Source organism: Protopterus annectens, chromosome 14.part0 (assembly GCF_019279795.1).
Source record: "Protopterus annectens isolate FY-2018-M chromosome 14.part0, PAN1.0, whole genome shotgun sequence".
In the NCBI taxonomy this organism is placed as follows: Eukaryota; Metazoa; Chordata; order Ceratodontiformes; family Protopteridae; genus Protopterus; species Protopterus annectens.
The window spans coordinates 194111751-194183839 of record NC_056748.1 but is presented as its reverse complement, the minus strand read 5'-3'; positions in this window follow the sequence as shown (position 1 = coordinate 194183839).

Genomic DNA, 72089 nt, shown 5'->3' with positions numbered 1-72089 from the left:
GAGAAGTAGATACCAAACAGGAGAGGACCCAGGACTGAATCCTGTGGGACTCCACTCGTGACAGATCAGCAGTCTGATTTGAAGTCAGCTATTTTCACACTGTGGGTACTATCTGTGAGCCAGTTTGCAACCCACCTAGTGATATAGGGGTTGATGCCTAGCTTAGTGAGTTTTTCTATGATTCCTGAGTGGGGAATTGTACCAAAGGCCTCGGCCAGACCAAGGTAGGCTGTATGAACCACCTTGCCTTCATCCACAGCTCTGGTGACTGACTCAAAGAAGTTGACCAGGTTGAGCAGGCATGATCTACCCTTCACAAAACCAAACTCTGTGGGATCCAGAGTTTGGAGATTCCCTAGGTCCTTGTTTATTAGGTCCATGATGATGTGTTACATAGCTTTGCATATCAGACTCATCAGGCTAATGGGGCAATACTTCCCAGGGTCTCTAGTCACTCCTCCTTTGTGGAGAGGGATGACTGTAACAGTGCACCATTTAGTAGTGACAAAGCCTGAGGTGAAGCTGTGATTTAACAGGGCACACAGGTGTGGTGCCAGTTCACTCTGTAGTTCATGTAGAACACAGCCAGGGATATTGTCAGGTCCCACAGAATCTGTATTCATGGCCTTGGACAGGGCTATTTTAACCTGTGCAGCTGTAATACTGGGTGCCTGGCAATCTGCTGGTATTGTGATTGTTCCTTTGTTGGGGGAAGTGAGGAGTAAAGTTGGCAATGAATCTGTCGGCCAGTATATTGGCAATACCTGTTGGCTCGGTATAGGAGGTACCATTCTGCAGTAGCTCAGAGCAAATCTAGGTATTGCAATGGAGATTCTTTACATAACTATAGAAGGCCTTGTGATTGTCTTTACTATTTGCTGCAATTCTGTTTTCATAGCTAGCTTAAGAGGATTTGATGAGGGATCTCAACTTTTTGTTGAGGCTGATAAGGGAGTATTTCCACTCTTGGGACTTCATCTTATTCCCCATCAGTTTCCTCCTTCTGTTGTAGAGTTTGTTTATGACAGGGGACCACCAGATTGTCTTCCTTTTTTTGGAGGAGAGTGTCTTAGTCTTATTGTGTATGGTGAGATCCATGCATTTGTGTAGGTGTTCATACAGTGCATTAATGTATGATTCGGCATTCATAGGATCATAGGAAGCTACTAGGCTATTGGCCCTGAGGCCCTTATAAGCCTAGCCAAGAGTTTACCCCATGCATAGACAAATCAGCACCTGATGCCCCTGTCCAGCAGGGACACGGGTGGAATCCCAGGGATGTATTTTCTATTTCCCATCCAGTTATTCAGATTGCACTTAAAAAGGGGTAAAGAGGTACTCTGCTTGACATGGAGAGGGAGTTTATTCTATAGATGGGGGAGTCTCTTGGACACAAATCTGTCCTGCCAGCAAGCCCTACTTATGTCACAGACCAGGTTGAGGCCGCATGTGTGGGTTACTCAAGTGGAGCATCACTTGTGGATATGCAGCAATCCCATCAAGGTGGGGTCCGAGATCGCCTTGTATGCCAAACAGAGGTCACCTCTGAGGAGTCTGTATGAAACCGAGTAGAGGCATAGGGCTTTTAGCCTATCTGTGTTTGGTAGATTTTTGAGGCCCTGGATTCTCTTAGTGAGGAACATCTGTGGTCTATCCAGCTGCTGCTTGTGCTTTGCGAGGTGCATGCTGAATGGGACATTATACTCAGTAATGAGCCTTATAATGGAAGAATACAGGAATGTCATGATCTCCTTGTCTCTGAATGAGATACCCTTACTTATGAGGTGAGCCATGTAGAAAGCTTTCCATACAGTGGAAGCAACATGGTGGTCAAAAGTCAGGCTGCTATCAATCTGGGTGCCCAAATCCCTCACAACTGACTGCATGCTTAGAACATTGTTATTAATGTGATAATTTGTGGGGACATGTCTCTCCCCAAAGTGGATGATGATGCATTTTTTTGTATTCAGCTTGTGGCCGTGTTTCTGGCACCAGTCATTTGTTTGGGTGAGACCCTTTTGGAGGATGCCAACGTCACTAGGGGAATTGAAGACAGTTCCCAACTTGCAGTCATCTGCAAACTTGGTCAGTCATAGCCCACTGGTTTTGGCCTGTACCTCAGAAAAGTAAATCCCAAATAATAGAGGCCCCATGACCGAACCCTGGGGTACGCCACTTGATATGGGTCTACAGCTTGAGGTGGCTTCCCCTATTTTGACTAGGTGGTTCTATCAATGAGCCAGTTGGCTACCCATCTAGTAACATATGGATTAATGCCTAGTTGAGAAAGTTTATCCATTATGCCAGAGTGGGGAATAGTGTCTAAGGCTTTGGCCAGGTCAAGGTAGGCAGTGTGCGCTGTCTTCCCCTCATCCATGGCTTTGGTGACTGTCTCAAAAAAGTCAACCAAATTTAACAGACATGACCTCCCCTTGACAAAGCCAAACTGTGTGGGATCTAGTGTTTGGAAGTTGCCAATGTCCTTGTTTATGAGGTCCATGATAATGCATTCCATGGCCTTGCAGATTAGGCTAGTTAGGCTTATGGGTCTATAATTTCCCAGATCAGTGGACACTCCACCTTTGCGCAAAGGGATGACAATGGCTGTCCTCCACTTAGCTGGGACAAAACCAGTACTCAGGCTTTGGTAGAATAGGGTGCCTAATGGTGCTGCACATTCCTGTAGGATGCAGCCTGGGATGTTATCAGGTCCCATGGAGGCTGTATTTTTTGCCTTTGGGGAAGGGGTAAGTACTGGGAATGTCCTAATTTACTGATGGGGGCGACAGAGGGGTAAATTTTCACTGAATCTGTCAGCCAGCAAGTTTGCTGTATTTATGGAATTTGTATATGTGGTGTCCTTGAACATCAGTTCTGAACAGATCTGGGTGCTACATTTGAGACTACGGACATATGTGAAGAAGGTTATAATTCTTTCTAGTAGATGTGGCCAATTTGTACTTGAAGTTTGCTTTGGAGGATTTCACTAGTGCTTTTATTTGCTTGTTTAGGCTAAGGAGAGATTGCTTCCATTTGGGCACCTGCTTCTTCTTGGTCCTGGTCAGCAATTTTCTTCGTCTGTTATAGAGTTTAGTTACTGCAGATGTCCATCAGACAGGTTTACTCTTCCTTGCGGAGGATGATTTAGTTCTGTCAGGTATTCCTGATTCCATGCATCTATATAAATGTTTGTATAGTAATTTGCTATAGTTTTGGATACTGGTGCCAGTTTCTAGAGAGGGTGAGGGGGCTATGAAGCTGTTTATACCATCCCTCAGGAGGCTGTAATCAGCTTTGGAGAAGTTTTTTTGATTACCCTTAGCTAGAGGTGGGGGTGGGGGAGATGGTGACATCAAACTTGACCGCTTTATGGTTGGTTCTTACAAGGGAGGATGATACTGCAGGGATGCTGCATTGGCTATTCATGTTGGTTAATACCAAATCCAAGATATTATCACCTCTTGTGGGGCTATCAAATAGCTGTTCCAAAGCATTTGCATTTACAAAATTGAAGAATCTCTGGGTATTTGTCTTCTGGAAAGAGTAGTTCTTCCAGTCTATGTTTGGGTAGTTAAAGTCACCCAGGATCAGGGTAAAGGGTTGAATCTTGATAGATTCAAAGAGGTCTAGATAGGCAGTTTGGGCATCTTGGGTCAGATTTGGGGGGCCAGTAGCTAGCTATTATTTGTATAGGGGTCGTGTCAATATTTGCCTGCACCTGGAGTGTCTCCTGTGTGTCATACTGTCGACCAGCCTGGAGGTGTATATGTCTTTAATATGTATTGAAACTCCACCTACTTTGGCTTTAATACTCACAGTTTGGGGTCTGAATGTATGACAGGATGAGTAACCAGGTAAGGCTGGGGTGCTCTCCACAGCTTTGAACCAGGTTTCTGTGACCACACAGATGTCAGTATTTTCCAGGGTTAGGAATGCTTGCAATGACTGCTGTTTTGTGTTTAGACTCCTAGTGTTTAGCAGCATGACCTTTAGTTTGTGTTTTGTTGAAATGTTTATGTTGGTAGTTTTAACCTCATCACTTTTCCTAAAATGGGCACTATAGGGGAGGCAAGAGCCTTTGCCAGAATCCTGAAGCCCAGGTGAGACAGATGCAGGCCATCTCTGGCAAAGCATCATGGTCTGTTGATCATATATTCCCAGGCTGTCAGGTACTGGATCCCACTGGAATGACACCAGAAACTAATCCATTTGTTAAAGTCAATAATTTTTTGTTTGTATTCAGGCATCATTCTGAATAATGGTAGAATGCTGCTTAAGGCTAGGGACATACCTGCCTGGGACACATATTCAGCAAGTTCAATCATGTCTTTCTTCATATAGTCCAGGGAGGTACAGCTCAAGTTATTCACACCAACATGGAGTATGACAGAGTCATAACAGTACCTGTTATTGAGAGACTTTAGTGCATGTGTGAAATGGTGGATTCTGGCCCCTGACAGACAACTAACCATGACTTTCTCGTTATCCAGCCTGGTGAGAGGCACATCTGTGTGTCTCACTATGGCATCACCTATGACTAATGTGATGGGTTTATGGTTAAGCCTTAGTAGTTGTAAGACAGAGGTGTGTGAACTATGAGTGGTATGTGGTGTGGAGGGCTGTGGAGATCATGTGTATTTGCCTTGGAGATCTGCTTTGTTTGGGTATGTTTTTGTTGAGGACCTCCACATATGTGGGTATGTATTGTGTAGGTGTGGGTGGTGTTTGAGGTGTAGTGATTATGTTGACAGCCTTCTCAGTGCCAGATATGCTGGCTTGTGTGGGAGAGAGCTTGGACTCTAGGTTCCTAATGTAATTGCTTCTCTCACAAATTGTGTTCCCAGGTGATAGCAGTAGGTGGTTATCTGTGTACATAAGGCAGTTGCTACACTGTCTCAGGATGCCCATATCAACCAGACTTGCAGGAGAAACTGTAGGAAATTGTCCATACAAATATTTCAGAATCTGAGAGAAAAGGCCAGGGAGAGCTAAGGGGTTAGCCTAAAGCCCAAGTGCTTAAACCAAAACTAAGTGGCTTAGAATAACACTTAAAATTTAAACAGGCTATAAACAAGCAATAACAAATGCAACAGAAAGGATGCAACTAAACACTTTAGAGAACAAGTCACAGCAAGTAGCAGAAAAAGCAAGATGAAGTAATGGAGCAGGGGAAGGAAAAACAAATACGGAAAAAGAAGCTGAATAAAGTTTTTTTTTGTTTGTTTTTTTTTTGTTTTTTTAGTAAAGTGGAAAGGGAGAGAGGAGGAACAGAAGAAAATTCAAGGTTAAGGAACTAAGGGGTTGGACCTTCCCAAATGATCTCTGTATTGGGCAGAATGAGCTATGAGAAGGAACTGGGAGTGTCCCTTATGGAATTTACACTAGGGGCGGGCAACAGCAAAACCAACAACTACAAGAGCACAACTGCAATGGGGTAGGTGGGTAGGAGTAAAACAAAATTCAACCACAGATCAGCAATTATATAAGTGGAGACACAGAAAGGTAAATAATAAAGTCAGACAAATAAATAAATAAAACCAGTGCAGTAAACGAGTGCATAACTGTTAAATAAATAAAAAAACATTGCAGTACTGATAAGCAAAATAAACACAACCAGTGCAGTGCTGATAAGAAACACTGCAATTAAAGTGCAAAAAAATATACTTATGTAGCTCTGTAATTCAGATCGTTTAAGAAGTATTCTCCATCAGGCACAAATGGAGCTCAGCAAGATAAGCAGTGATTCAACTCAAATGTAATATTTTTATACCAACAGATAAAAGACCCTTCCAAAGTCACACCCTGAGAGAAAGAGAGAACACAGAAGCTGTTTGACCAGATTTAGCTCTCTGGACTGAGTACACCACAAACTCCCAGTAGAGGCGGGCAACAGCAAAATCCACAATCTATACAAAAATTCAACCACAGATCAGCAATTATATAAATGAAGATAAAGAAAAGTAAATAATTCAGTCAAAGAAATAAACAAAAACAGTGCAGTAAACTAGTGCAGAACTGTTACACAAATAAATAAAAAACAATGTGGTACTAATAAAATAAATACAACAGTGCAGTAAACTAGTGTAGAACTGTTACACAAATAAATAAAAAAGCAATGCAGTGCTGATAACCACAATAAATACAACCAGTGCAGTGCTGATAAGAAAAACTGAACAATTAAAGTGGGAAAAACATACTTATGTAGCTCTGTAATTCAGATTAAGAAGTATTCTCATGCAACTATTCTCCATTTGCATGGGTGCCATGAAGTTAGCCACCTATGTTTTTAGTAGCCCAGAGTTAGCTTTGGAGAAGATTTTCATGGTGGTTACCTTTGCAGGGGGGTGGGTGGGATGTGGATTTGTAAGGTGATTAGTTTGTGGTTGGATCTAACCAGGGAGGAGTTGTCAATTGGTGTAGAGCAATGGTCATCCATGTTAGTAATGACCAGGTCAAGGATTTTGCTACATCTAGTGGGGGTACGAACAAGCTGGTCCAGACCATTGGAATTAATGAATTCCAGGAAATGTTGGGCAATTGTATTGGTACATGAGTAGTTTTCCCAGTTAATGGAGGGGTAGTTGAAGTCGCCTAGTATGAGAGTGTTAGGTTGGACCCTAATATTTTCCAGGGTGCTTAGGAACATGGAGTATGAGTCTTGGGACATGGTTGGGGATCTGTAGCAGGCGATGACCTGAATTGTTGTTTTATCCAATGTTAGCTGCACCTGAAGTATCTTTGATGCATTATGTTGGGCTACCAGTCTGGAGGTCTGCACATCCTTTATGAATATGAAAACACCACCGCCTTTGGAACTTCGGTCCAAATTCTGGGGCCGAAAGGTGTGGAATGAGTTATAGCCTGGTAGTACAGGGGTGCTTTCTGCTGCCTTGAACCAGGTCACTATTACAGGACAAATGTTGATGTTCTCCAATTATGGAGTGCTTTGAGTGAGTTCATTTTTAGATTTAGACGTCTAGCATTGAGCAGCATGACCCTCAGATTGCATTTGTTTGTAGCTGTTATGGTGGTAATTTGGTCTTTGGAGCACCACCTAAAAAAGGCACTGTAGGGGTAGCAAGACCCTTGGCCAGTATTCGGAAGCCCGGGGTGTCAGATGCAGGCCATCTCTGGCAAAGCATCAAGGTCTTTCAATCATGTCATCCCAGGCAGACAGATACTGGATCCCCTTAGAATGACACCCGAAACTTAGCCAATTGTTGAAATCAATCATTTTCTGCTTGTACTGTGCTATCATTCTGGGTGATGGTAGGAGGCTGCTCAGGACTAGGGTCATACCCGCCTGGGGTACATAATCCCAGAACTCCTCCATGTTTTTTTTTCATGAGGCCAGGGAGGTACTTCCCAGGTCATTCGCACTCACATGTACAATAACAGAGTCATATCTTTACCTGTTGTTGAGGGACTGGAGTGCGTGTATTATGTGACGGATCCTGGCACCTGACCCTAGGGAGCAGTAATTCTTTTAAATTAGTCAGGCATCTCATGAAGCTTAGTTTAGATATTCCCCAGGATTTAATAAACTCCATGTAGGCATTGTGTAGAGCCTACATGGAATGTATCCATGTACATGGCTGTGCTTCCCCCTCAGCAGTGTACTATGCATATTAATGATGGCACACTGTCAGGGGAAAGCATAGCAACAGATTTATTGAATTGGTGTAAGAAGAAGTGCAGAGGCTACCCTTGGTTGTGGATGGCCTATACTACTCTCCACTGCTGTTGAAATGTTGTGAATTGGGTCAAATCTTTAATATTTTATTTTATTTTTATTTTTTATTTTAATTTTTTTTTTTCTGTTTTTTGTATGTTTGCATGGTATGGCACAGAGCACAGCAATGCCAAGCTATGCTGACATACAGACAGCTGACACCTGTCAGACATCTAAAAATAGAAACCTGATGTCATTAATTATCATAATTATGTTTTTTTTTTAATTGCTGTTTGCACGGCACAGTGCGGAGTACCACAGAGCCAGCTAGTGCTCATACATACATAGCCAACAGTTGCTAGACATCTAAAAATACAAACCAGATGTAATTAATTATTTATGTCTGGGTCTATTTAAACATGTTTGTACAGCACGTCATGGTGCCTAGCAATGCTAACAGGTAGCCCAGTAGTATATGCAAAGGTATGCTAGCTTTCATAATATCCAAGTAGCTAAATGAGTAGAGATACAGCCTAATGTTTAGTAAGTCCTGGGTTCACGTCCATAGCAGTGATAGAAATGTCTATAATTTAATTTATTACAAATGTATAATTTTAAAGACAAATTTGTGAAATATGGCACTGCTGCATTGGGTTGAAAACTGCTTAGGTTATCAGTTAGTGCAGCAGGTTAGTGATGAGGTTTACTGTGGCAAGGGTGCAGGGTTTGAATCCTTTGGGGTTGGGAGGGTGGCCTAATGGTTAAGGTGTTTGCCTTACAAACACAAGGTGCAAGGTTTGAGTCTCACAAGGGATAATTGGCTAAGCTTAAAATGGCTCGCAAGGGCAGTTAGCTTAGTACTAATCTATGAACCTATGAACCTAAACATGCTAAGGGCTACTTTTGTTTGCACTGTGCAAAGCTGAGCTAAAGCATCAATTGTGTGTGTTTTCACACTACTTAGCTACGCTGAGCTGGTTTGCATGAAGCAGGAGTGTTCTACTATCACTACAGTCTAGTATAGCACTATAATAGTTTTGTAATGCTACTAAGTGAAGAGGTGCTTTTTTGAATGGTGCTCAGTGACATGTAAGGGCGGGAAAACAGCCTATATTAGGGGGAATTGGTGAGAATTCTGCAACAGTCTTTGTAGTCTGATCAACTGGTGATATGGCAACTGGTGCTGATGAAGGTGCACATTCTTTTCAGGCACAGAAATAGGGTGTTCAAGAGTCCAGGGGTTTTGCTGTACTCCTGGTAAAAAAAATCATGAACCCAGGCTGCTGCAGGGCAGCTTCCAGGGCTCAGAGTGTAAGGGACAGGCCTGGGACTGATTGGCCCAGGAGCTCAGCAGTATTACTGGTATCCCCCCAGACAGGTGAGCAGTGTTGTCACCATTATGATGACCTGAAAAGGAGAAAGAGGGGAACGTTGGACACCTGGGTCCAAGAAGCCAGAGCTATGAATGCACCACAAATATGTAAGTATGTTTTCTTCTGTTTTACCAATATGTAAGCTGAATGTATGTAAAACTGGTATACATAATGTATGCTTCTCTCCCAACAGCTGCAGCTAAGAGGTTTCGCAATGTTGAGTCACATGTCAGGTGCCTGGTCAGGTTGTACCGTGAGTGTGGTATGCACAGATTTATTATGCTAACTGTAGTGCAATAAGTAAGAAAGAGTAAAGCATTCATTGCAATAAAGTATAAACCATAAAAACTGCAGTGCAATAAATGGGTATAATAAAGGTATATGGGTGAGGTAGACCACTCTCTGGGCAGACATTGTGTGGACTTCATGGACATTTATCAGCAATACTAATAAAGTGTTAAGCAGCATTGTTGATTCCTACAGAAATCAGTTGTAAAAACATGCAGTGTGGCCATATTCCATGCAGGAGTGTTCTACTGTCACTACATTCTAATATAGCACTGTAATAGTTTTGTAATGCAAAACAAATTAATTTACATAATGTTGTCTTTTCCTCCCACTCCAGGAACAAAAGCTATATGGGTGAGGCAGCCCATGTTATGAACAAATATGATTGTGGTTACATTTCACAGACACTTATCAGCAATACCAATAAAGTGCAGCATAGTTAATTCCCAAAGTAATTTGTTCCAATAAATGCAGTACAGCTGTTTGCCATGCATATGTGTTCTACCATCAATGCAGTCAACTACAGCACTGTAATAGTTGTAGAATGCAAAACAAATGCAGTTGCATAATGCTCTCTTTTCCCTCCCACTCCAGGAACAAATGGTATATGGCTGAGGTAGCCCATGTTATGAGCATATATGATTGTGCTAAAATTTCACAGACAGTTATTAAGAACCAATAAAGTTACATTTTTTACAGATACCCTCTGCAGTCACAACTATTTGGTTCTATTTCCATGCCTGCCAGCTAACACAAACATGTCTCTTAAGTGTCACAATTTCATGAAATATAATTAAAACTGCCTAATCCATCTATCAGGATTACAAAAAAATGATTACCTGGAATGCATTGTATTACCAAATCTGCTTACAGAACATCTTGATAGTTATAGAAATCTACATTATATGAAAGTGTTCTGTGTAGTTGTGTATCTCCATTTGTTATTGCTTGTCCCATACTGACCCATGCTAACAGCTTGAGAGGTATGTACGTGCTACATAATCTATAGGAAAATTGTAGTCACTCTGCTCAGAACTGACACTACACACCTGTAGAGTATTTATTATCAGTGTTTTCAGGGATATAGTCTGTATTCACATTAATAGACTGTTTATCTCTCTCTAGCCACCCTTTACCTTCATTTATCATTGTTATTGATTACTATGATTTAATATTAACATATGTTGTTAAACTAACTACATTTTTGCAAAATGTGATGTGATATTGTTATGTGCTATTATGATTCACTATAACATACTTTGTTAAACTAACTATTTTATAGCCATTATGGTTTACTTCTTACTGGCATGCTGTTTCCATATTGTTATGTTATTTACTGTTGTGTTACACATACTATACATTAATATGTAATTAAATGATGTTCCATTCTGTTAATATTAACAATGGCTTAGTTATTACTAACCTTAACTTACTGCTATACCTCATTCACTACAGCTTGTCAGTTTAGGGGCTGATCTGCCTACCTTATCTCAACTGGCCGTGGCACCAGGTCCCAGCACATCTGGTATGCAGACCGGTTGTGGCCTCTCTGCTGCCCCTGCACTACCTGTGGTGTCTGGTGGTACCACCACATGGAATGGGGGCCAACCCCCTTCTAGGAACGGTGCTGGAGGGGGTGTTGTCACCCAGGATGAGCTGCCTGTCTTGGTGCACAGGATAGTCTACCATGGGTTTTACTGCTGCCTGTGTTGGATTGAGGGCATGCTGGCCAACCTGGTGGGGCAGCCTCACCCTGGTGCCCAGCCTCCAGCATTGCCACCCTTGGGACATTGAAGGATCAGTGTCTAGAGTCCCATGGGTGGGGATGTGAGTCATGCTGCTGCCATCTGGAGGCACATGGGACTTGAATTCCACAACACCCTCCCTATCCACCCCGCCTCATGTGTCACACACCATCCCTGTCTGCTGTCTTGTCTGTCTGCAAAAGCATCCTCACCTACCCAACTTATCTTCCCCACATGTACCTATGTCCCTTCCCAAACATTCCATTTTCACCTTAAAGAAAATGGGCACCTGTCCCAAAAAAAATATTGTTCCATACATAGCTCTTCATTTCAAACATGTGTCCACTAGACACACAGAATTTGGTCCAATTGGCTTGGCAACAGCACTATATTGTCCTCACCCTTCTCTCTGTGGTTGAGAGTTCAAAGTCATGTACAAATTCTGTCAAAGTGCACAGCTGTTGTTGTACAAGAAATGGATAGCTATGTTTTTTCCTACACCCTTCCTGCACATCCCTACCTGCCTTTCACTATGTTTTCCCCCTGCTTGCACCCCATTTCAACATTTTCCTGTCTTCCCATTTTTTCTTTATTTTTTTTAGTGCAATGCTACATGGTACACCATGTCACACAGCTTCACTAAGCTCAGCTAAATAGAACTATATTGACTATATGTGTTTTTGAAATTGTAATACACACTTACAAACTAAACACCTGTCCCACATTTCAAACCCAAGACCATCACACCTGCAGACTACTGCATTAACCTGCCATGCCACACATCTCTTAATTAAAGCAGGTGGTTTAAACAAAACATAGTAATTGCCAGTTACAGTCATTAAGCATGTTTCAGTGGAGCTGTGTGCCATACCACACCATGCAAACTTGATTAATAAGTAATAAAATTAAAAAGATTAAAAATGGGAGTGTACCTTGGACCCTGGTGCAATACACACCACTAGAAAGCTAAAGACATAATAATGTATGTAAGTGAGGCCTGTGATAGCAGGTAAATGTGCCCTTCAGCAGCAACATGTAGAAAGATACCTGCTAAGGCATTAATGGCAAAATACATGTTCAACTGGGACCCTGGTGAACACATTCATCCATATAAAGCCATGCACATAGTAATGGATGCAGAAAATGTATGTCACAGCCTGTATGTGTGCACATATATGTTGCAAATGCACCTGATGCAGCAGTGACTCAGTAGCTCAGTCTGTTAACTGCCTCAAAAGCAGTACATTTTGCCACACATAGTCCTGGGTTCAAATCCAGTGGTATGTAGAAGTGAATGTACAGCATTGTGAAGGCAATAATTAATGACTTGAGTCATGCACTCTTTATCCAGACAATGCATTTCAAATGACATTTTTGCTTTTCACTGATGGAGGTCACAGGCCTGCAGTTAGGAATACACTTTACATATCCCTATACCAAAGCTATATATACATAAAGTGTCACATCATGCATTAATATGCATTCACACAGAATGTCAACACAGGTACTGCAAATGAGGGCCACTAATATCAGAGTGAATCACACAGTCCTTCCAAAGTCACTGTGCAGATTATCACAGTTGTACAGCTAACATACACATTGGAAGTCTCTGCTTGCAACAAGGCCTGCCCTCACACATGCTGTAAATTATTACCAGACTGTAACACATGGCCTAACAGTTGCCCAAATTGTGGACATATGCTTATAATTATGCATCATCTTACCCAAGGACACAACAAACATATTGCCCAGTACTCTGTTAGTGATACCATTGTCTTTCATACTTACCTTAAACACATGCCTTGTTTGGAGTGGAAAAGGTAGCCTTACTCTGGCTCTGCCTGTACAACAAGGCTGACAAAGCTCCCACAGTTACACCTACAGGTTGTTGTCCTCCAAAGTGTTCACACTCTCTGCCTACATCTATTACCTCCAGCTGCAGCCTGTAGCACACACATCTCTATGGTAGGGTTTCTGCTACAGACCTACAGTCTGTATCAATGTAGTCTCCTTACCACAATAATGTCCAGCACAACATAGCAGAAAGGGGCCCTAATCTACATGAAGGCCTTTTATATTGTACAGTGGTTGCATGTCACTGGCTGATGATAGTACAAGTCAGCTGTGTTAGCTGCAATTAGCATTTCAGATCCGCAGACTGGTTTACAGGCAATCACCTGGTGATGAGAAGCATGTTTAAAAGGCAAGCACCTGGCTATGGGGAACCTGTCTGTATGAGAATTTCCTCACACATCGCATGCCTTTGTGAAAACTTTACTATCACCACATAGCAACAGAGGAGTACTGCCATAACTGTCAACCTCTTAGAGAAAGAAATCTGGACAAAGCCATAAATAAAAGTGGGATAAATGCCCAAAAATAGGGACAATTTTTAAATATTGCTCTTACAAACTTAGAAAGCTGAGAGACTAACAGGTTTTGCGATAGCATGAATTTTCTGAAGAATAAGAAGTTGTTGTATCTTTCGGCTTTTCCCGGTTAGGGGTCGCCACAGCGGAACTCTGGTCCGCTAATGATTGGCAGTAGATTTTTACGTACCTAGTTGCCAGCCCTAACGTACAACCTTCAACGAAGGTATGCCCATTCACGCATGTCTCCACACAGAAGATGCTTTTGCTGAGAATCGAACAGGACAACGTCTTACTGTGAGGCGACAACACTACTGCAGCATCACCACTGCAGTGAATAAGAAGTATGAAACGCAAATGTCTGTCATTACTTTCTAACTTAAATCTTTAATTATTTGCCACTAATTTGCCAGACAACCAACATTTTTTGCATAATGGACCAAAAATATGAGGCCAAAATCTGGACATTCTGCAAAAATCTGTATAGTTGAGAGGTATGAGTACTACACTCCATCAGGTATGTAACTGATTTTGTGTACAACAGCATGTAGAGGGGTGAATAGATGTATGAGGAATAGGAATTAGAACATTAATCCTGTCATAAACCTGTGATAATGACATGTCATTGATCTCCTGCTTACATCTACACAGAATGTACAATACATCATGGGTGCATTGTCTGTTGTCATTATGGCACACTGTTCTCGTTGGACTGTGCCTTTATAGTGGCTGTAATTGCACACCGCTAATTGTGTGGCACTGTTCCTATGATGTATTATCGGGGGTTGTCCATAGGGAACACACCACAGTAGACTCAAGTGTTGGGTGTACGATCATATAGAAGTATCTGTCATGACACACATGGTAATATCTGACTATTGCTACTATCTCAGTTGTATCCACACAGTTAGTGTGTTTGCACACTGTGGAGTATGACATGTATGAGCAAGCAATACATACTGCCAGGCATTTTGTCCTTGCTGTATCTCTACATAGTGTACTTCCACGTATGTGTTCCTGTAATGTGTTCCTCTTTTGTTGTCTTTCAAGAATCATGTATCCTAGACACCATTCACCCTTCCCTGATGTGGAAAGTAAAATTATACTGGAAGGACTAAGGCAACATCCTCACATCCTACTGTCCAGGGGGAGGCAAAACAGGGAACAGCAGGCTGCACTGGGGGCAGACCTTGTCCATGATGAGGGCAGGACATTTGAGCAGGTTCAACACCTTGCAATGGACATAATCAATGCTGCATGATGAAGGGCAGCAGAAGCAGCCAGAGATCATGCCATCAATGATTGAGGGCCTGCAGGGGGACAACCACTTTTGGCCAGTAAGGAATTCCTGGTGAATCTAGGCACACATGACATCTCCCAGGCATCCATCACATCATACACCGTGGAGATGGGTGCCACAGTTTCCACAACAGAGGAGCATGCAGGTAGGCTTACTGTGATCAGCACTGTAATACTGTAACAGTCAGTGTGTCAGGATGTACATACGTTTACGTGGGTGTCATGTCTTTGTTCTTTGGGAGGGGTTTACCTCAGATGTACTCTCATACTCAGAATGTGACCAATAGAACAAGTAACACAGTAGCTATTGTAAATTTGAGATATATGGATGTATTACCTTGTTGTGCTGCAACATGCGTTAGTACTGACATTACCTCACCCTCAACTTTGCAAATGTCCATCAGGTATTGGCCAAGGCTATGGGTCCTGCTCCTAGTAAGCATGACACTTTTTTGTTAAGGAACATTTATATTCTATTAAAGTTAAGGGTCAGAATAATGCCCTATTTAAAAATAATTTTGTGTGTAAACAGGGTAGAATATTTTCATTTACCATTCTGGAACAGGTACATAATGATCTTACAGGGGGTAATCACAGGAGTGTACTTGAACAAATACAAACACTTTGGCAGTGACAATTAAGAAAATATAAGCCTCCTGGTTTAAATGACACATTGACTCTAAAATGCCTTTAAAAAAAGGTTGAAAAGACATGAAATTAGGCAGTGAAAGGTGTAATTCAATATATTTGTTAAGATAGGTGTACTGGGTTTTTATGTGTTGTTTTAGCAAGTATAGTGTCATATTACTTAATTAAATGTAAATTTTACTAGTCATGTTGTACTTGATTTACTTGAAGTGATTGTTATAAAGGTCTTGAGTTGAATGTGTATTTTGTTGTGAGGAAGTCTATTTTGGACGAAAGCAGAGATGAAAACACTTTGACCACTAATCCAGTTAAGGGTCTTTGTTATTATGAGTATTAGTGGATTTTTTTGTACACAGTAGTGTAGGTATTCATATAATGCTTTTTTCTTTCTTATCACAGGTAACCGGGAGGGGTGGTCTCTGTCCCCTACACACCTGAAGTCAGTGTCTCTTCAGATTCTGATGATGTTGGCGACCACAATGAGGCACAGGTAGAGGTGTTGGGGGCTGAATCTCTCCCAGAGGTAGACATCCCTCTTCTGCCTCCATTGTCACTGCACACAGTCAGTATGTCCACACATGCCCAGTTCCCTGAGGCCACAGATATTGGATAGTCAGAGGGTGGGGACATTGAACAGAAAAGTGTGGCAACTATGGTTCCAGTGAGTGTGAGACTGGCCATAGCCAGAGAGCTGGTGAGGTCCCACACAGGCAGATTGACAGGGGTTCTTGTAAGAGGCCTGCTGTCCATCCACCACCTGTTGCAGGTGTCACATCATGGGTCACTCAGCTCATGTTTTGGACCATCAAGGAGGCACACACACACATTTGGAACAGAACACCAGACATATGCCTAGAGTTATGGATTTAGCACAGTGAGGAACAAACAAGGACCACAACAAACTAATAAAACTAAAATCACAAAATATCCAACAGTTGAGGCAGGACACAATTGCAGTTAACCTGTTTATTGACAGAATAAAGCGCTTTTTCGTTGTCGTAAATATGGCAACTTCATCAGATTCATACAAGTGAATTAATTACAGGTTTAAATAGATGGAACTATCATCACATGACCACCATCAGCTGACATATTGTATGTATCAAAAAGACACTAAAAACCAATGTCTTTAGTCACTTCATTATATAACATTCAAGAATCTTAAAAATAACATAAAATCTTTTAACCAGCTAAACCCTCCGATGTAACAATAAGTGCAGTAAATGAAAATAAAAATAGTCCAGTGTGTGTATACACGCAACGACTCATTTGTACATCGAACATGAAACAAAAAATAAAACGTATCACCACTAGATACACTATATTCATATCAGCTAATAACTGCTGGTATACAGAAAAATAAGCTCAAAATGAGTTAAAATACATTAGCAATATCAATTTGTTCACTCTCCTCAAGTTCATGTGTTAATATAGTAAATATAATACTGTAAGATTGTTGTGTCAGTGTGGGTAAAAAAAATTTAATTACTCTTCTATGAGAATTGACCCTGTACTTATTGATTTGTTAGCAAAGGGCAACACCTTTGTTCCCAGTAGACCTTCAAATTTAGTGCAACTTGTTTTTGATCTGAAGCTGTTTGTGAGAAAGTTTAGCTGGTTAAAAGATTTTATGTTATTTTTAAGATTCTTGAATGTTATATAACGAAGTGACTAAAGACATTGTTTTTTAGTGTCTTTTTGATACGTACAATATGTCAGCTGATGGTGGTCATGTGATGTGAGTTCCATCTATTTAAACTTGTAATTAATTCACTTGTATGAATCTGATGAAGTTGCCGTATTTACGACAATGAAAAGCGCTTTATTCTGTCAATAAACAGGTTAACTGCAATCGTGTCCTGCCTCAACTGTTGGATATTTTGTGATTTTAGTTTTATTAGTTTGTTGTGGTCCTTGTTTGTTCCTTATGGTGTCTGGATTATCCAACAGTCCGGCGAGCCTGAACCTGTTCGCTTCACAACAATTACAGTCTGAATCGTTGAACCTTACTTCTCATTTAAATGCAATGAACCAGCGCATGGACTTACTCTCCTCTCGTTTAGATAAAGTGGATTCTTCTTTATCACAACAACGTCCTGGCCAGAACGGACACGTGTATGGCACCAACGATGCGCAAATGAATGTGAGCCCTACAACACGAGTGGGGCAATGTACATCTGGACCTTGTTTATCCACTTCTTCTGTTGTTACTAATTCCCACAACATGGTTGGCACTCAAGAAACTGTCGGAGACCAAATTCCAGCAGTTCAAAGAACACCATAAATCTTTTGTACATCGGCACCCAGATGAATTTAGAACTGGGTGCAATCAGAGAACAGGGCTTATTGGTGCTCCAGCCTTCAATAACTGGATTATAAATACTTCCAACTTGGCGTTTGGGAATGGCCCCATTCAGGAGCGACTGGCTAGTTCTTCTTCAAACCAACAGGTCATAAGATTCATTAAATCGAATCCTTGTTGATCGAATAAAGTTATTAATTCTAGATGGAAAGGTGAATCCGCTATGAGCCCAGTGGGGTTTTAATGAAATCGTAGCCCCTTCGGCACTATATGTTGATCTAAACATCTGTTAAAGTATGTAACTTCAAGCTGAAGTTTCTTTAATTTTAACAGTTTGGCATCAAACAGTTTCAATTTGTCACAAAGTGATTCATTTTAGCTAAGTGTTTGAGCATGCCCAGTGTGACTGTCTGTACTTCTAAAGTGACTTCAGACCACACCTCCCTGTACTCCAGTTCATGATTTTGTGTGTTACAGACTATACCTCTCAACTATCCAGAGTTTTGACTCATAGTTTTGGTTTGTTCCTCATAACATTTGTGGTTTTCTGGCAAATCACTTGGATGAACTTAGGACTGACATCTCTAAATAGTGACATACATTTGAGTTTCTGACTACAAATCCTTCAGAAAAATGTCTGTTGAAGCAAACCCTGTTATTTTAGCAGCCGTAAAAGTTTATGAGAGCAGTATTTAAGATATGCCCCTATTTGTGGGCCTTTGACCACCCCCCCCCATTTTGTTGGGCTTTGAACAGATTGCTTGCACTAAGAGGTTGAGAGGTATGTTACAGACATTGACATCTGTCCCTGTTTCTGTAGTATTGCACGTCACTCAATATGTCAACGGCATTCTCCAGCTGTCTGCGGTACTTAATATGTGACTGAGGTTCATAATGTTACACCATACACAGACTGACTGTATGTGAAAACACCAACATAATAATACCTCACATACAACAGATGCGCCTACTTCCAGATTAGAAGCATCATTACCATCACCCATGCTAACTTCTCTAGTCCGCTGAGCAACACAGGTTGCCAGACAGAATGGAGTCATTCATCACACAATCAACAGCATAAATATGTACGTTGTTATTCTTGCGTTACATGTGACATACAATGTGTGATCAAGTTCTATGTTACAGCCTTGAGATTGCCTGGCCTGCTGATGCACCATTGCTTATATGGGAACACTGCTGTGTTGGGGTAAGGGAACAACAGCACATGATCTGCTGGAATAGACAATAGTCCAAATTTCATGTGACCCCACTGTTCAACATCTCCCTTGACTGATGTAGTGAATATTCACACCATGAGCCCTAGTCATTATTAGGGAACACATACTACTGGACTGCATATCTGTAGTACCATGTGGATGTTACTTGTGTCCACATAGCCCACTATATTTCCTTGCATAAATGCAGCAGATTCATACATATGATACCATATTATAGTAATCCTTACAAGTAGTGTGTAGGTTACAGACATACTTTGCTAATGCAGCAGTTGACAGGACTGTAGTTCAGAGCTGACTCTGTGTGATGCAAGCAATACACAGCCAATACATGGATAGATACAGGTTGTGTGGGTTGTCTGGCATCAACAATTTTACTATATGTATGTGAGTACGAGTAATGTATCAGTCCCTAGGGCCCTAGGTTGTCAGTGAATGTGCTATGCATTGTCTCTCAGCCAAAGTCTGGGCATACTGGCCATGCTTACGTCTGTCTACAGGGACATCATCAAGGGGGGTTCCTCCTCCGAGTCCTTCTGTGACCGTGGCTGTGGTGATGTAGGCACTGGTGGGGGCTGTGTATACCATCCCTTTGCTTATCCTGCTGCAGCTGTTTCCACAGGATAATATTGTGTAGCATGGCACATACTGTGAACATATGTGCACATCTGGCTGGAGAGTATTGTAGTGCTCCACCAGATATATCAAGGCACTGGAACTGTGACTTCAGCAGCCCAAATACACACTCTATGATGTTCCTAGTTTGTGTGTGTGCCTCATTATGGCGTTCTTCTGTGGGTGTGTGTGCATTTCTGATGGGTGTCATCATCCACAGTTGCAGTCCGTAGCCAGCATCCCCCAGTAAATGGCTGTGTGGGATGTCCCTCCCTAGCAAATATCTGGTACAGCTGTGATGTGTGCCAGATATGGGAGTTGTGATAACTGCCAGGGCTGACAGCACACACATTCATGATAATGCTCTGGGCATTGCACATGACTTGGCAGTTGATGGAGTGGTACCCATTGCAGTTGACATAGATTCAACCCTTCTCACTGGGTGGTGACTTGATGTGCACATGAGTGCAATCTATAGCACCCAGTACCTCAGGGTAGTGTGCTACATGGTAGAAGTGTTGCATATTGCTGGACCTCACCTCAGGAGTGAGGGAAAATAAATGTGCCCACTGGCATGTGGTAGGATGGCATCCAGGAACTGGTGGAGTACCCTGGAAGCAGATGCCTGTGAGACCCCCATTATTTATCCAGATGGTCTTTGGAAAGTACCTGTAGCTAGTACTCTAAGGGCTGCACATACCTTTGTTTCCACTGGGATTCGTTCCCCTCTGTTGGCTCTGGGTCTGCGTTGAGAATAGCAGAGCTCAGTGAGTTCTTGTAGTATGTCACTGTCCACCCTGTAGTTGTCTACAATCCCCAGCTCATGTAGCTCCTGGTAGGTTACCCTGGGCCTGAACACTCTTCTCCATCTCTGTCTAGGCCTACTGTCAGCAGCAGCAGCAGCACTGATTTCAGCATGTAGCACATACAGATGTAGTAGACCTGCAGCAGCCCCTAGCATTCTTTCAGTTAAAATTCCCAGGTCTATACTCCAATGGTGCAGAATATGGGGGGACGTTCAGATTGTAGGGTGTACGCATACTTTATAGTGCTCTATAGTGCTCTGCTCTAGGTGCTGACTGTGTGATTGGCTATCTATGATGCATTCCACCTGCCTAGTATATCATTAACATCATTTAATGGCCCTAGTTTAAGTTAAACAGAGGTCAAAACTAATTAATATGTCATTGGCTTTTAGATACAATCAACACTGTAGCGCTACGCAAACATGCAGCCTGTAGGTAAACAAAGCTCAGCAGTCAGTGTACACACCCTCCTAGACTTCCACACTCAGCATGGTGGTATACCATGCAAACATCCTGAAACACGCTGCCCATAGCTAAACAAAGTATAGAAGTGAGTGCACACAACACCCGCAAGGATACACTAAGCACGGTGGTGGACAGCATAAGCAGTCACAGCTATGCTGAAATAAGCTTAGACGTCATTGGACACATCCTCCCCTGATATCAGCTACCTCTTCTGTAAACACCTACATGGTTCTCTGCCTACACAAAGGGGATATGCGGACACAATTACTCCTTTGTGCTATTCAGTAACTCCACCTCATTTGCATATGGATCTCTGCTCACAGCCTGGAAACTACATGCTTCAAAGCCCTACAACATTAGCAACAGCACCAATGCACCATTGCAGATACTCCACGCAGGGTCCTGCTACACATTTCTGTTACATAATATTAATTTTATTTTTTCCATTTTTTTTTGTTTTTTTATAAAGCATATTTGCGCACTGCAGTATATCACGCAAACATGCTCAGATAATTAAAAATATATTTAATTTAACCTGTTTCCTTTAAGTTTTCAGACACACAGAGGATAGTTTCACTCATATCTGTATGTGGTATGCCATTTCTGTCCATCTATCTACATTTTTACAGACCCCTTTTGCCTGTCTATATTCTTGTACATGGAATATTTCTGTGTAAACTATGGACACTGACATGGGGTCTGCAAAGCTGCCTATCTGCTTGCTGGATCACTCTACCTGCCTCATTTGCATGGGATTCACCTTCTTAAGAGGTGATTTGCACACCATGGAGGTTTCTGTGTTGGCGTGCTAGTGCATGCCGCTCAGCAGCACTTACTAAATCTAAAAATGTTCATAGTCATGTTAGCAACATGCCGCAATACCTACACAGGAAAAAAATGTGTAGGCTTTATTAAATTCTCCTTATTGCTTTTCTTTATTTGTCTGAGTCTGGCGATCAATGTTCTTGTCAATATTTACTGTGATCTGAAATCTATGGTTTACTATAATATATATTCAATGTTTTCATGTTCTTTTATTATTTATTACTAAATATATTTAAAACTGTTATTGTGGCTAGTCCCTGTAGAAAATAGCTAACATTTGGAATTACATATATTAATTTGGTAACACTGTGTGGGCTACTACAGAAGGCTTAGCTGTCTTGGTCAACTACTATCATTTATTAGTTATATTACTATTGCACACTATAATTGTACATCCTTTGTTAAGGGCCTTAGAGTAGCTGATTGTGGAGTGTCTGTTGGTGGAGACAACTACCTTATACTATGGGCAGAAAGGGGCACAGCAGGTAAATCTGCACCATATTTTCCCAGTGTGTGTGCGTGTGTGTGTGTGTGTGTGTGTGTGTGTGTGTGTGTGTGTGTGTGTGTGTGTGTGTGTGTGTGTGTGTGTGTGTGTGTGTGTGTGTGTGTGTGTATGTGTGTGTGTGTGTGTGTGTGTGTGTGTGTGTGTGTGTGTGTGTGTGTGTGTGTGTGTGTGTGTGTGTGTGTGTAAAAATCAAATCTCACAGTGTGTATGTCAGCTACTTGGGGCAGGGTCACAAAGCACTAGGTTTACAGAGAGGGTGCTGGAAGACATGGCTTGGACACTCGGCTGAGAACCTAACTCTACAGCTGCACTAGCGTGAAGTCTTATTGGGGACCTGGAGGGAGACAGACACAGAGACATCCAGTCTCCGGGCTGAGTGTGATCCCTGTGTGCTCTTAAGGGAAATTGTACTTAATGCAGAGAGGTCTGCATCTGGAAATACTAAGGGTATCCATTTGTATTCTAAGTGCACTTCCCTCTCTAGTGTTAGTGGTGAGGATTCAGGCTCCTTTATTACAGGCCCAGCATGGGGACATCACATATTGGTGGCCATCACATATTTGTAGCAGTGGTGTGCATCACAAGGACAACTTTAACAACACTTATATTCTTTTGATAATATCCCTGTTTAATCAGCCAAATAACACATCGAAACAAAGATGCAAAGAAATGCCCATGACATTGCATTTCAGTTAGTTAAGCTGACAGAAGGGGAATATGCTTAGAAAATAAAGACAAAAATAGCTGGCAGTGTTTGCAACCTTACATTAATATGGTGTGGGCTATTATTAACCTAAATATGTTGCCAATATCACATCCATGTAGACATATTCAAGCAAATGAGAAAGGAACATTTTCTGATCTTTCTACTGCTGGTCATGTAATCTGATGGTCTTCTAAGTTAGATCTGCATGGTATGTACATTTTCTTATTACTACTCTAAACCTGTGTTGCTGGCAAAGAGGGATAAGAAACACAACTGAGTGTGCATTATTATTGTACTGAATTTAAGGTTCAAATCCAGATAGTGTACTGTTTGAGAGAGTTAAAGCAGATTTTCTGAGCATATGATCAGGCTGTAACACTCATTGAGTAAGGAAACCTCACAGTCTTACATTTTCATTATTAATCCCTGATGTTTGCTCCTATTGACATTTTTTTTCTTTTATCAGGTTCATCATTTGCACATTTTTTGGCAAAGGACAGTTTGGACTGGCAGTGCTTCATGGTAGTGAATGAAAGTCCACTACCCAAGGTACAGGCTGAGACATTTAGTTTGGAATGCCACCATTAATGCATTTTTAGAGTGACAGAGGTGTGCTTTGCTGCAGCACTCTGTACAACAGTAAGTGAAGGAATTCTAGATTTCACCCAAGCATCTCTGTAGTACATGGAGTAAATGCAGTGAGTTGAAAGAAACATGATAGCTGATGCAGGGTTTGAATGCAGATAGTTTTAGTTTTAATTAGATACACAAAATTTATAGAAAATAAATATGTTGTCCATAAAATTCATATGCTAAAGTATGTGTAGAATGTTCCCTACCTTACCTGTAGTTCATGTGAGTTGGGGTGGCAAAGGTGTTGCTGTTGTCTAGTCACCTGTTGCCCTCATTAATAATAGTATAGGTTCATGGGTTCATAGGTGTATACTAGGCTAATGACCACTATAAGCCTTATAAGCCTAACCGTGCTACCCAAATGTAACCTACAAATTTGATTTATATAGGTGGTGATTTACTGACTACTTCTGTCCATCAGAAATATAGCAGCCAGGCCGGGGTGAATTTCCAATTACCAATCCATTGCTCCAAGTTGCAGTTAAAAAGGGAATGGAAGGAACTCTGCTTCACATAGATTGGGAGCCTGTTCCAAAGAATGGGAATTCTCTGAGAAACATATCATTCTCTCCAACATGTCCTATTTATGTCACAAGCAAAATTTAGGTCTTTTAATAAGGTAGTCCTGATGCTGTTTGTTTTGCAGATGTGCAAACAGTTCATCAAAGCAGTGTCCAGGGATACCTTGCATGCTAGGTAAAGTTCACCTCTAAGAAGTCTGTATGATACCGAGTAGAGACAGGGCTTTGAGGAGACCAACACAGGGCATTGTGGTTTCTCCCTGTATTCTTTTTATAAGGAAACTTTGTAAACATTGCAGTTGCTGCATGTGTCTGGTCAGGTACATACTGATGGGAAAATTATACTCTGTGATGGGACTGATGAGGGCTGAGTATAGTGGTATAATGACCTCTCTAAACCTAGATGCCATGCCCTTGTTTATAAGTTGAACAGCTTAGAATGATTTTCTTAATACCTTGGACACATACTGGTCAAAGGCAAGGTTACTATCTACCTTAGTTCCCAGACCAATGACTAGTGTATCAACTTTTAAGGGTGTTTTATTGATGGTGTAGTTACCCAGGGTGGTAGACTTCCCAAAAAATACTATAGTGTATTTCTTGGTTTTGAGTTTTAAACCATTGCTTTGGCACCAAGTGTTTGCCTGTATTAGACCTTTCTGTAGGGTCTTTTCATTTAGGGGTATTCCGTGACGGGTCCTAGTTTGCAATCATATGTGAACTTGGTCAGCCAAAGGCCCTTGACATTGGCTTTGACATCCAAGAAGTAGATGCCAAAGAGGAGTGGGCACAGCACAGAGCCCTGGGGGAATCCACTGGTGACCAGCCTCTTTGTTGAGGTAGTCTCACTGAGTCTAACCACTTGGGTCCTATCAGTGAGCCACCTAGCTATACAGTGTGTTATAAAGGGGTTTATACCTAGGTCCTTAAGTTAGTTGACAATGCCCGGGTGGGGTACTGTATCAAATGCTTTGGCATTTGGTAGGTTGGCAACATGCACCATATTCCCTTCATCCATTGTCTTAGTGACCTTTTCAAAGTCCCCAAATTCAGTAAGCATGACTGTCTTTTGACAAAGCCAAACTGGGATGGATCCAGTGTCTGGAGGTCTCCTATGTCCTTGATAATTCTTTCCATGGCTTTGCAAGAAAAGGCTAGTTAGAATAATGAGTCTGTAGTTTCCAGGATCTGTAGAAGGTCCTTTCTTATGAAGGGGGATGATCATAGGATTCCCTATTATATGATCGAAGATGCATTCTTTTGAATGCATCTTGATCGAACTTGAAAGCATGAAATGGCAAAATAACGAAAGGCATATAAGCGAATTCTTTCCCTGGGAAAGAAATTGCTTGGCCGCCTTCATTATTTTGCAGTTTTTGTCACTGTAGTGCAATCTATAGAGGGGTAATTAAAGTCTCCCATGAGTTGGGTGTTAAGTTGGATGGTAAGTGTCTCCAGTAGGTGCAAGAATGTATTGTGAGCTTTTGGGACATGGAGGGTGGTCTACAGCTGGCTAGGATATGGTATGTTATATACGTGATATATGATATATATATACATATATATATATATATATATATATATATATATGTATATATATATATATATATATATATATATATATATATATATATATATATATAATATGGTATGGTAGGATATGGTATGGTAAGGATATTTTGTCTATGTTGATCTGCACATGGAGGAACTCCAGCGCATCTTGCTTTTTGACCACCCTAGAGGTATCTCGTTATTGCTGTATATTGAGATGCCTGCTCCTTTAGCTCTTTTCTGTGCAGCGACTAGTCTAAAGGTGTGGAAGGCACTGAAACCTTGCACTGCCAAGGTATTCCTTGCTGCTTTAAACCATGTCTTGGTAACTGCACTGAAATCTATATTCTTTTATTTATTTATTTATTTATTATTTATTTGATTTCATTTTACTTTTGTTTACTGGGACAGAGACCTGGGGAGAAAAACTCCAGAGAAAATTACAAAATGTATCTTCTAGTAATTTATAAATTAAAATATCTATATTCTTGAGTGTGAGGAGGGCATGGAGGGACTGTGTTTTTTTTTTTTTGTTTAGGCTCTTGGAATTGAGCAGTAACACCTTGAGGTTCATTTGAGTTGATTGTTCTATGCTGGTATGTTTTTTAATTTGGCATTGCCTAAAAAAAGGCACTATGGGGATGGATAAAGATTTTAGCCAGTACTCTAAAGCTTAGAGGGAATAGGTGCAGACCATCCTTGGCAAAGCAACATGGTCTGTTAACTATGCCCTCCCAAGTTGACAAATATTGGATCCCCTTAGAAGGATGCCAGAAAGGTAGCCGGTTGTTGCATTCGATCAGTTTTTGTTGATATTGTGGCATCATCCTTGATGATGGTAATATGCTGCTCAATGCTTCGCTCATACCAGCCTAAGACACACATAGTTTGAAAGCTCCATAATGTCTGTTCATATAGTCCGGGAGGGTGCACCTCAGGTCATGTACACCTGCACGGACTATGATGTATTCATACCGGTACCCGTGGTGTAATAACTTGAATGCATGCATGATTTACCAGTTCCTGGGTCAAGATAAGCAACTAACTGTTCTCTTCTCCTTATTCACCCTGGTTAGAGGGGCATCAGGATATCTAACAATGGGGTCCCCTATGACGAGAGTCCTGGGAGGGGCATCAGGATATCTAACAATGGAGTCCCCTATGATGAGAGTCCTGGGAGGGGCATCCGGATATCTAACAATGGAGTCCCCTATGACGAGAGTCCTGGGAAATGAGGCATCAGGATATCTAACAATGGAGTCCCCAATGACGAGAGTCCTGGGAAATGTGTTTGCTTGCCTGAGGTGCTTAGTGCTTGGGTTTCCACTGAGAATGAAAGGATGTGTGCTGTTAGGTGTCATTTTATTCTGAGTGCCTTTGGGCTTGCTGAGCCAATGGGTAGTCTAGATGATTTTTGTTGTTTAGGAAGATTGCTTTTACGTGCCTCAGCATATGTTTGTCTGTGTATGGTTTGTGCACTGTGTGATGTGGGTGTTGTGCGTATGCTTTCAACAAATGGATGTGTAGTTGTATGTGAGAATTTTGCTTCCATTGTCATTGTGTCTGCTTATTTAAGGATTGAGTGGTTGTCGGTAAACATGAGACAATTGCTACATTGTCTCAAAGATGCCCATATCAACAAGCAGACTACAGAAAAGTTTGGAAATTGCATATCCATACTATCCAGTCCTTTGATTTGCGAGCTGCAATAGGGTGGAGTACTGGGGTTAGAAGGCTATTAAGGTGCTTTATTGGAGAATACTATGCTAAACAGTACTACAGTCTACTAACTTTAATGTTTACACCATACTGAATTCAACTAAATCTGTAGATATTACCAACTGACTCCCAAGTAGTTGCTCTAAGCTTGTTGGCGCACAAGATATTTGTGCTATATTGCTGCTTTACAGGGTTCAGTTTTATGAAACGTTCTTTCTATGTGTTTGCTATATATATATCTATATACACACACACACACACACACACACACACACACACACACATATATATATATATATAGATATATATATATATATATATACACACACACACACACACACACACATATATATATATATATATATATATACACCTACACACACACACACACAAACACACACACACACCCACACACACACACACACACACACACACACACACACATATATATATATATATATATATATATATATATATATATATATATACACATATATCTATATTTATGTCCCGTGGTGGTGATGCTGTGGTAGCGTTGTCACCTCACAGTAAGACGCTGTCTGGTTCAATTCTCAGCTAGAGCGTCTTCTGCGTGGAGACATGCGTGAATGGGCGTACCTTCGTTGAAGGTTGTGCATCAGGGCTAGTAATTCGGCACGTAAAAATCATCTACCAATCATTAGCGGACCGGAGTTCCGCTGTGGCGACCCCTAACCAGGAAAAGCCGAAAGACACAACAACACATATATCTATATTTGCCTTTGTCATTTGTGTGCTGCTTGGGAGAGTACTAACATGACTCACAGTTGAAGGGGAAAGGGAAACATTGTATTTCTGTAGTATTCATTAGTGCAAGCACTCCTGGCACCACTGTACGGTAGTTGTAATGAGTGATTGATAATCATCCTCATCATCGTCATCATCATCTATCCCCTTTTCCCATTTTCTACATGGGGTTGAAGTGTCATATCAGCTGTTCCCATCTCTCTTTGTCTCTATTCAATTTCACTCTCCTGCCTTCTTCGACACTCATGCCTGACTTTTGCAGGTCTTCTCTCATACAATCCATCCACCTCTTTGCTGGATTTTCTTGTTTCCTTTTGCCTTCTTGTTATTCCCAAATCTTCTTCACCATATTGTCCTCTGCTTTTCTACACATGTACCCAAACCACCGTGATCTGTTATTTTTTTTACCTTTTCTGCAATTGGAACTACTTTAGTTTCTGCTCTTATGTCCTCATTTCTTCAGCTGTCCCATAATGTGCACCCTACCACCCATCACAAGCACTTCATCTTCATCACCTCTAGTTCCTCAACTGATCACCTTTTACTACCCAGGTGTCCATACCATGCAGTAGTACTGGTCACACCACTGTTTTGTACACTTTATTTTTCAGCTTCTTTGACATTCTGATGTCATATAATACACCTGACTCTCTGTATTTGGCTTGGCTGTATCCCCCCTGATTCTGGCTTTGACCTTCTCATTCAGACTTCCTTTCTCTTCAACCACCGCTCCCAGATACCTGAAGCTGTTAACTTGTTCAACTATTTTTCCTTCTATCTCAATTCTCTGCTTCTTTTAAACTCCACCATTTGTTGCCATTACAACTGTCTTATCTGTTCTCAGTTTCTTACATGTGCCTTCAGTTTTGCATTCAATTACCCTATCCTTTTCTGAAGTTCCTCCTCAGTGTCTGTCTGTAATGCCACATTATCTGCATACAGCATCTTTGTTGATCTGTCCCCTCTGACCTGTTTGCTATTCCAGTCCAGTCACCAGTATGAACAGCAGTGGGCTCAGAGCTGAACCTTGGTACACATCCACTCCCAGTGGGAAACCCTCTGTGAGACCAAACACTGTTCGTAAATGAGTTATTGTGTTGTTGTACATAGCTTGCACTAATTCTATCAGTGTTTCTGGGACTTCAATCCACTGCAGGACTGGCTAAATCAGCTTTTTTTTTTACCTTGTCATTTGCTTTCTCCAAGTCTAGGAATGCACAACTGGATCAACTCTAGCTTTTTTTAGCTATGTCTCACTGCAGACATTAGGTCAGTTGTGCATCCTGATCTGAATCCAAACTGCTCATTTTCCATCTTACTTTCTACTAGTCTGTGTATTCATTTATCAGTCACCCACTCCAGAACTTTCATGCAATGTGGCAGGAGTTTGATACCCCTGTACTGCCCACAGTTGTGAATGTCCTCTTTGTTCTTGAACGCTGGCACTATTATACTTACTCCCCTGTCATCTGGGATACACCTTTCTCTCCATACTGCTAGGACTACCCTCAGGAGCCATTTCTGCCCAACTCACTCAGCATCTTTATCATATATGTTGTGACCTCATCTGAGCCTGCTGCTTTCCCTGGCTTCATTTCCTTGGCTAATGACCATGGATATAGGAATGGTCACAACTGTTGCACATGAGTATAGTCAATTTATTGCCAGCAGTCTGACATGCTGATATGACATTCATTACTAGAGATCCTTTCTTAATTAGCACATTCATTTCACTTGTTTCTGACAATATCTCCTGTGGAAGATGCCGACAATACACAACACTGTGGGATACATTGCATTATAGTGTGGTGCTTGCATCTGTTCTTCTCTGTCTACATGATAACTGTGTCAGGCAGGAATGCCTTAGGCAAGGGTATTACGTATGTCACACATTGTTCCCACATTTGTAGCACCACACACCTATGTATAGGATGCATAATTAGCAAGTAGATTAAACACTACAATTGAAGGTTTTGAGAAAGAGGTAAACATTATGGTCAATGATTTTATGCTGAGAGGATATGGATTCAAATTAATAGAAAATGGTATTTCATCTATAAAACCTGAAAGAGGAAATATTGGTTAACCTTATTTACATTGACATGATTTAGAGATTAAGAATTTTGGGAATTAAAAGGATTCCGAGACAGCGCTATAGTGCAGAAAGGGAATATTTCCTTTTACTGCACTGTAGTGCGATCTTGGAGTTAGTATATTTAAAGAGCGGGGGTGGGGGGTGCAGGGGGGCTTGCCTCCCTGCTTGCAACAGTTAGTTTACCGTTGCATCTCTTTTTTTTTCCATGTCCGCTATTGTCGTGTTCGAAGTTTCAAAACTTCGATCACGTAATAGGAACCCGTCCCTTAGATATGTCACTATGTTTAATAGATGTACACCACAAATAAAAGCTATTATACAGAAGAATTGGGATATTCTTAAATATGACGACAAGATCAACAAAATTAGTGACCATCCACAGTTTACATATAAGAGAGAGAGAAGAACTTGAATCAATATTTATATTATAAAGACCTACACTTAGATGAGAGAAAGAAAAAGAAGCTAAATCCGAAAGCTACTGTACCCTGTTGTAATTGTACTTACTGTAAGTACACAAATCTTTCCAATGAATTTATACATCCCCTTACATCTAAGAAGTTTATATCTCATAGCTTTGCTACATGTAATACACAGACTGTAGTTTATTTAGCCAACTGCATTTCATGCGACTCATTTTATGTGGGAAAAACTAATCACAAGCTTAAAGATGGAATTGCCTCCCATATGTCTGATATACTTAGAAACATTGAAACTAATGCTTTAGCTAAACATATAATGAATAATGAAAATCATCACAGAGTATTAGAACTTATAGTACTAGGTAGGAAAGGTGGTGACTTGATTATTAAGACTGAAATGGAAAAATATAGATGGATTGATTATTTTAGGGTGATTATCCCCCTGGATTAAACAGTATGAATAGCATTAAGTCTCTACTTAAAGAAAAACATGCTTAAGTGTGTTAATTATGTTTTATATTATTTTATTTTCTTTATACAATATATATTGATGTTTAATATAATTGATTTCAGTATTATTATTTTAGGATCTATGTAATTGTTTCTATGTCATGTGGTTGCATATTATGTTAAAATTGGATGGCTTTTAGTATATAAATGAGAATCAGCTTAGCTGTTTTAATTAACACTGAGGAAAAGTCGGATTGACCTGAAAGCTTTGTTGTAAGAAAGAACAATACATTTGGTCTTAGCTTTATTTTTTTCATGTGATTTGCTTGCTTACTTTCAAGTCTGTTTGGTTGTCTGGCAGTCTACTTGGTTTCTAAAACACTGAGATCTCTCAAACTGATTTAAGTGCTGGGATAGATACATGCCAAATGTGACATTATATTCAGTGATTGGCCTAATTAATACAATGCACAGTGGAATGATCACTTTCCTAGATTCTGATGCTTTACTCTTGCTACTAAACTGTGCTATAACAAAGGGCTTCATAACAATAGTTGACAGTTGGTGGTTAAACAACAGCTCATTGTCTACATATGTTCCTAAGTCTCTTATTACTGGGTCAATTTTCAGGGGAGTGTTATTTATGTAAGGGTTGCAGAGGACATCTTGCTTGCTGAAGGATACTGTTATGCACCTTTTGGCATTTAGTTTTAGGCCATGGTTTTGACACTAGCTATATGTTTGTGACCTACCTTCCTGAAAGATCATGGGGTCTTCTGGAGAATTTATGATGGTGCTGAATTTATAGCCATCAGTAAATGTTGTCAGTCATAAATCCTTCACATTTGTCTTGATATCTCAGAAGTAAATGGCAAAAAGGAGTGGCCCAAGGACAAGCCATGGGCTACTCTGCTAGTGACAGATCTCTTGGTAGAGGTAGACCTACCCACCCTCATTTTTGGGGTTCTATTTTTGAGCTGGTTTGATACCTATCAAGTTACATACCAATGTACACTTAGCAGGATGAGTTTATTAAATATGCCTGAATGGGGGATGGTAGGATGGACATGGAGGAGGTCTAGGTCCTTATCCTTCTTAATGTGTCTGAAGGTATCATTTTGTTTTATGGATACAGAGACTCCACTGCCTTTAGTAGCTTCATCTACTGCAGTGGGTCTGAACATGTGGTAGGCATTGAAACCTTGCACTTATGGGGTGTTTTCAATATTCTTGAACCAGGTCTCTGTGATTATGCAATTAATAACAAGGTTGGGAAATAATGTTCCTTTGCTCCTTCTCATAGCCAGAGCAAAACAGATGGACCAATCTCATGCTGATTCCTGAGAAGCAGTTTTCAGGCTCGACAGTGATTAGTAATCTAGTCACGGATATTATGGATTTTAAAAGCAAGATGGGAAAAGGGAGTAAATGCCTAGAATCCTGTACTGTGCACTGAGTCAGTGGGATGGTAAGGAACAGAGGCTGTCTCGAGCTTTAACAGTCAAAGGGAAGGGCCTTCCCAGTTTGATCTGTCAGTGCCCAGTAAAATGAGCAGAGGAGTTGAGACTGGAAGGAGGATCCGTGAAGAGGCAGGCAGCTCAAAAACCACAAAACTGATTCAGATGTTAAGATAAGTGTAGAAGGATAAAAGTACTTTTTACACATTACTACAGAACTAGATTTAGGAAACCATCCAAGAGACAGCTTACTCATAGCAAAGCTACAGAAAGTGGGTAACGCAGAATTCAGACTGGGCCTCAGTGTTGACTGTCAAGAACAGTGGAAGAAGGCAAACAGCTTTTAAAAGCTGTTAACTATGATGAGCTCTCACCTATCATAGTTATTTGTTATTGTGTGTTCTTGACATGGATGCTAAGACTCACCTTGAGAATGAATTTTTTGGCATCCGTGTATTGATCACATAATAAATTGGTTACAATCAGAGACATGATCATAATCACCTATATCTGTACCAACACAGGGGTTGAGACTGTTGCAGTCCATCGTTCCAGTATACGTTGATTTTTCTTTTTACAGTTCTATACCTTAGCAATGATTCCAGAGGGGTTTCCTGTTGAAATTGTAAGGAGAAGAACTGTCATCACCTGTAACTGCAAATTTAGGATTGCAAAATCATATAAAAACTTTGACTCCATACTCCATCTTCTACATAACTTACCTACAAGGTCAGTGTACCTTGAAGAAATGAGAAACAATTGTTTATCAATACCTGTTTTCACTGTTACTGCCCTTTACTGTCATTTGGAATTACTTTTTGTAGAGTTTTTTTTGCCTGAGCTTTTCGGCTTTGCTATCTAGTAATGCTTAGACAATAAAGATAGTACAGTATAAGCTATTTTTCTGTCAAGTATATATTTAGCAACTGCTCTAATGTTATCTAATGTTCAAGATGCAATTATTTATTGACAGACAAGGATAACCTTCAAGTGATTTTTTTTGGTGGATATCACCATTTCAAAACTCAGTGAGCAAATGCTATTTATTTATGTAAATGCATTAAGCAGGGTAATGCAGTTATATCAAAGGAATGATTTCAGGCATTTCACAGGAGCAGTTGCCCAAAGTGAGCAGAAAGAGTATGATATAAGTATCTATTAGTGAAAAGGACACTAGTCGATGTTACATATGCTAGACAACATTAACAGAATATAACCATGCTAAATTACACAGAACTGTAACAGTTGCACAAAATAATTTGCAAACCAGAGTAAAACTAAAGAAATGAGTCAAATGTTACAGCATCTTATGAATATGGGTATAAGAAATATGGCAAGGGTGAAAGATGAAAGATACGGGCCTAGTTAGGCAATGAGTACATCTTAAGCAGTGCTTTTGGAATCTAAGAGAAGTCTTGAGAGTGCTGGAATGGATTCCCATAATTTTGGTCTCAGGGCAGAAAAAGCCATGGTCGTGGCAGTGTAATTTGTTTTGGGGTAGTCATAGAGTTGGGGCTCCTCTGGAGTGGGATGCAGAGTTGCTTGCTGATTATTTTAAAATATATCTGTCCTTGAAGAAATGAGAAAACACCAGAAATAAGAATTTAAAAATTAATGAATCTAGGAGAAGCTTGTCATAGTGATGATCACACATTAACACTTTCAGTGTTTAATCATCCTGCAAAAATAACTTCTTCTTCTTTCAGCTTTTCCTGGTTAGGGGTCGCCACAGTGGATCACCTGTCTGCTCATGATTGGCAGTGGAGTTTTACAATGTCGAGTTGCCAGCCCCGCACCCAACCTTCCACAGAAGGCACACACATGCACACACTCACACCTAGTGCCAATTTAAAGTGTCCAATCCACCTGCAGCATGTCTTTGGGATGTGGGAGGAAACCGGAGCACCTGCAGGAAACCCACGCGACCACAGGGAGAACATGCAGACTCCGCACAGAAGGCACCCCAGCCGAGGATTGAACAGGAGAACCTCTTGCTGTGAGGCGGCAACACTAACTGCTGCACCACCGTGGCCACCCCATCCTGCAAAAATAACACCAAATGTTATTTTTGTACATATGTAACAAACATATTGTAGTAGAATAAGGAATACCATAGGTATAGTGTCTACTAAAAATATTTAAGGATTTGATTTCCATAGCCTTCCCTTGTATATTGCATGACTGCCAACAAATGATTAAACAACCAATTAAAGCAGCTTTCCTTGTTTAATATGGAAAGAAATTCATAATAGATGGAATGGGCATGCTTGTCTGAAACAAAAAAAAAAATGATTTTTCTATAATGAAAGTAGAAAAGAATAAACCTTTTGGGTGGAGTCAAATGATATGTGAAATACTAACAGTGCTGCTTGTACATAAATAGGCATTATCAGTGTTTGTTTTGCAATCAGTACACCATAACTCTAATTTCTTTAATGTATGTATACATCTGAGAAATGATAGTTAATCCTCAGTAGCATAACACAAATTTATGCTGAATAGATTTACAAACAGATGGCGAAAATACTGCAGATGTCTAATAAGCTTACTACAGTACCAAGCAAGTGCCCTGATTTATTGCAATTTAGGTTTAAATGCTATTTATCAGATACAGTTCTTATGAAAGGAAAATCTCATTTCTAGTTAATGACGCTTTCATGGGATAAATGTAATGTGAAAGGGATTGTTTATTAATTGCTTTGCTAGAATCGTCATTTACGACTTTATAAAAGTTTAATAACAATATCAGTCACTGAAAATTACTCGGAGAACTGTTTCTATTTATCAGATGCCTGTCTTAAAAATATTAAGTGTCATGACAGCGGGAATGAGATGTTGCTTGAACAATTTAAATATGAACATTTATGCTTCCATCAGCATAATTTAGTGATGAATTTTAATTAAGTTATCCATTACCCACATTTATAAGGAGTGAGAAATTCTGCATTTGCTGTTTAATCTGTGGAAATTAAATTACCGTCCTCTTTATGCCGAAGAAACATTTTCAAGGATCTGTCTAATTAACAAAAAAAAAAAAAAAAAAAAAGAGAGAGAGAGAAAAGAAAGGCAGCATGCTTTCCACTAAAACTTACAAACTCACTTATGGATGATAAATGAATGGAATAAGAATTTCTTTGCATGTAATGAAGTATTAACAATACTTCAGTGACCTGCATCTCTAAATATACACAGTATGAAATCTATTTTATCATTCTTATTTTATCGTTCTAATATAAACAAAGTTTCTGATGTTCTGATAAGCTGTCTTCACAAACACAAGCCACTGTATTTACTTGTGTTGTTAACATTAATTAGACCATTCTTGTAACAGAAACCAGAACCATGTTGCTATATTATTCCCTTAATAAGCAGCAGAAACCACTTGGCAGTGAAAATTGAAAACAATTTCTGAATGAAGTGGATGGGGCTGATGGAATAATCTACTATGAAGTCATCCAACAGTGCTACTGTTTATCAGAAATAATATAAAGCCTAATATCAAACAATAAAGGTGAATATATACATCTCAGAGGAGAACTACCTTTTAGTACATTGGCATATAACATTATTTGTAATATAACTTCCACAAGAGTATGAGTCAACCTCATCTGTTTACATATGTTTGATTCATTCAACTATTAGCCTAGAATTTACGTATGCACTGCATTAACTGTGCTGTTCTAAAATACATGAAAAACAAACCTGTTTGCAAATCTTTTGTTTTTGTTTCACTCCCATAAGGCAATGTACTTCACAACTAGATGACTCAGTTAAAATACTTCTTTAAATGAAATTACACATCTCACAATCAGCTACAGTAAAAAATAATGGATGAGCACGTACAAGGGAGACAAAGGGATTTGATTTGCAGTTCTCTCATCAGTACATGTTATGCTAGTTCATAGCCTCACAGGACCCAAAGAATCAATGACATAACCTCAGAAATCAGAATAGCCAGAAAAGGATATCTGAGCTGAAAATGGTCCTGATTATTGCAGGTGTCACTAATCACATTGTCTTTGTCCTCACCACACCATTTAGATGATAAAATTAAATTGCACTAGTCTTATTCATTCTGGGAATCCCATACTGGACTTTTTCACTCCACCACAGAAGTGGCTTTGACCTCTGAAACCACTGCCCAATTTCTTATGAAGTGGTTGCTGGCAGTTCACCTTCCTATATTTTATTCATATTTAAACCACCTCAAAGAACAGCTATACTGGAAAAAGTTTAATAACTTTTTTATGAATATCAGGGATGCTCATGAGCATATGCTAATGGTGGAAGCATTACAATTCTGTCCTGGTGTCTATATTAGGTCATCAAAAAAGAAGTTATGTACTCACTATAAAGATCCATCTGAGTAGTTGTACTTCATTTGTCTTCAACCTGTGGGATACGGATCCATATCAGATCCGAGCCGGCAAATATTACTAGCATCAGCTCCGAGCTCCAGACTCATCCTCTTACCCATAATACACCTCCACTGCATTCCATCCCCAGATCAAGTTTGCTGAACTTATACTTAGAACCTGACCTGATAACATACTTGTGACCTATACTGCAGCCCATAGGCTGAACATGTGCCAAGGACCGGGGGAAGGAGGGAGGGATGGTTGAAGACAAATGAAGTACAACTACTCAGGTGGAACGTTATGGTGAGTACATAACTTCTTTATCTGGTCATTTACTTCATTTGATCTTCAACCTGTGGGACAGAGTCCCTAGCTACTAAACTCCTGGTAGGCCCTCATGGAAGGATATTCCGGAGCACCGCGGAGCCAAAGGATGCTCTCCTTCTAGAAGTCAAATCCAATTTATAATGAGAAATAAATGTATGAGATGAAGACCATGTAGCTGCAGAGCAAATGTCATCCAAAGACACCTTAGACCTGAAAGCTGCAGACGTAGCTATGGACCTAGTAGAATGAGCTTTAACCTGACCTGGAGGAGACATGCTTTTGTCCTTATAGACCTGCAGGATGCATGAAGAAATCCATCTAGCTATGGTGACCTTGGAAATAGGTTTACCCAAAAAGGGTCTATAGAACGAAACAAACAATTGATCAGATTTACAAATTTTTTTTGTCCTGTGTAAATACAATCGTAACTGTCTATGAACATCCAATATGTATAGCTTGTATTCCATCCTGTTGGTAAATTGGGAAAGAACACAGGCAAATTTATAGTCTGATTGATATTGACTGGTAACACCACCTTAGGAAGAAAAGATGGGTTGGTTCAAAGGGAAACTCTATCTTTATAAAAAATCATGTACGGAAATTTGATGGATAAAGCCTGTAATTCTGAAACCCTTCTAGCAGAGGTAATAGCCACCAGAAGAGCTGTTTTCCATGATACAAATTTTAGATCTGCAGTTGTGGCAGGCTCAAAAGGTGGGGCGACCAGAGCTTGGAGAACCATAGTAAGGTCCCACAGGGGGACAGGATCTTTGACTGGGGGGGGGGGTGTAGCAAAAAAGTGCCTTTAATAAAGGCTTTAAACAGTCTAGAAGATGCCAAGGATGCAGAATTCTCACCCACATGAAAATGAGTAATGGCAGCCAACTGAACTTTGACAGTAGAACTAGCTTCATGCTGGAAAATATCAGCTAGGAAATCAAGAATAGCAGAAATATGAGCCGTGAAAGAATATAAACTTCTCTGAGAGGCCCAGAAAGAAAAACGTTTCCACTTGGTGCGATAAACCTTTCTGGTTGAAAACTTATGAGCAGCTACCAAAATAGACTTAAATGAGGAAGAACGTCTGGGAGTCCTATCAATCACGGGAACTGGAGTAGCCATGCTGTGAGATTTGGGCTGTCCAGACTTGGATGAGGCACCTCCAATGGATGTGAAATCAGATCCTGAATGGGATCTAGGATCCAAGGTGGAGCCAGAAGGTGAGACCAAAGGAAGGGAAACCATACCTGGTGAGGCCAGAATGGGACAATGAGGATTACCTTGCTCCCCAGTTGACAAGCTTTCTGCAGAAACCTCAGGATGAGAGGAACTGGTGAGTAAGCATACAGAAGACCGGGAGGCCAAGCATGAACTAGAGCATCTCTAAGGACTCACCAGGCAGGGGGTTCAGATCGATACACCTGCTGCACTTCATGTTGGAAGGAGATGCGAAAAGATCGCAGCAAGGTTGATCCCACTCGCTGAAGACCTGTTCCACTACTGACAGATTCAGAGACCACTCGTTAGGCATCAGAATGGTCTGACTTAGCCTGCCCGCTAGAATGTTGGACCATCCCAGAATGTGCATTGCAATGAGAAATTGACCGGTGGAGACCGCCCATTCCCACACTCTCATGGCCTCGCAACAAAGGAGCTAAGATCTGGTCCCTCCCGGTTTGTTGATATACCAGACTACTGACATGTTGTCTGATTGAATGGCAATTGTCTACAGAGGAAGAATGGCATGAACGGCCTGCAACGCTAGAAGGACTGCCCTCATCACTAGGACATTGATATGCAAGCAGGTCTCTATGGGGCACCACGAGCCTTGAACTGTCCTACCCGAACAATGCCCCCCAGCCAAGTTGGGAGGCATCCATAGTCACTGTGGTTTGGTCCGGGGCTGGAACAAAGGGTTGTCCCTCCAAAATGTCAGGAGAGCTCATCCACCATATGAGGGATGACCGACATCACTTGACTTAGGTGGATAGGATAAGTTAGTGGTAATTCCAACAGGGACCACTGAACCGCTAGAGTCCACTGAAGAATCCGCATGTGTAGCTGAGCACACGGAAGAAGAGTTATGGTCACCGCCATCAAGCCCATGGCCCTCAACACTGATTCCACTGTCAGGAGGTGAGAAAGGTAAATCAGGGAGACATGCATCCTGAGGTTTTGAAATCTCTCCAAGGTCAGGAACACTTTGCACTGGAGTGTGTCTATCCTGGCACCAATATAGTATATTACCTGTACAGGCTCTAGTAGAGATTTGGATGTGTTGATTGTGATACCCAAACTCAGGGCAAGTTTCAGAAAGTAATCCCTGGTTTAGGAGAGTATATGCCTGGTGGGAGCAGTGAGGAGCCAATCATCCAGGTACGGATAGACCTGAATCCCCTGAAGCTTCAGGTGAGCCGCTACAACTGCCATCACCTTAGTAAACATCTTGAGGGCTGTGGTGAGACCAAAGGGTAGGGCTCGAAATTGTTAATGATTGGACCCTAGCCAGAAGTGGAGGAATCTCCCGGAGTTTCTGTGCATTTTTATGTGATAGTAAGCATCCTGGAGATCTAACAAGCACATCCAGTTGCTCTCTTGCAGGTACAGCATGATGGACTCTAGTGTGATCATCTGTAACTTCTCTTTGGCAACTGACAGTTTCAGGGTAGAGAGGTCCAAAATGGACCTTAAGTCCCCTATTTCCTTTGGCACCAAAAAGAACCTGGAGTAGAAGCCCAATCCAGACTGATCTGGTGGGACGGTTTTGATGGCTCATTTTCCTAGCAGCTTGAAAATTTCCTGTGCTGCTGCCTCCCTTTGTGTGGGTGGAATATCCAGGAGGTGTTTGGGAGATATGGGGGAACCCATGAAGGGGATAGAGTATCCTCTGGATATGATTTGAAGCAACCAGCGGTCCATTGTTATGGACTCCCATGACACTGGGTGCAAGGGCAATCGTCCCCGACTGCCTCCAGAGTAGAGCAGCTGGGCAACCTCTCAGGGTTGCTGCCCGATATGTCCAAGAATGGTTCTCAAGACCCAAAGTTTCACAGATCCCCTCGGCCTCTGGGCCGGTATCCATTCTGTCCCCCTCTGTCTCTAGGGGAAGAAGAGCCCTGAGTGTCCCAGGAATACTGAGACTTCTGGAACCACATATTCTTTTGCCCTCTCTGGTTCCAGGAAAAGGACCTTTGAGGGTTAGAGAAGCAGATCCCGATGGCAGACAGTGTCTTCCCGTCCTTCTCACTCTGGATTATGTCTCCTTGATGGTCTTACCGAAAAGAGTCGAGCCATCATAAAGGGCATTGGCAAAGGATTCCTTAAAGGGTTCGGATAATTGGCACAACCTGAGCCAGGTGTTACACCTCATGGACATGCCAGACTCAGCTGCCCTAGCTGCTCCTTCCATAGCATGGGAGAGGAGTCACATAGATGTATTTGATACTGCTTTCAGAGTTGACATTTCCTCGGAGAATGAAGCCTTGTCCTCCTGCAACATGGACTTGGGTGGAGACTCCTCCAGCTCCTTCACTAGGTTGCGTTGGAGTCTCATGACATGGGCCAAGTAATTCAGCGCCCTGATCGAAAAGGTAGCTGAAGCATACACCCGCTTCCCTAGGTGGTCCATCATCCGTGACTCTTGGTCAGGAGGGTGGACTGGGGAACTTTCTTCCATGATGTCCACTGTGGAGCCTTTGTTCCACGAAAGCCTATCAATGGGGGGACTTAAAACCTTATTAGGCCACTTGGGGATCAGCTCCACGGTATCTGGTTCCTTCCCCACCAGCGAGGTGATCAAATCCACTAAAGGATCCATGGGAGGGGACACCCAGAAAGTACACAGGACCATGTCGAAAGCCTCTCAAAACACAGACTCATCATAGGAGGGCCTAGAGGCAGACCAATCTCCCCGCTGGTGCAGGATCTCCATGATGTCTCCAAAGGAGACATCATTGGGAGGTGATCTTTGGCAGCCCTCCCCATCATTTAAATCTGTTTCCTCAGTTAGGGATTCGGGGGGAGTCCAACTGCCTCCTCTTGCTCGTATGCTTGTGAGGCATATCTCCAGTGGGGCTCTCAGGGGAGCGCTCACAAGGCATCTGTTCCTCTGGGGGAACCGTCTGGGGATCTTCGTGCATGGGCTGTCCCTCTGGTAAGACAATGGGGAGCGCAGACCAGAGCCGAGGGGGTCTGGGTGGAGTCCGAGGGAGAAGTCAGGGGTCTCAATCTGATGGAGAGGACCCTTTCTACCATATTGAATGCTGAAGGAGAGCGAACCTCCAGGTCTGACACAAGAATCGGTGCTGAACCCAAAGTGGATGGACCTCCAAGGGAGGGAACCTGGCCCAACAACATTGAAGCCGATGGAAAAGATTCCACTCCCCTGGATCCAACACCCAGACTCTGGCTCTAAAAGTGGCTCAGATCCGAGATGATACAGGCAGCTGACGGCATCGAGGAAACAAGGACCATTGGTGCCAACCCCCTGACCAAGGCCAATCTCGGACCCGAGAACTCTGAAGCCAAAGGTCAGATCGAGGAAGGAGAAATGGGTTGAAAGAAAGGAAGTGAGCTCCCCCTCCAGACGGGGGGGGGGGGCTGGCAAGACCCCCTTCTGGATCTGTGTATGGATAAAGTGCTTCATCATCTTATCCAGATCCATGTCCGATTAGAAGCGGGTCGACCGTGAAGAGGCCATGGACTCTGACCTGACGGGTTGGGAAACCTAGGCCTGGGTGACTGGACGTTCCTTCCTCCAGCTCCAGGGAGAACCTCAGAGACCGGAGCCGAGGAGAGTCATGGATCCATGCAGACTTGCTCTGGGAAGCGAGGTCCTGGGACCTCATCCTCTTTTCCTTCGTCTTCAACTCTCTCTCCTGCTCTCTACCTCTTCTCTGCTCTGCTACCACAGGCTTAGATGCAGGAGTTTGAGTCCCAGCTTGGGAGAGAGGAGGTGCCAGAGGAAGAGAAGCGGGAGAGGCAGTCACAGCAGCTGCTGTGACTGAAGCCGAAGATGAGTAAGGAGGATCAGTAGCAGGCAGAAGACCTTTGAGGTCCAACTTGGCCTTTCTATCCTTTAACGCTCAAGGATTGAACCCCGCAGAAATGGAGCAATCCACACTAAGGTGGGCCACACCTAAGCACAACACACACAGAATGTGGCCATCCGCTGGGTAGAGCTTATGGCCACACTCTGTAGAGCGCTTAAAGATAAGCTTTTCAGCCATTCTACAAGAAAAAGAAAAAAAGCCTTAAAAAAAAGTCAGGCAAAAAACTTTCTTTCTTTATTCTACAGACACACACCCACTCACCACACTAGAGAGAGACAACACTAAAGGCGGGGAGGGGCACCACAGACAAACTACTCTAACTAACTATCTAAACAAACCTACACTCGACGCCAAAGCGATGAGAGGGGAGAAAGGGTACCTACACTAACCTAAATCGGCTACAAGAAATGGAATTTTTCAAACTTACTGTAAGAATTCACCCACTGCTAGCTGGAACTCTGAAGACACAATGTATTACAAATCGTGGCAAATGAGATCTGGGGATGGAAGTCAGTGGAGGTGTATTATGGATAAGGGGAGGAGTCTGGAGTTGATGCTAGTAATATTTGCTTACTCGGATCTGATGCAGATCTGTATCCCACAGGCTGAAGATCAAATGAAGTAAACTACTTCAGATTATGTATTCGTCGCATGCATATTCATCGACAGCTAAACAGTGAAATTCATTACAGCAAACCATGAAAGCTTTCACAGGATTAAAAACAACTCAGCACAACTTTGCCCTTTTCCCCACCATAGTGCCATTTCAGAGTTGGTATATAAAGTTAGGGGTGGTATGGGGGATGCAGCCTCCCACATCTGATGGTGTGGGGAGCCAAAGCCCCCCACTTAGGTGGGCTTGATTTAATGCGATGTGTGTTCTGGAGTGCTAGGGGGCAAGTGGTTCCTAACCCTGGGAAAAATTCCATGTTTCGTTGTAATGAATTTAGCTGTTCAGCCTTTGTTGAATATGTATTCGATGAAGACATATTTCAATGAATTAGTATAGACCCTGTTCTGTCAAACTGTAATAGTATTTCATTTACGCAAAGAGAAGCACCAAAATAAAATATTAATTAAACACATATTAATCAGTCAGAATACTTTACTGTCTTTCCTACTAGTCCAAGTGCTATTTTTATCTAAATGTTCTTTTCTTTTTTTCTTTTCTTTTCTTTACATTTCTTTTTTTTTTTTCTTCACAACAATGGAATCCCTTTATGCACTCCCAAAGAGGTCCATTGCATGGCAAAGTAGAGGCACTTCCCAATAATGTGATAATGGACATACGAAGTACAAAAGAAACATTGAAAGTTTTAACCAAAACACTTCATACTTTAGCAATTGCTATTGTCCACATTAAATGTGTCACAGCCTGCCATGAAGCCCAGTTTAACTACATACAGTCTTCTTTTATTGGGGGGGGGGGGGTACCCCCTTTGAACTACAACAGCATGTTTTTGATTTGAATTCCAGCACCATTTTCCTTAAGTTCTCATACAAGTTTTCTGACACATCCATTGAGTTTCTGGATATTAAATTGAACATGAGTGAAGGCAACATCATTCACACTGAATTGTACAGGAAAGATTGTTATAGACCAACATATGTACATCGTATGAGCATGCACCCCTGACACGTTTTTAAAAATACACTGAAAGGCCAAGGGCTACGAATAGGTCGCCTACATGATAGGAATGAAGACTTTGAAAGAGCCCCTCAAAAAATGAAAACTGATTTTACTTCTAGGGGTTATAATGTGAGAGAGATTGAGAATGTCCATGAAAGTGTCAGGCACTGTAGAAATACAAGTGGGAAACCCTATTTTTCATCTTAAGAAAGCAATGATGCCATATTGGTAAAGAGGGGAAGGAGCAACACTGAAAATGCCATATTTTTTAGCTTAACTTATTCCAGTGATGACAAGAAAATCAAGGATATAATCCACAAACATTGGTCAATACTATGTACTGACCAACAGATACAGAGATTTGTGGGTGATAGACCATCTTTTATGTACAAAAATAAGAAATCATTAAAACAGAGACTCTGTTACCTCAAAACAACCAGCCAAATATGTAAAGTGAGAAAGGAATATGGAATGAGAAGATGTAACAGGTGCTCTTTTTGTAATTATGTTGACGTATTTGGTTCGTTTACACATCCCAGTAGTGGTAAGAGGTTCTTTCACCTACCCAAAGCTGACTGTAAATCAAAGAACTTAGTATACCTGGCATTATGCAATGGGTGCTGCTCATTTTATGTAGACAAGACAAGAAACATATGATAAATATTGTTCCACCCAAACGTACTTTTAGGTTTCAAGTTTTAGAGATAATAAATGCAAGTATTAATAAGGGGGATATTATAAATAGGACTTATCAGGAATAACTTAAATGGATTTTTACACTAAGAGCACACTGTGCCCCAGGGTTGAATGACAGTGTATCAATACAACCTACTCATAGAACTAGGCCCCTTAGAAAGAGATGAAATGTCTCTACTTTTATTTCTATTTTTACTATTAATTATATTTACCGGCATTAGGTAACAACATGATTGCATGCACTCTAGTTTATTACTGTATTTATGTAATTTCTATGCATGATACTTTATATGTAGATATCAATTGTTTTATCTTGTTTTTTATTTTTGACATTTCTCCTTTAAAGTTGTATCATGCTGTTGCCATGGCATTTAATTTACTTGGATGTACTTTAGATTGATTGGTTGTTGTCTATTTTTAACTTGTGTATCTTGAGTTGTATGTTAGATTTGATGAAGCTTACTGCGAAAACGCTTATCTACTGTTCAGCTTGTCATTAAAATTTGGTTTGTTTTTATCTATCTGCTGTGGACTACTTGGAATTCGTATTTGTTGGAATATATACTTTGTTGCTGCATTCCAGGTGGTTTATCTTTTCCAGGCAACATGCTTTGCTGTTTTGCTGGTGTATACATACAGTTTTTATTAACTGTCCAATAACATGAAATCACATAGAATAAAGAATACATTCAGCAGCTTGAGGTAAGCTTTTCACAAATGTAGTCTTCTGTTTTGCATAGGGACAACAAAATAGATGACCTCAAAAGCAGGGCCAGAGGAAACAATGGCCAAGAGCTTAGATTACCCAAAAATGTCTTCTTCATCTTCTTTCGGCTTTTTCCTGGTTAGGGGTCGCCACAGCAGATCACCTGTCCACTCATGATTGGCAGTGGAGTTTTATGGTGTCGAGTTGCCAGCCCGGCACACAACCTTCCACAGAAGGCACACTCATGCATGCACTCACACCTAGGGCCAATTTAGAGTGTCCAATCCACCTACAGCATGTCTTTGGGATGTGGGAGGAAACCCGAGCACCGGGAGGAAACCCACGCGACCACAGGGAGGACATGCAGACTCCACCCAGAAGGCACCCCAGCCGAGGATCGAACCGGAGAATCTCTTGCTGTGAGGCGGCAATGCTAAGCCCCCCTAGATTACACAAAAATGTAGGCAGCAGTAATGTCAGACACTTCATAGCAATAGAAATGCAAAAACTTTTAGGTGGCATGACTGCACTTATTACAGAATGGTACATAGAGGTGCACCAACTTTCAGAAATAATAAATACCTCAGTAAATTTATATTCAAATGTCTAAACTCTCTATATAGAAAGAATATGTTATAAACAAAGAAAGATCCTTAGGACCTGATATAAAAATTGCAGAAGCATCTGCATGGCTAGTCCCTGATTATAGTACTGCAGCATTCCTTAAACCAAAGCCCTGGCTCCATATTTAATCTATTTAGAGAGAAGGGCTACTAAGTTTATTTTTGATTTCTGGGTATATTTATCATCACTAATGTAGAGTAAACTAACAGCTTTTCTTCAGTTGAAGAAGTATACAATTATTTTGCATCCCTACCTGATTTAAAAAAAGACAGAGAAAGAGAAAGAGAGAAAGAGAAAAAGGCCACTACCCTCTCATCTGCCAACGGTCATAGCAACCAGGGTGAAAATATCAGGAGATCGACAAGGCATTCAAGTGCAACAGAGCCAAGGGTTTCACTCAAGGTTGCTATTAGTGTTTCAGATAGATTTCACTTTTTTGCCACTTCACAAAATGGTGCAGACAATGACTCTTGTAGAGATGGACATTTTCAGGACTGAGATCAAAATATATGAAGTGGAAAAAGCTGAACTTTCCTAAGATGATTTGGCTACTAAAGATCCTTCTGTTGTACAAGGAGCTGATAGCATAACTCTCATCCCTAAGGAGTGAAAAGCAAAAATGCTTAAACTACTTCTTGTTGGTTTCATTTAGAACTTGCACAAACAATTCCCTAAAGAGGATGGATAGCCAATTGGGATTATTAATTCTCCTTCCTTATCCTTTTTTTTTCATTAACAAGTTGCAGTCGATTAATATTTTGCATGCTTTATACTAGTGAATCTGCATGGCATGCGGCATGCTATTCATGGCTATTTGTTTAAACTGCACGCACTACCCTTCACGTAACAAAAAATAAAACTGGTGGGCAATACTGCATTGCATAGATTTTGAAGTCTTCTAGAATAAATGATTCAGCCTGCACTGACATTATTTGCCTCACTTAGAACACCTTTTTTAATACCTAGTAAGTCATTTTATAACTTTGTAACAGATTAGTTTCCCAAGTCTGCATGAATTCATCCAGTGTGAATCAAACCTTTGTTCCACGGATTTAATACGTTTGCAGTTACCCCTTCCCAGTCCCCTCTCATCCTGTTTCTTTCAGTGCTTGATTACCAAGGGAATGCAAAATTAAGTAATTTATTTTCTTGTTAAATATATGCTTATATTACAGATCATAATATACTCTATGACTTCATACATACTTTTGTTAATTTGTTCTTTCATGAAACAAGCAGTCCAAGTTTGGCAGGATGGGGGCCATCTCAGTGCATTTCTTTCTTTACTTGATTTCTGTCTAGCAGCTCTGTCATTTTCCTGTCAGTTTGCTCAGATATGTCTTTATCTAACCATTACTGTGTCTTAGCTCACTAACACACACTCTCACTTAATAATTTGACCACTGGTGAGTTGGTTACAAATCAACCTGTATTATATTTCTCATGTAATATTAGGGTATATCAACACCACTCAAGAGGAAGTATTTTGAAGTACATCAACAGCCATAATGCAACACTGGTATGTGTTTGCGAAATTAAAATTAAGATAAAGGATAAGGAACAGATTTCAAAACTATGAAATGTCAGGAAACGGCAAGCCAAGGCAGTTCTTCACAAAAGGGTAAAATAACTGTAATGCTACACCAGGGTGGTCCAACATTTCTGAAACTCATAAAAAAACAGTGAAGAGGGGAATCTTGACAATCAAGACCTGCTCTTATAAACTAGTTTTTTGGAAATATTTATGGTCCCAATATCAATGACATCACACCCTTAACACACATTTTTAAGGCTATTTTTTACTTAAAGGCAAGGTGAATCATATCATAATTCCAAGTGACTTTAATACTGTACTTAAACTGGCTCTTGATAAACTGTAAGTAGGACAGCCAAGGCAACTTAAAACCTCCTGTCTTTTAAAGAACATTATTAAGGAACTAAATTTCATAGATGGATGGTGGGGGGGGGGGGGGGGTTCACTCCATGGAACAAGACTGTACATTCACAACCCCATAAAAAGACTTGGCTGGAACAATTGGCTTTTGGCTGCTATCATTTTATCATTTTATCTTATTAATGATAGACTCAACAATGAGATTATACCTACAATCAAGTCAGGCCATGCCATAGTCAAGAGAATGCTACGTTTTTTCCCTTTGCATTCCACAGCACCACTTTGGAGGTCAGACTCCTGTATACTTAAAGTTATCTACTACAGTCAAAAAGTTAAGTTAATGATAATCCAATTTTTGTCAAAATGGCAAAATGATTGATGTCATGAAACAGGCCCAGTGGGGTTAGTTTAAAATTGCTGTGGCATGCTTTGCACTCATTCTTATTAAAGAAAGAAAATTAGCAAGACAATGCAAACTTGATAGAGCCAAAATCAAAATAAGTCAGCTGGAAACAGATTATAAAGAAGGCGTATGCAAAGACTCACTCCAAGATATTAGAACAAATACTGAAAGAAGACTTTTAAGAAATCCTTAGTATCAAAGAACACAAGACATTTTTGAAAAAAAATAACATATTCTCCTGGTGCCTAAGGATTAACTTTACAAAAAGTCACTGCCAAAAGATTGAACGAAAGAAATATTGAAAATAGTGAAATGTATACTACAACTTTGTTGGTCAGAAACAATTCAGTAACCACTAATCCAGTTGAAATTAATAACATACTAACCCAAAAATATATTAAACCCTCCAATTTAGCAGTCACACTAAACCTGAATTTAATTTCAGATCTCTTATCACTAACAATGAAGCAACTGTCACACAAAGACTTTGAGAATGTAAACAAGCCAATATGACATTTTCACAGTCATTAAAAATGTATCCCCAGGAAAAGCACAGGACTAGACAGCATCACCTCAGACTCCCATAAAGAGTATAAGAGTATATGAGTACGACCTGTCAAAGACATTTTTGATGCGTATCAGTCACTTAAAATTTTCCCTCAAGAATCCTTAGCAGCAAAAAGTTTTACAGCCAGATTCAATAAAGCCTACATGGTAACACACCATTTTAGATTCAGTAAGCAGCTCTACATGGTGTGTAAAGCCCCGCGCAGCTGCGCAAACAAGGTAAACACTGTGGCATGCAAATTACAGCTTAAGCAGTTGAACCGTATGCTAATGGACCAATCCAAGATGGAGGAACTATTCAACAAGCAATAAAGCAACCATAGAGACTCAGTGCTGATTTTCCTTGCAACTTACAAAACCTATTAGAATACAGCCATGGAAAGGGACTATACCGTAACAATGTTAGGGACTGCTGTTGCTTTAATTAATTTGTATGTGTAAAAGGTTGAAGTCTATGATGCTGCTGCTAATAGACTAAGGCCAAGAAGAAGAAGAGTTTTCAGACACTGGGTAACTTATCACAACCTATATAATGTGAAAATTGTAGAGTGCTACAGGGTGCATAGAGACACACTACAGAAACTCTGCAAACTCTTACTTCCGCAACTTAGAGCCAGGAAGAACCAGGGGGGACCTATCCCAGTGTAGATAAGGGCATGTGTAGCACTTACAATCATAGGTACAGGCACCTTTCAGAGACCAACAGGGGACATGCTGGGGGTGTCACAGGTATTAGCATCCAGGATCCTCCATCAGTTTTTGAATGCTATACTGCAACATGTCGGTGACCATATATATTTTCCCTGTACTCTGGAGGATAGGGCCAGAAATAAGCAGGAGTTCTACCCTGCAGCACACTACCCTGAAGTACTGGGTGTCATAGACTGCACACATATAAAAATTAAGGCACCACCCAGGGAACAGGATGGGTCTACATTAATAGAAAGGGCTTTTACTCTATTAACTGCCAAGTCATGTGTAATATCAAGGGAATTACCTTGAACATGTGTGCTGGCAGCCCTGGTAGTTACCACGACCCACATATTTGGCACACCTCCCAACGGTATCAGATATTCTCTATGGGGCATATCCCACAGAGTCATTTACTGGGGGATGCAGGCTATCCACTGGAACCATGGCTGATGACACCCATCAGAAATGCCACACACCCACTGAAAAAAGCCATAATGAGGCACATGCTCAAATGATAAATATTATAGAACATCTGTTTAGGCTGCTGAAATCACTGTTCTGGTGCATGGATACATCCAGGAGAGCCCTGCAGTACAATCTATGAACATGTTCTTAAATGCTCATAGCTTACCATTGTACTTACTCAGGCCACCAAGAGGCATTGTTCAACCACTGCCTATCTTTTAATACAATCCAAAAGTACTGTAACTGTTCTGTTAATTTACCACTGCCCTGTTTTAGCCCTATTAATACTTACTATATTCTACTAAACTGCTACTGCCCTGTTTTCAGCTCCTAGCCCTTGTCAGCCCTCTGCATCCTTCTAATTTCACACATACAGTGTCTTATGCCAGTGCCTCCTTACCTCTGAGCTAGTTCTCAGCTTCACTTATAACTCTTTCTCTTTGCTGGCTTTCTTCCTTCTCCTTGGCTCTACCCACTCTGTTCGCCCTGCGGGCTCACTCTGCTCCCCTACCCTGCCCCCAATTTCCACCTGCCCCCACTACTCCTACTTTTATTTCAACCACTTCCCACCCACTCAAGACAACCATCCAGTCAAAGCCTTCCCCTCTTTACTCCTCCTCCTTTCACCCACAGTCAACCATCCAATCAAAGCCTTCCCCTCTTTACACCTCCTCCTTTCACCCACAGTAATTAAATGCATCACTAATTAAATACATCACTCTTTCACTACCCCCTCTCACCCCACAGCTCTTCTCTCCAACTACAAATCCTCCCATATTAAACTACCATTTTCTAACCATGCTTTCCTTACTGTTCCTAATACTCTGAACCCCCATCGCCCTCCTACTACTCCTAACAACTTTATACCATGCCAGATTCTATACCTCTAATCAGCTTCCACACTCTACTCCTTACCATAATCCTACACAAAACAATCTCCTCCCTCATGCAAATAATCATTTATTTTCCATCTCATCCTCTCTGTTTCAGCTCAACCCTCTGCACCTTTTTAATCCTAAAATTATTCCCACTACTGCTAAGACACTTAATCTTAAACAAATACTAGACCAACCAGAATACCATAAATCCAAACCAAAACACACTAAAATAACTTCCTTCAATAATCTCATCTTAGCTGGAGACATTTACCCCAACCCCGGACCTAACCCACCCACAAATAACAATTACCCTCCCCCTTCCTCTAAACTTTCATCCCCCTACAATAGTCTTAAATTTTTCACACTCAATGCCCAGAGTCTCAACAACAAAGCATATCAGTTTCAAGCATGGCTAAGTCATAACCAACCTGACATTGTAGCCATCTTTGAAACTTGGCTCAAACCCCACATCTCTGACTCTGAAATCCTACCCTCTGAATTTCACACTCTCAGATGTGACCACCCAAAGAAAAATGGCGGAGGTGTTGCATTAATCTATTCCAATCTACTTACCTTAATTCCCTTACCAAACCCCATTCCTAAATTCACCAATGCAGAACTAACAGTCGGTCTATTAAAAATGAATAATCAGAAAACCCTCTGTATCATCACCGTTTAAATCCCACCCGGAAATAACGTCTCAACTCTTAAAGACATACTTCAATGGGCCTCAGCTGAAATTAATCTTGAAACTTAAATACTAGGTGATATAAACATCGACTGGAATAAAATCAACAGTCCCATACCCTCCCTGTCTATTAACCTCTTTAACTTTACTCAAGTAACCCACGCCATCACCAGACCCAATAAAACAAATCCCCCAGGATCCACTCTTGACTGGATCTTAGTCACCCATCCAAATAAAATTACTAACTCTGGCACCATCCCTGACTCTATTAGTGACCACCTCCCAGCTTTCATTTACTGTGCAACTACCTCCAATCCACACCAACATCAATATATTCAGACCCACAACCTGAGTAAATTTGACCCCAAAACCTTCTCTAACTATCTCAAACAAATGAATTGGAACATTCTAAACACCCTTCCACTCGATAAAGACATATACCACTTTAATTCTACTTTCCTAGATGCTCTAAATTCCCCAGATCCACCAAGGAAAAAATAATAAAAACTATAACTGCTCTTTGGCTCTCCAGCTCCACCAAGGAAAAAAAGAATAAAAACTATAACTGCCCCTTGGCACCCCGGCTCCACCAAGGAAAAAAGAATAAAAACTATAACTGCCCTGTGGCTAACCAAGGAAATAAAGCAAATTATGCATCAAAGAGACAAATCCTGGAAGCTTTACCAAAAGAATAAACTTCCCGAAACCCTTCTCCAATATACACAGCTCATTAACTTTGCAAAAAAACAAATCTTCAAAGACAAAAAATACTACTACATTAAGCTCCAGTCCAACCATCCACAAAACCCTAGGCTTTTTTGGAACTCCATAAATGCACTACACAAAGCAGGCTCCAAAAATAATCCCTGTCCAGACCCAAGTAAATCTGACCTTGAATTAGCCTCACTATTCAACTCTTTCTTTATAGAGTCCATATCTGACCTGAAAACTTTTCCCAACAATGACCCATATCTTCTACATTCCACCTCATCTAATTCCCCAAATAATAATTTCCCCCTATGTTTGAGCTTAAACCTGTCTCCACTAACTACATAAAAAGACTTCTATCCAAACTTAAACCCTGTTGTGATGCACCTGACAACATCCCCTCTTCCTTTCTCGAGTCTGCTGCCAATGGTATAGGTCTCCCAATTAGTATCCTAATTAATAGATCCATAAAGGAATCCTATGTCCCTAAACTCTGGTGTTCCACCTTTATTCTTCTTCTCCACAAAGGAGGCAAAAACACTAACATTTCAAACTTCTGCCTTATAGCTCTTCTCTCTCCAATCTCCAAAATCCTAGAAAAATGCATCCACCTCCAACTTATCCCTTTTCTGACTAAAAAACAACTTCTTACCCCTACTCAACATGGCTTCCAACTAGGACATAGCACCATAACACCTCTACTGTCAATCAAGCCTGAAATTCTGGGAACTTAGTATCCACAGTGCTCCTAGATCTCTCTAAAGCATTCAAAATTGTTTCCCATAAGCACCTTCTAAGTCACCTCTTAAACCTAAATCTCTCCCAAAACACACTTTCCTGGTTCTCAAGCTGTCAAATAGATCTCAGGCTGTGAAATGGAAAAAGGCACCTCACCTTTCTTCCCCACCCCTACCGGAGTACCGCAGGGGTCCATCCTCGGACCAGTGCTGTTTAATATCTTATCAATAACTGTCACTCTGCTTTTCCTAATGCCAAAGTCATCCAATATGCAGATGACTCTGTACTTGTCTGCTCTGCCTCTAACCTCCCTGAACTCCTATCTAAAACTCATACTGCCTTCTCAACTACTGAGATCTGGATGCGCCAAAATCACCTTTCTCTCAATGATAACAAATCTAAAATACTACTATTCACACCCTCAAAATCCTTCTCTTTTCATAAAAATTCCTTCCAAGTCCTTAGCCAAAGCAACTCTCTGATCAAAGTTGTTCCTTTTGCCAAACTACTCAGTGTAACTATAGATGATCACCTCAAGTTTGACATCCATATTCAGCAAAATATAAAGAAAACCCACCAAAAACTAGATATGCTATACAGGAACAACCACTTCCTCTCTACTTCTACCAGGTATACTCTGGCCTCCTCTTACCTCCTTTTCTCACTTCTGTATGGCACCCCGCTACTAACTAACCTATCCTCTTCCATCACTTCCAAACTTGAAAGCTGTTATAACAACATTTTTAAATTTGCCAACATTCCACTCATCACTGTGTTACCCTCTAATCCCTCAACTGATTAGAATTCACAAATGACATGGACTTCCTCCAGCTCACTACAGCACATAGATTAATATTTATTCCATCCAAATGCCCCGCTCTAACTAACATCCTTCCCCCATACACCCCAAATAGAACTCTCAGATCTGAACATCAAAACTTAATTACTGTCCACAAACCTAAACATCCTGCTGGACAACTTCTCCTCTCCTTCTCCTTAGGTAAGAAATGGAACTCTCTCCCTTCCACACTAAGGACAATGTCAAACACAAACAACTTCAAAGCTCAGCTTTACACCTACCTCTCCTCCAAATGGAAATGTAAGTGCATTCTCCCTACCTAGAACTCTTTAACAAAAGCCCCTGGGAGGGTATCCTTCTGAGTTCCTAAGCACCTTATAGCTGACCTTCTATAGCTAATTTCCATATGATCTCTCACACTCTGTAAATAGCTTTTGACTTTTGACTTTAACTGTGTGAATTTGTTAAAATGTATCTGCACGATATTTTTCCACTATGGGCAATATTATTCACGTGTTGTATTATTTGATATGTATTTGTACTTGTACTTTTATTTTTATTGGACTGCTATCTTTACTGTAATCTGTTTCGTGGTGCTTTTCCCCCGAAGCCTCCACTTAAAACAGGCTCTCTGGGCCCAGTGGACTTCCCCGGTAATCAAACTGGAAATAAATAATAAACATACATAGTATGTGCCATGCTACACATCATCAGCTTCAGCATGATCAACAAGGGAAGGAGAAAACATCCCACCATCAATGCCAAGGTCACCTCAGTCACATACAGATGATCAGTCAGAGGGGGCTCTAGCAGCTGCTGTTGGTGTAGGCAGACATAGGCATGCTCAATATGCCCTTGCATTGGCTAAAAGACAATGTATAGCACACTCACTCACTCATCACCTAAGGGCCTAAAACCTTCCTCCTACACACATCATGTAATAACATTGAGGCTAGGCAATTGTCACAACCTTTACCTCCCAATTTATTGACTATGTATTGCTTGCATTAGACAGAGCTAGCCCTGATCTAAAACTGTTGCAGGTGCTGGATTTACAAGGTAAGTGTTGAACTTGACATTATACAACACGCTCCAGGTTCAAGATTTACCTTGTAAATCCAGCATCAAAGACTTACACAGTCATGCATGTCAAAAGTAGTGCTGGCCACTGCATGCTCTCAGTTTAGCACCATTTGTTTGTACTGGAAAATCATTAAACAGAGAGTTTTTTAGGCCCTTACGTGGTGAGTGTGCTATGCATTGTCTCATTCATTGATCATTAACAATAAAGATGGAAAATGTTGATGCTATCAACTGTCTAATCAATATAAGTCAAAGGTACAATTAGCAGTTGAACATCGCAAATGCAGATATACTAAGCATGGTCAACTCCGCATCCTGAGCATCAGACACAAAGCTTATGTATCCCTGAATCCAAAAGATAGAAAACAGGGATTCGGCACAGTTATCATCACTTGAACAGGATGCTGGGGGCAGAGCAGGAAGCCTAGGCTGACACAAAAGGCCAGTGAGTGTATATTAGTAAGAAAGAGAAGTAGGGAGACATTTGGATAAGCCAACAAATGGCCAGTGAGACAAAATGAGTTTTAAGCTGCATGGCTGAACCATGAAACTGTTTTGTGTAAGTCTGTAGGGGTCCTCCAGGTGAAATTGGTGTGTGAGTGTCTGCATGGACACAGCCAAGCTCTGTGCTAGCTTTAAATCTTGGTATGTTGGACAGGTGTGAGCTGTGTATGGTAGAGATGCAGTTCATTGTTGTCCCTGACCACAAGAGCTGGCTCTGCCAGGAGTTGCATTGGCATGTTCAAGCCCATGGCAGATGTACCGCTGCCACCTGAACATGACTGATGTCTGCTGGATGAACTCCCCTCATGGGGACACCAAGGACTATAACCCCATGGCCTTCCATGTCTGCATGTGGGCAGCTCACACACACTGAAGGAGCAGTGGAAGTACTGCCAGTATGGAAGTGTGATAGGTCATGGCCATGTGGCTGACCACCCATGAGGATGCCATCCTTCTCACAGCAGATGTTCCATCACAGACACTGCTCATTCCAATGTGTCGTTCATCTGATCCATTGAACTGGCAACTTGATGGATGCAGTCACATATATTAGCCTATGCCACATCTACACCCCCAAGCATTTCTCTGTAGCACCTATGGGCATGTGCCTGTGCCTCCATGATGGCCATGAACATACACTGAGTGACATGGGAAGACACACCTGGATCAGATGGATGATGGACAGCAGGCCTCCTCCAAGCACCCCTAATATTTATTTATTTATTTTACATTTGTTTACTGGGATAGTCCAATTGGATATATGTCCATTTTTAGTGCATGCTTGGGGAGAAAGGCTCCAATTAGACAAATTACAAAGATAACATTTAAAAATATAAAATATAAAAAGTATAAAAACAATGTTTACAACAAAAAATAAAAAACAAAGTGATTATGTACAATGGTTCGTGGTGTTCCCTAATAGGGATACACAATTCACATGGTCAGACACAATTAAATGCAGGAGACATTAGATAGCATACAGAGCTTGGTGAAATAGTTACCTATTTGATATTTAGACATTCTCCTTTCAATATTTAACTTAATCAGGACTGGTACACGTGCAAAGTCAGTTCATTTTGAGATACTGTTTGAGGTTATTTTTGAATAGACCTATGGAGGATTGTAGGGTTAAATGGTTTGGAAATGAATTCCAGGTTTTGCCAACAAAGTTGGCAAACAGGGATTCACCAGCAACATTGTTAGCTTTGTGGGTCTGGACGAGTAGTTTGTTGGCTGATCACAGGGATCTCAAGTTGCTATAGGGCTTAATAATATTTATGAGTGAGGGGGTATCCTCAGGGTGGTACAAAATTTTGTGCGCTATTTGGAGTTGATTGAATTGAATTAGACTGGGCAGTTCTAGCCACTCTAGTTGTTTCAGGTTCTGGCAGTGGTGGGTTCTGTAAGTGGAGCCAGTGGCAAATCTGGCAATATGGTTGCAGCTATGGGAGAGCTTACCTAATTCCGATTTGTTGAGGTTTTAGAGTACCGGCGAGGCATATAGAAGAGTCGAGAGTAGGTGTGACCGGGTGATTGCAGTCCTAGCCAGTGGAGTTAAAAATGTTTTGTTTCTATACAGTGATCCAAGCTTCTTATTGATGATCTGTATGGTTTTGTTGACCTGTAGGTCAAATTTAAATTATTTTCTATGATAACCCCTAGAGGTTTAGTGTGTTGGTCTGGGAGATAGTGGTACCATTGTTAAACGTGACAGAGAAAGAAAGTGTGGCAGATCTGCTAGAGGGGGTGAAGAGTAGAAGTTTAGTTTTATTGGGGTTCAGCAGTAGGCATTGGTTGGTGAACCAGTTCTCAATAGTGTTGAATGTATTTTGGATTAGGGCTTGCAGTTTGGATGGGGAGGTAGCTGAGCAGATCAGAGTGGAATCCTCTCCATATTGAATGCAGGTAGCTAATAACCCTCCTGCATAGCACCTCACCCACAATTTAGCTACAGACATTGTCAACAGGCACTGAAGCTATAGCAACCACAGTTCCCTGATCAATTGTCTCGCCCTCCACCTGTCCAATATCTGTGGCCTCACTGGAATAGGTAGACATAGGCCTACTGGCTGTGTCTGTTGGAATTTCAGGGGATGGCTGTATGTCAACTTCAGATTCAACCTCTGCACCTCCCTGAATGTACATCTGCTTGGCCACCATCATCAATAGAGTCTACTGATACTCTGCCATCAGGTGGTAGAAGTTCCACACTTCCACTGTCAAGATCACCTGTAATAATAGGTTCATAGGTTCATAGGTAGGTACTAGGCTATCCGCCCAAGGGCACTTATAAGCCTAGCCAGAGTGTGTCAGCTTTCACCGCCCCATTGATTAATTAACTGATCCTCTGTCAAGCAGAGCCAATGAAGTGATCCCAGAGGTGTATTTCCTGTTACCCATCCACTCGTCGATGTTTATCTTGAAGAGTGTTAGTGAGGGGCTCTGCCTAATGTAGTTTGGAATTTTGTTCCAAAGCATGGGGAGTCTCGGTGACAGGAATCTATCCCTCCAGCATGTTCTATTTATTGTTGTAGTGAGGTTTAGCTCACTAGAGCGTGTGGCTTGCAGTGACTTGGATTTCTTTAGGTGGAGCATGTCCATCAATTCTGAGCTGGACATGGCTTTGTAAGTCAGGTAGAGATCACCTCTGAGCAAACGATATGCCACTGAGTACAGCCGGAGTTTTTTCAGTCAGGCTGCATAGGACATATGTTTGAGGCCAGTAATCCTCTTGGTGAGGTACTTTTGTGGTCTTTCCAGCTGTTGGAAGTGTCTTGTGAGGTGCATCCCCAATGGGGCATTGTACTCTATGATGGGCCTAATAAGTGACGAGTAGAGGGGCACTATAACCTCTTTATTTCTAGATGTGAACCTTTTAGTAATTAGATGGGCCACATAAAAGGATTTCCTAACTACTTTGGCAATATGATTGTCAAAAGAGAGATTACTATCTACCTGGGTCCCCAGATCTCTTATTACCTCTTCTGTATTAAGAGGGCTGCCACCTATGTGGTAATTTGTGGGTATTTTGTTTTTCCCAAATGGGATGACTATGCATTTTTTGGCATTTAGCTTGAGGCCATGACTTTGACACCAGGTGTCCATCTCAGTAAGGCCCTTTTGGAGGATGTCCGAGTCAGCCGGAGAGTCATTTATGGCTCCCAGTTTGCAGTCATCAGTGAACTTAGTTAGCCATCGTCCTCCTGTGTTTGCCTGTACTTCTGAGAAGTATATGCTGAACAGTAGGGGTCCCAGGACTGAGCCTTGCGGGACACCACTTGTGACTGGTTTAGAGTCAGTCCTGGAGCTCGCTATTCTTACTGTGTGATTTCTGTCTGTAAGACAGTTGGCAACCCATCTCACATGATGTAGGGGTTTATGTTCAGGCTGGTGAGGTTTTCTATAATACCCGAGTGGGGAATGGTGTTGAAAGTTTTGGCGAGGTCAAGGTAGGCTGTGTGAACCACCTTTCCCTCATCTATGGCCTTGGTGACTGTCTCGAAGAAGTCAACCAGGTTTAGTAGGCATGATCTGCCCTTAACAAAGCCAAACTGGGTCGGGCCAAGTGTTTGGAGGTTCCCAATGTCTTTATTAATGAGTTCCATGATGATGCGCTCCATAGCCTTGCAGACCAGGCTAGTCAGGCTTATGGGGTGATAGTTACAAGGGTCAGCTGTGTCCCCTCCTTTATGGAGTGGAATAACCATTGCTGTGTGCCATTCTATGGGCACATAGCTTGTGGAGAGGCTGAGGTTGAACAGCGTGTTTAGGTGGGGGGTTAGTTCATTCTGTACTTTGTGCAAGATGCAGCCTGAGACACCATCTGGCCCATTTGATGCTGTGTTTTTGGCTTTTGAAAGGGCTATTTTCACCTGTGTGTCTGTGATTTCCGGGACACTACACTTTTCCGGTATTGTTGTGGGCCCTTTTGGGGGTGAGAGGGGTTTGACGTTTGCACTGAATCTATCTGCCAGGATGTTGGCAATATTAGTAGTTTCAGTATATTTTGTGCTATTTTGCACTAGTTCCGTGCATATCTGTGAGTTACCACGTAGATTCTTAACATAGCTAAAATAAGGCTTTGTGGTTATCTTTTGAATCCTTGGCTGTTTTTCTTTTGAAGTTAGCCTTGGATGATTTAATAAGCAACAAACACAGGAAAAATTAATACCTAAACTACTATACTCCAATATATGCTAACAAAATAACAGTGCTGCCACTATTACACAGTACAGCAATACACACAACAGTCCTGACATCAACATCACACACTAAAGAATCTCTTTGAATTGTTTATCAATACTGACATAAAAATGTTAGGCTTACCATCTGCAGATGAGGGTATCCTCTGCATGCCAGATGGCCCAGGAAAAAGTTAAGCAAAAGGTAAGGACAACATCATCACAATTAACAGTAACACAGGGGGGTAATATTTTTTCCACTTTATATGTCCATTAACTATACTTTCAACAAGAACTTGGATGACAAGTCAAACCTAAGCTCATGTGTAACCAGAATGTGTCTTCAATCCCCCAGAAAAATTCTTGCAAAAAAGAAGTAACATATTGATTTAAACGGTTTTACTATACATTATTGAATGACTGAGATGCCAAAGCCTACCTGGAAGCTGTTCCTGGGATATGCTTGCTGTCCCTGAAACAGTAGCACAAATGTCAAAGACATGCTGTTCTGTACTTTCCTGGGACCTGTCTGGATCCCTGACAGTGGACAGGACGTTTTCATTTGGTCTTAGTGGTGGCTCTGTAACAGGCTAGCCGGTACCCATCTGAACATGGCCCACTGCAGCAGCTCTCCTCCATTCAGATGAGATCATGTCAGTGGCCCTATGAAGCACCTGCTCATATGTCCTGCAATGGCTACCCATGGCATTAACATCATTGACAGTCTGCTGCCAAATCTGCATTCTGCGTAAAATATCTCCTCATCCCCTTTCAATCAGAGAAGCACCATGTTGCCTAAAAGCATCAACAATTACTTGATTTTCAGCATCAATGAAGAGTGGTCTTTGAGGATTGAGACACCTGGGCATAGTTCAAGATGTCCTAAAAGAAAACAGAAGGATAATACACATAAGTATCATATAACTACAAAATAACTGTTCCCACATAAAACAGATAAGGTAGCATTTCAGTATTATCCACTGGAGAAACATAAAAGTCTAGAGATTTGAAATGCAAGCAACATCCTAAATGCAAACAAGGAGAGTAACAATAGCAACATATCCTTGTTTGTGCCATAACAGAAATGTAGCTTTGCCACCCCCCCCCCCCAAGAAAAAGAAGAGGTCAATGACACATTTTGCTAGCAACCATCTTTGAAATGCTAAAAGTGCTATGAGATGAAATGTCCCTAAAAAACGTCTACAGATTTAACACAGAACATTCCACTTTATGGTATTGCCAATCATGTATACCTGTGAAATTCCCTGACAAACATGCCCATGGCATCAGTACACTTCTAACTAATGTATACAGATAAAAGTTTAAAAGCATTTGCTACAGATTTTTTTCTTAATTACATTCCAGCATATACAGCATGTAGCTGACAAAATGCAAGCATACCTTCTCTAGTTCAGTAATCCTCTTTGCAGATATGTCACAAAGTAATAGCCTCTTTCCTGTGTTCTCCACATAAGCAAGTTTCCACACCTTCAGTTTCCCTAGCTACATGATTGTCTTTTCATAGTGTAGATTCTGCGCTGTTAGCATTGTGAAGATTCAAATCTGGTTTGAACTAATTAGAACTGCTGAATCTCAAATACTTGGCTTTGTATAGCAGATGTAAACATAGCACAGGCACTCCCTCAGTGTTTGATTTTAATGGATTGCATCTGTGAATGAAAACTGGTTGAGAGAAGGAAAACACAACACACTGCAGGCTGCCCTACATCCAGTGGATGTGTCAGGTTAGATTTGCAAAGCATTAGATGTAAGGTTGACAATGTAAGTAAGAAGCCCACAATTCACAAGTTCTGCTCATTAACATCCAACCTCCCGTTCATTTGTTGGCAACTGCATATGATATTATTGATATTTAATATCCTCACACACTTTAAGGACAATGATATAGAATGGCTTATAGACTATATGTCTCAGATTACTGGTTAGAAAAGAGAAAAAATGACCAACAGACACAGAGGGGTAAGACAGAGCTGTATATTTTCAAGCAATAGTCATAACTGGTTGTGTGATCACTTGGTAGACTACATCCACAAATAATGAATTTACAAATAATAGTTGTATGGTTTCACTTTTACTGTGGATGATATTGCAATTGGTTGTATGCAGAATGATTTTAGTTCCTTGCTGTAAAGCTGTTTGTGTGACAAAGTGGGATAAGGTTCCCTTCCTGTATTCTGAAGGTTCATAGCAGTGAAAGTTGAAATCCTTGTTTATGTAGAAATATCGGGTCTATATTACATGATTGAAGTTTCAAAACTTTGAATCTGATATGGTCGACACCATATAATCGAAGTTCTGAAACAGTGAAAATGTAATAAAACACAACAACCTACAAAAACAAACCATTTAAACGCTCTATGCAAGGGGCAAGCCCCCCTGTGCCCCTCACACCCCCGCTACTTCAATATACCGACATCGAGATCGCACTACAGTGCAGAAAAGGGAAATCTTCCCTTTCTGTGCTGTATGGAGATCTCCATTAAAAGATTCTAAGTTTAAAAACTTCGATCATATGGTGTCGACCATATCAGATTCTAAGTTTTGAAACTTTGATCTTGTGATATAGACCCAGAAATATCTCATGTGCACCAGCATTTTCTAGTGTGTATGCCATAGATTGCATTTCATCATTTCAACTACTTGTCCTTTTTTCTTTTTTTTTTTCCTTTTCTTTCTTTTTTTGGGAGGGGGTGCAGCCAGTGTTTGTGTGATGCGTCGCTTAGTGCAATCACTGGAAAGAGAGGAAAATGAATGTCAGGTTTGGCTGTGCTTATTTCATTTCCAGGAAGCACAGCAGTATGCAAACTGGATTACTGGCCCACCCAGGAAGCAGATAGAACACCTACAGAACACCTGCAAATAGGGCATCTGTAAAAGGGCAAAGGTAAAAAAAACAATACATTGTTGCAATTTCTGTATTTTATAGTGCGACTGGCAGCTTAGTAGCATTGTGCAGCAGTTAGCAAGCTTCCCCAGCAGCTGCAGTCATTGAACACCTGCAGACAGGACTCAGACAGCCAATAATTGAAACTGGATACATTCAATTAATACTGTTCGGCACCTCGCATACCCACTAAGTGGCATTGCATGGCAGTTAACACACAGACCTTAAGAATGATTAGTAAATTATGGAACATCATGTAACTAGTCCTGTGGCAGCAGGTGTAAGTGTAGGACTGGAGTATAGATAGCCCTGGGTTCTAGTACAGGGTGTGCAACCTCTTTTTACTATTGTGACAGTGCAGTTTATAGCAATGAACTGAAAAACAGACAAGTGTTATTTCAACATTCTTGTAGCAACAGATGTAAGTGTAGGATTGCCATACACACTTCTGGGTTCTAATACAGGATATTCCAGACATTTTTATATTCACTCTCATTTATAACACTTTAGATAGAGTTGATAAGAATTATATGTATGAGGGATAAAACACCCTTATTGTGTTTTCAGATGTATGACTGAGGATATACTGTGTACTATATTTCTGTAAGGATAATTCTGCTATCTGGACTTGCATGGCCTTCACAATTATATAAGACACATACACAACTGGATCTATATCCAATAACTTGTCAGGTCACACACCTACATGTGTTACAGCTCAAACTGTCACCTGTGTTTATGTATCATTCCTGACTATGTCTGCACAGCGTTTCTTCTGTTGCAAAGATGGAAAATCAAAAAAGTATTTCGGCTTTTCCCGGTTAGGGGTCGTCATAGCGGAAATCAGGTCTGCTAATGATTGACAGTGGATTTTACAGTGCCAATTTGCCAGCTAGAAGCCCAACCTTCAAAGAAGACACACCCATTCACGCACGTACCTACTTGCATGTCTTTAAACATCATGCAACCATGGGGAGGACATGCAGACTCCACACGGAAGGCGCTCCAGCCAAGAATCGAACAGGAGAACCTCTTGCTGTGAGGCAACAATGCTAACCGCTGCACCACCACGGCAATTCTCAGAGATCTTCCAAAGATGGAAAATCAATGCTGTAGAAAAAAAATGTTTTGCCTTTTAAGCCTAAGTTTGAATCCCACAGTATAAAAGTCAATTTTCTCAGTGTATAAAGGCAAAAACAAATGTGTCAGGTCATTAAATGTATGCCTCCAGTGCTTGTCTGCAAACCTAACTCAATTAACAGCTATCTTCCAATATCCAGTGTATATTTCCAGGCTGCATTGGTAGACATCCCTCAAACTAAGGCTACGTTTCAGATTACCCTTCCAGTTTCAATTATTTAATCCCTCCCTGTTTAGCATTGCTTCTATCCTCTTAACATCACACAAATGTGGTTGGCATCATTGCTTGGTTTTGTGTACTACCAGTAAATGTGATAGCTGGAATTGTCAGGAAAGCATCAGTTTCCAGAAGTTCAGGATATTTATTGGACTCCTGGTAAAGCACCACAGCCAAAGGCTTCTGCAGGGGGACTCTTCTGACTCCCAGTACAAGTATGGGGCATGGAATAATCTGACCCAGGCTGTGTCCAGTGCCACTGATATCCCAAACACTGGAAAACAATGCAGGTATCATTTTAATGACCTATACAGGAGAAAAAGGGATACTCTCAACTGTTGGTTGCAGGAATTTGAGACTGTGGACATACCACAGCTGTGTTAGTATGTCAATAAGAGAGTACTTGTAAGACTTAGAAACCTGAATATAGGCAAGACTGGCATGCATAATGCTCTTCTGTACTTTGCTGTTCTTTCCCCAGCTGCCACTGAACATGAGTTCAATCATCAGGCTCCTGTTGCTCGATTGGATAGACTGAGGGAAGCGAGTGGTATGTAAGCAGCAGAAGAGAAGTGTTATTGTAGCATTAAATGTTAAAGATAGCTTTTTTGGTCTTTTATAAAGTTGTATCAAATTCAGCATGCATATCCCAACTGTAAATGCAAGTATGCATACATTAGTCTGTAACACAAACCAATTGTAAGAGTCCAATATTAGACTGTAGTCAGAGGTTGTAGGTTCAAATACCACAGTTCACAACTATACAATACCTTTATTTCTTCAATAATATTTGCATTAAATTAAAAAATATATCAGTGGCACAAATGTCTTGCTGTAAGCTGTATTCTGTCTAACTGGAACATGCATATGTGCAATATATGCACATCTCAATGATTACTTTCAGCAGTCTGTAGTACAGTGTGCATTTGTTAGGGTGCATACTTAAATGTAATACTTCAGATAAAAGAGTTGTATAATTGCATTAATGCATTGTATGTTACATATGATGGCACAAATTTTATCTCTTTTTTCTCTCACCCCCATCCCTCTCTCTCTCTTTTTTTCATTTTTTATTATGTGTCATCAAAATGTCTCCATATTATCCATGTGTGCCACATCACTAAATACTATACAGCACATCAAGGAAGGTCAGCTACAGTGGATCAGCCTGCCCCAGCTCCACTGACTACAGCATGTCTGGGAACCAACTTGGCAGCACTACCTCTGCTGCCCCTGCACTATCTGTGCCCTCAGGTAGTACTGCCCTTTTGTCTGATGCAGTGTTGCCCTCAGGGAGTAGTCATGCAGGTGGTGTTTTTGTCACTCAGATGGAGTTGCCAGGGATGGTGAGTAGGTTCATGCATGGCACCACTGGTGTACACCTAAGCCAGATGGACAGGCTGCTCTCCCTCATGGTTCATAGTAGGAGGAGGAGATGTCAAGCACTCCAGCTGTCAGCAGAGTAAGGGGACAGTGATGACAGTCCAGTAGGTGAGGACTTGATTCTCACTGTCTCCAAGCTTGTTGTCCATTAGCGTGAGTTGTCCCCTCCCTCACCCCAATCATGGTGTCCCCCAACCTTTTGTGTCTATCACTGTCCCTGTCTCTTATCTTGTTTGTCTTGTATGTTTGCATTTGCTTCCTCACCTACTCAACTTAACTGACCCAGACATACCAACGTCCCTTACCCAGCAGTCATCTCTTACTGAAATTTAAAAAAAATGGGCACCTGTCCCAAAAATAAGGCACCTGTCCCAAAAATAAAAAGTCCCATACATAGCCCTCCATTTTGCACACGTCTTCTTGACACACTTGACTTGGTCCAATTGGCTATAAAACATGATTGCGTTGTTGTCATTTCTCTTTCTGGAGGTGACAGTCCAAATTCAGATAATATTCTACACATATATTCAGTTTACACAGTTTACACTTTTAAAGAAATAGACAGCTATGTTTTTTTCCTCCCTCCCTCCTGCACATTCCTGTATTGCTTTCCCTTTGTTCTTCCCCCTGCTTACTCCCCATTTACCACTTTCCTATCTACCCCATTTTAACAACTTTAATCTAGTAAGAAAATAGAATCAAACACAACACACATAAGTAGCAGAAAAAGCAACAGATCCCTTCACTTTTTCAACTCTGTTTTTGTGTGGAGTTCTCCATCATGAACCAATGTGCAGCGACAGTGAGCGGTGGTGTAATGCTGCAGTTATCTCCATGCAATGCCGCTTAATCCTGCTATGCCATGCCAACACACAGCAACACAGGTACTATAAAGAATTCATGTCATTGCATTATGACTGTTTTTTTTTCAAAGTCTTTAGAAGTACTGGATATACCTGGATTCGAACCCTGTATCGTCTGGGCTCAAAAAGAAATGTGTCAATGCATTTAGTCCTGCTGCCATAAAGTCAGTTAAGCAGCAGGTGTGTTTCATAGACTCAATACTAACTCTCAGACATTTTCCAATGCAGGTAATGTTTATGCACTGCGTAACTACATTCAAACATGTAAAGAATTGAAAGTGAGTATCTTGTATGGGCAAACACTTTTCCAACCATCGCCCAAACCTGCTGCTCACCTCTCTATTGAAAAGGCAATATTATTATGCTTCTCTGCTGTTTACTGTCAATTTCCTGTCTATGACATGACATTACAAGTGGAAATGTAACAGACTGATGGCCCTATCTAACAATATAGTAAAAAACCAAAAAATGTCCAGCACCAAGGTTGAAATTATTAAGAGTTTAATGTGGCAGCTCCAAAATAGAAATAAAAATGAGCAGCAGACCGGTTTTGGCCAAAAATTAGCCTTCCTCAGTGCTATAACTATAAAAAGCACACACATAAGTTTAAATAGTGAACTTGATTACAAAATAGCATCTCACTGGACAATCAATTTACCACATTCAGGCCAGGTTTAAACAGACCTCCCAACCTGATAATCCAACTGATTTCTTTTTTATTTAACATAGTATGCCAACCAAGTTTAGATATTCTGTTTCCTATAATAAAATAAAATAAATAAATAAATAAACAAACAAATAAATAAATGTTGTTGTTGTGTTTTTCGGCTTTTCCCGGTTAGGGGTCGCCACAGTGAAACTCCAGTCCGCTAATATCTGGCAGTAGATTTTTACGTGCCGAGTTGCCGGCCCTGATGCACAACCTTCAACGAAGGTACTCCCATTCACGCATGTCTCCACACAGAAGACGCTCTAGCTGAGAATCGAACAGGACAACGTCTTACTGTGAGGTGACAATGCTACCGCAGCACCACCACTGCAGTAGATAAATAATCCTGTCAATAATGATAAATTTAAACTGGTGTGGGACATGGTGTGTTTAAATAGTGAACTTGGCATCCTTTTATTTCTTATGTCACTGAGGTGCTCAGAAATATGAACCTTCAATGACCTAGATGTTTGCCCCACATAAAAAGCAGAGCAGACCAAGTAGCCAGATATATGACCCAGTCAGTGCTGCAGTTACCCAAACATGAAATGTCATAAACCTTGGAAGTGTTGCTGCTGGTGAATGCTTTCCTATTGAGTAAATGTGTACAGGCTGAACAGTGACCGCAGGGAATGCACCCTACCAATTTGAGCCCAACTAATGTGACCTGCTGTGTGTTAGAGGGCATCTTATGTTTGTAATAATTGAAACAGGAGCCCAGCGTGGGACCCCTGCAGTATGAGAAAAGACATTTTGAAGAAAGAACCTCACAAAGCTTATCATTTGCCATAAGAATGTCCCAATGGAGATTAATGATCTGCCTGAAAGTGTTGATGTTACACCCAAAAGTGGTAACAAGATGAACCGACTTAACTAGATTGCTATCCTTGGAAATATATTTATATTGTACAAGGAATGTCTAGGTTGTTGTGAGGCAAATTGACTCACCTCATTTATGTTATGAATATCATATCCTCTCTGAAGCAATCTGTTTTTCAAATCGTGTTGATAAAAATCATAGGAGTTTTCAGAAGAACAAATGCGTGTTATCCTTAGAAATTGGGATTTGGGGATGTTGTGGATGATGTGTCGAGGGTGATGACTACTGGCATAGAGTAAGGTGTTGTATTGAGGATGTTTATGAAATACCTCAGTCCTGAGTGTGTGATCAACCTCTCTAGTGATGGTGACATCCAAAAATGTAATTTGTTTGATGTCAAAATTTAATGTAAATTAGATGCCCCACTTATTCTCATTGAGGTACTGTACAAATTCCTTTACATATATATCATCCCCCCTCCACACCATCCAACAATCATACAGATATTGCCGCCAAATATAAATTTTATCATGGTATAAGTTATGGCCGACGTTATAGATAAGTTGTTCCTCAACATAACCCATGAGGAGGTCTGCATAAGTGGGGGCAAAAGAAGCCCTCATAGCAGTATCTTTTTCCTGCCAATAACATTTGCCATGGAAATAAAACACGTTCTTAGTTAACACATGTCCTGTGAGGCAAACAAGTAAGGTATTAAAGTCAGGGGAATATAGATTGGTTTTGTCTAGCCAAAATTGAATGGCCTCTAATCCAGCCCAATGGGGAATGTTGGTATACAGGGCGGTCACATCCAATGTGCACATTAACCAACCAGAATCCACCTGTGTGTCCATCACAATCTGTAAGAATTGAGTGGCATCTTGTATCCTGGCCCTGCCCATGGATAAAAGGGATTCAAGATATTTGGTAAGAAATGCAACTAAAGGTTGCGTGAGTGACCTCCTGCCCGATTCAATTGGCCTCCCCAGTGGTTTACATGAATCTTTATGAATTTTGGGCTATAAATAAAGGTATTGGGATTGGGGATCAGACACGGTCAAGTGACACAATGTTTGCCTATTAATGATACACTCTTCCAGGGCAAGATTCAGGAATCTATTTATTTCCACTTTGAATTTTGGTGTTGGATCTAATGGCATGTGCATATAAAATTGCCTGTCAGATAGCTGTCTTTCGGGCTCTGCAAAATACATTGGCCAATCCATAACTATGACCACCCCACCTTTGTCGGCTGGTAATATGACAAAATCATGATTGTTCCTGAGCTTGGTTAACACCTCTTGTTCCTGCTTAGTAAGGTTGTGTTTCATGTTAGTAAGAAGAAACTTATTGAAGTGTATATCTTTTAGCACACAAAGATGCATACAGCAGAGCTAGTAAGGGAGACGGCTAGAAAGGTGCTTGGTATGACATCTGGACAGAGGAAGGACAACAAGGAGACATGGTGGTGGAATGAGGAAGTACAGGAGAGTATACAGAGAAAGAGGTTGGCAAAGAAGAAGTGGGATTGTCAGAGAGATGAAGAAAGTAGACAGGAGTATAAGGAGATGAGGTGCATGGCAAAGAGAGAGGTGGTGAAGGCTAAGGATAAGGCATATGAAGAGCTGTATGAAAAGTTGGACACTAAGGAAGGAGAAAAGGGCCTATACCGATTGGCTAGACAGAGGGACTGAGTTAGGAAAGATGTGCTGCAGGTAAAGGTGATAAAGGATAATGAGGGGAAACGTACTTACAAACGAGGAGAGTGTGTTGTGCAGATGGAAAGAGTACTTTTAGGGGTTGATGAATGAAGAGAATGAGAGGGAGAGAAGGTTGGATGATGTGGGGATAGTGAATCATGAAGTGCAATGGATTAGCAAGGAGGAAGTAAGGATAGCTATGAAGAGGATGAAGAATGGAAAGGCTGTTGGTCCAGATGACATACCTGTGGAGGCATGGAGGTGTTTAGATGAAATGGCAGTGGAGTTTTTAACCAGATTGTTTAATCAAATTTTGGAAAGTGAGAGGATGCCTGAGGAATGGAGAAAAAGTGTTTTGGCACCAATTTTTAAGAATAAGGGTGATGTGCAGAGCTGTAGTAACTACAGGGGGATTAAATTGATCAGTCACAGCATGAAGTTATGGGAAAGAGTAGTGGAAGCTAGGTTAAGAAGGGACATGATGATTAGTGATAAGCAGTATGGTTTCATGCCGAGAAAGAGCACTACAGATGCGATGTTTGCTCTGAGAGTGTTGATGGAGAAGTAGAGAGAAGGTCAGGAGGAGTCGCATTGTGTTTTTGTAGACTTAGAGAAAGCATATGACAGGGTGCCTAGAGAGGAGTTGTGGTATTGTATGAGGAAGTCGGGAGTGTCAGAGAAGTATGTAAGAGTGGTACAGGATATGTACGGGGGTAGAGTGACAGCAGTGAGGTCTGCGGTGGGAGTGACGGATGCGTTTAAGGTGGAGGTGGGATTACATCGAGGATCAGCTCTGAGCCCTTTCTTATTTGCAATGGTGATGGACAGGTTGACAGATGAGATCAGACAGGAGTCCCTGTGGACTATGATGTTTGCAGATGACATTGTGATCTGTAGTGAGAGTAGTGCACAGATGGAGGAGACTCTGGAGAGATGGAGATATGCTCTAGAGAGAAAAGGAATGAAGGTCAGCAGGACTAAGACAGAATATGTGTGTGTGTGAATGAGAGGGAGGATAGAGGAATGGTGAGGATGCAAGGAGAAGAGGTGGTGAAGGTGGATGAGTTTAAATACTTGGGATCAATAGTTCAGAGTAATGGTGAGTGTGGAAGAGAGGTGAAGAAGAGAGTACAGGCAGAATGGAGAAGAGTGTCAGGAGTGATTTGTGACAGACGAGTACCAGTAAGAGTGAATATGAAGGTCTACAAGAGGGTAGTGAGAACAGCTATGTTCTATGGGTTGGAGACAGTGGCATTGACAAAAAGGCAGAAGTTAGAGCTGGATGTGGCAGAGTTAAAGATGTTAAGATTTGCACTGGGTGTGATGAGGGTGGACAGGATTAGGAATAAGTATATTAGAGGGTCAGCCCAGGTAGGAAAGTTTGGAGACAAAACCAGAGAGGCAAGATTACATTGGTTTGGACATGTGCTGAGGAGGAATGCTGAGTATATTGTGAAAAAGATGCTAAGGATGAAGCTATCCAGTAACAGGAAAAGAGGAAGGCCTAAGATAAGGTTTATGGATGTGGTGAGAGAGGACATGCACATGGTTGGTGTGACAGAGCAAGATGCAGAGGACAGGAAGAAATGGAAACAGATGATCCGCTGTGGCGACCCCTAACAGGAACAGCCGAAAGAAGATGATGAGATCTTTGAGCACACAATCCTTAAATATAACAACGTGTCTGTCCATGGATGGCATGGAAGAGGATTTCTGCAAAATGAAAGTCAGTAGATCTTTGAGCCTGACTATCATCTGCAAAAAACAGTTTTAGATTCAAGAATCGGCAAAAAATTGAGACATCATTAACAAATGTATCCTCATTAACGAAAAAAACAGGGACAAAATTAAGACCCTTGTTGAGTAGTTTTATTTCAACGTCAGACAGTGAGTAGGTGGAAATGTTATGCACATTACTTGTTTCTCTTAATGTGGTAGAATGAAATCCAAAAGATGTCGAATGGTGTTTGTGGGGCTGGTGTTTCCTGCCCCCTCTATGTTTGCCCCCCTAAAGGGTCAGTACTTAGGCATCTCTTAGCTGCCAGTGACTCAGAGATGGGGATGATTTCAATGTCAGTGGCGGAGGATGAGTCATCCCCAGACGTGCCACTGCGCCCATTAGCGCCTTTTTTGAGTATGGACCGGGGTCTCTTTCTTTTAAAGATTGATTTGGTCTTATCCTGATCAACAAATCTGACATTTTTTTTGTAACCCAAAAGGTTTACCTTTCTCATAATCCATGATATCACAGTTAAATTTGTGGGTCTTCTTGGTTTTAAGCTGTTGCTCTAAAATGAGTAAGTCCTAATTGATAAACATACTTAGCAAAAAAAAGGTTCCTCCTCAAAAAGTCCAACCTCTTCACATATTGTTTTAACTTCAAGAATGAACTTGTCTATTGTCCGCTCATAATATGGAATACGAATTTTAACAAAGGCCATAGAAGCCTTGTGCTAGGCTTGAGACCATTCATCTAATAATAAATTGTCTGTCAAACTCACCAAGGGTTGAATGTGAACCCTAAGGCCACGTGGAGAAATTCCCTGTACCTTGTATGCCTTAAACAGTTTGAGATGCCAGACATTGGTCCTAAGGGACTTCATACGCTTAGTCAGTTTGGGAAAAGATGTTGAGCATATGTTTTCAGGATCATTAGGCCCTAATGTGGAATTGTCTATAGAGGTTTGTCCCAATCCAAAAACATACAGGTCATCCTTGTCTATAGAGAGACCTTGTAAAAGTTTTTTGAGATCCATAGTATTAATATGCAATCCTAAAAATTGTTTAATTAAATATAATCTTAGCACCAACAAAAGCCACTCACAATGCTGAAAAGCTGCAGAGATATGGATAAAAATACCAGGATTGAAAA